We start from the raw sequence: 71,920 nt of genomic DNA on the forward strand, positions 1-71,920 counted from the left end.
GCAAAAGGACCCTGTCTTCCAAACATCTGTACTGTGATCACTGATTGCTGCACCTGATTTCAGGGATCAGGTGCAAAGATAGGTGGCCGTTTTTGTTGCACCCCACATGCTGTGTCAAGCCTCTCTCCCTCTAGCTGAAGTGACTTCCAGGGAATTTAAAGATCCAGAGCCCTTCCCCCCTTCATTTTTCTCTTTTTCCCCTTTTGGGAGCCAGACATTAAAGACTGGGACATTCAAAAGCAACTACATATACAGGGAAAGTTAGAAAGTGACCACACATAGCCAAAAAAATACAGCCTCAGAAGAGACAAGAGAAGACCTTAAGTGTGCACCTCAGGCTGACCCTTGGAATAGGGACACCTTCAACAACAACAACGAAAACACAAAAAAACCCAACAAACCCTGGGGAAGGGGGAGAAACTGATCTCCAGAGGTACCACATTAGACTCAGATGTCCAGTTTTCAACAACAACAATAAAATCACAAGACATGCAACATGAAAGTACAGCCCATTCAAAGGAAAGGAAAAAATAAGACAGAAACTGTCCTTGAAAAAGACCTGATGGCAGATCTCCTAGACAAAAACTTTAAGACAACCATCTTAAAGATGCTCAAAGAACAGGAGAAAGTCAAGAAAATGACATATAAACAAAATGGAAGAGTCAAGAAAGAAGTAGATTACAAGCCACTTATCCGACAAAGGGTTAATCTCCATAATATACAAAGAACTCACACTGCTTAACAACAAAAAAACAAACAACCCGATCAAAAAATGGGCAGAGGACATGAACAGACATTTCTCAAAAGAAGATATGAATATGGCCAATAGACACATGAAAAGATGTTCATCATCGCTAATCATCAGGGAAATGCAAATCAAAACTACACTAAGATATCACCTTACCCCCGTTAGATTGGCAAAAACATCCAAAACCAAGAACGACAAATGTTGGAGAGGTTGTGGAGAAAGAGGAACCCTCATACACTGTTGGTGGGAATGCAAACTGGTACAGCCACTATGGAAAACAGTATGGAGATTTCTCAAAAAGTTAAAAATAGAAATACCCTATGACCCAGCCATCCCATTACTGGGTATCTATCCTAAGAACCTGATATCAGATATCTCAAGAGTCCGTTGCACCCCTATGTTCATCGCAGCATTATTTACAATAGCCAAGACGTGGAACCAGCCTGCATGCCCAGAAACTGATGATTGGATAAAGAAGATGTGGTATATATACACAATGGAATACTACTCAGCCATAAAAAAAGACGAAATTGGCCCATTCACAACAATGTGGATGGACCTCGAGGGCATTATGTTAAGCGAAATAAGTCAGTCAGAGAAAGACGAACTCTATATGACTCCACTCATAGGTGGAAATTAGTATATTGAGAAGGAGATCTGATCGGTGGATACCAGGGAAAAGGGGGGGTGGGGGGAGGGTACAGAGGGGGAAGTGGTGTACCCACAACATGACTAACAAAAATGTACAACTGAAATTTCACAAGCTTGTAATCCATCATAACATTAATAAAAAAAAAAAAAGAAAGAAAGAAGTAGAAAACCCAAAGTGAAACCAAAAAAATTCTGGAGGTAAAATGTACAGCAACTGAAATGAAAAGTTCACTAGAGAAATTCAAAGGCAGATTTGAGCAGGCAGAAGAAAATCAGCAAACTGGAAGATGGGCCAATGGAAATTGTCAAGGCTGAAGAACAGAAAGAAAAAAGATTGAAGAAAAGTGAACAGAGCGTAAGGGACTGTCAGAAACCATCAAGTGGACCAATAGACACATCATGGAGGTCTCAGAAGTAGAAGAGGACAAAGAAGGACAGGATATTTGAAGATATAATGGCTGAAAACGTCCCAAATTTGATGAAAAATGTGAATATAAACATACCAGAAACTCAATGAACTCCAAGTAAGATGGGCTTGAAGAGACCCGCACTGACACGTTGTAATCAAACTTTTGAAAGACGAAAAACGGGCCAGCCCAGTGGTGCAGTGGTTAAGCATGCACGTTCTGCTTAGGTGGCCCTGGGTTCGCCAGTTCAGATCCTCAGTGAGGACATGGCACTGCTTGTCAAGCCATGCTGTGACAGGCATCCCACACATAAAGTAGAAGAAGATGGGCACAGATGTTAGCTCAGGGCTAATTTTCCTCAAATAAATAAATAAAGACAAAAAACAAAGAATCTTGAAAGCAGCAAGAAAGAAGAAAATCATCACATACAGGGATCCTCAGTAAGTCTCAGCAGATTTCTCCCTAGAAACGCTGGAGGCCAGAAGACAGTGGGCCAATAGATTCAAAGAGGTGAAAAAACAACCAAGCAAAAAAAACCCCCTGTCAACCAAGAATCCTGTATCTGGCAAAACTGTCCTTCAATAGTGAGGGAGAATTTAAGATGCTTATAGACAAGCAAAGTTGAGGGAGTTTGTTAACACTGGACCTGCCCTGAAAGGAATACTCAAGGGTGTCCCACAGGTTAAAATGACAAGACATCAGACAGTAACTCAAAGCCATATGGAGAAATAAAGACCTAAAATAAAGGTAAATACATGCATGGGCTGTTATAAAAGCTAGTATTATTGTAACTTTTGTTTGTAATTCCACAATTTTTTTCTATATAATTTGAGCTTAGTGCATTTAATTATTTGTTGTTTGGGGACACACAATGTATAAAGGTGTAGTTTTGTGACATCAACAACTGAAACCAGCAGGGATGGAGCTATAAGGGAGCAGCTTTTGTATGTTATTGAGATGAAGCTGATATAAATTCAAATCGGAGTGTTATGACTTTAGGATGTTAAATGTAATTCCCATGGTAACCACAAAGAAAATCATGATAGAGTACACACTAAAGGAAATGAGGATTTTAAGTGTTTTACCACAAAAAGTCAAGTACATACAAAATATGACAGTAATACAGGAAATGAGGAACAAAAAGCTGTTAAGGCAAAGAGATAACATAGCCAAATGACAAGAGTCCCTCCTTATCTGTAATTACTTTAGATGTATATGAATTAAACCCTCCAATCAAGAGGCATATTGGCAGAATGGCTAAAAATGCACGATTCAACTTTATGTCTACAACAGACTTGCTTTAGATCCAAAGACACAAATTGATGGAAGGTAAAAAGGTAGGAAAAAGATATTCCATGCAAATAGTAACCAAAAGAGAGCAGGGTGGCTATACTAACATCAGACAAAATAGACTTAAAGTAAAAAAATGTTACAAGATGCAAAGGACGTCATGTATTAAAAGGTTCAATACAACAAGAAGATATAACGGACATAAACGTTCATACCTAGTGACAGACCAAACTGTGTGAAGCCAAAACACAGAATCGAAGGGAGAAACAGCTGTACCATAGTTGGAGACTTCGATACCCCACTCCCAATAATGGATAGAACAACCAGACAAAATAGAAGAATTTACCACCACAATGAGCCAACTATGTTTAACAGACATATACAGAACACTGTTTACAATAACAGCGTAAACATTCTTTTCAAGTGCACACGGAACCTTTTCTATCTTAGACCACAACGTCTCAATAGATTTGAAGAGAGAGATATATAAAAGTATCTTCTCTGACCACAATGGGATGAAATAAGAGATCAACAACAGCAGGAAAACTGGAATATTCACGTAACTGTGGAAATTAAACAACATACTCTTAAATAACCAAGGGATCAAAGCAGAAATTGCAAGGAAAATTAGAAATTAGAGACAATTGAAAATTAAAACACAAAATGCCAAAATATATGGGTTGCAGACAAAGCAGTGCTAAGGAGATATTTATAGCTAGAAAAGTTTACATTAAAAACAAGAAATATTTCAAGTTGACAACCTAACTTCACAACTTAAGGAACTAGGAAAAACTAAACCCAAAGGTAGGAGAAGAAATGAAATATAGAACAAAGATAGATGAAATAAATAGAAAAATAGAGAAAAAATAGTCGGTGAAACAATAAGTTGGTTCTTTGAAAAAACAAAGTTAACATTTAGCTAGACAGACTAAGAAAAAGAAAAGACAACGTACCAAAATGAAAGTGGGGACATTACTACCAGTTCTACAGAAGTAAAGAGGATTGTAGGAGAGTACCATGAACATTGTATGCAAACAAGTTGGATAACCTCAATGAAGTGGACAAATGCAGCCAGTTGGAACATGAAGCCGTTTTTTGAGATGTTTTATTCCAATTTCTACAAATATAACCAGTTAAACCAAGGATTAAAGATTAAGAAAAAGGCTAGTCACCAGCTCATAAGAGAATAAATGCAACTGAATCAGCTTGCTTGGTCTTTGGTCTCAGCTAATTAAATGTCTTTTTTGATTGAGCAGTATACTATTATTTTTGGACTAAAATCCAGGGAATCATGGCTCGGTCTGCTGTTTGTGTTCAATCAATTGTGGCAGATGATCCTGAGAAGGCTGTTTCCCAAGGCATTCCCTACAGTTTCAAAAGTTCAAGACGTTACTATATTCATTGGGGGCTCATTGAGTATTTCCTTCCAGAAGATTCCAACTCTCATCTGTAGTTTGAAGCAGAGGCTTTCAGTAGGTGTGAGGGAGAAGCAGAAACTACCTGTTGATGACAATTACTGAGAGTCATTAATTCCTATTACAACCCACAAAGTCAGAAAGGAAGAGGACGGAGTTATTTCTTGACAATAGGATCAATTTAAGCATTTAATCAATGACTATCCCGGGAACGGACATTGGAGGAACTTCCAGATCGTTTTAGCTTATCGCATAAAATACGTTTGATCGCCACCATTGACAGCTGTTTTAGACCTGGAAACTACTTCTTAAAAAGTCAGTTTGGACTTGACTTTGAACAGCAACATGAGTAGCCTTCTATTGAAAGGTACACAATTGCTGAAACATTCTTATCAATATTTTATTTGAATATACAGAACCAAGGGATGTTGACATTTGATTTGCCAGGTTCTCTGGTTGCTGTCATGATAAACAGGGCAGTTCCAATAGTGCTGAGTGAAACTGAAATTAAACCTGGACAATACCAAACAAATCAAGTTACTCATCAGCAGCCTTTGTCTCCTGCAAGGAGAGAATAAATCTTTGATGTAGCCCACTGGCCACCTGGGAAATCCCGGGGAGAGACTGTTGTAAGGACACTGTTTGGATCTCTTTTTACCTTGAATTTGGGACAGGCAAGATCAGAGCAGTGAGAGGAAAGTGGTGCAAGACAACTCTTGAGGGCCTGAAGCCAAGAAATGGTTCTTTTTATTCTCGACAGAGATGAAACAGCAAATAGCTACAAAAACTAAAAGTTTTATTTTTGAAAAGCTAAGGACAATTCAAGAACATAGGAACAAATATCTTCCCTCTTTTGTAAAGAGCAGGCCATTTACTCAAAGATTAACTTGTCATGTGACAGGTACAAAAAGTCAGCGGGGGTTTTCTAACATCTAATGTATTGTATTGCTGTGAGAGATTCTTAAGCCTTTAACATCTTATATATACTGAGCCATCAACACTGAGCCAACTTGGTTAATTTTAACACTATTTTGCTTTTTTCAGGCTTTCCTGTAGGAATTGGAGATCAAGACACTATGATCACTTTCCTTAGATCTTTTGGCTTACTGAACGCCTCAGGTGGGTCCCCTCACCTTCTGTCACCTTCAACCCAGGCTTGAGGACAGTTAGTCTCTCCCTTTATTTAATTTTTATCTTTTGTTTTTTATTGAGTTCATAATAGTTTACATCATTGTGAAATTTCAGCTGCACGTTATTTATTGTCTGTCACCACATGAGTGCTCCCTCTCACCAGCTGTGCCCACTCCTCACCCCCCTTCCCTGGTAACCACTGAATTGTTTTCTTTGTCCATGTGTTTGTTTATATTCCACATGTGAGTGAAATCATCTCATGTTTGTCTTTCTCAGTCTGGCTTATTTCGCTTAGCACAATACCCTCCACGTCCATCCACGTTGTTGCTAATAGGATGATTTTGTCTTTTCTATGGCTGAGCGGTATTCCATTGTATATACACCACATCTTCTTTATCCAATCATCAGTCGATGGGCACTTGGGTTGTTTCCATGTCTATTGTGAATAGTGCTGCAATGGACATAGGGGTGCATATGTCACTTTGGATTGTTGACTTCAAGTTATTTGGGTAGATACCCAGTAGTGGGATAGCTGGGTCATAGGATATTTCTATTTTTAGTTTTTTGAGGAATCTCCATACTGTTTTCCATAGTGGCTGCATCAGTTTGCATTCCCACCAGCAGTGTATGAGGGTTCCCTTCTCTCCAACATTTGTTATTTTTAGTCTTACTGATTATAGCCTTCTTAACAGGTGTAAGGTGCTATCTTAGTGTAGTTTTGATTTCCCTGATGATCAGTGATGTTGAACATCTTTTCATGTGTTTATTGGCCGTCTGTATATCTTCTTTGGAAAAATGTCTGTTCATCTCTGCCCATTTTTTGATTGGACTGTTTGTTTTTTTTGTTATTCAGTTGTGTGAGTTCCTTATATATTATGGAGATTGACCCCTTGTCAGTTATATGATTTGTAAATATTTTCTCCCAGTTGGTGGATTGTCTTTCTGTTTTGATCCTAGTTTCTTGTCCTTTGCAGAAGCTCTTTAGTCTGATGAAGTTCCACTTGTTTATTTTTCCTTTTGTTTCCCTTGTCTGAGAAGACATGGTATTCAAAAAGATCCTTTTGAGTTCGATGTCAAAGAGTGTACTACCTATATTATCTTCCAGGAGTTTTATGGTTTCAGGACTTATCTTTAAGTCTTTGATCCATTTTGAGTTTATTTTTGTGTATAGCATGAGATAATGATCTACTTTCATTCTCTTGCATGTGGCCGTCCAGTTTTCCCAGCACCATTTATTAAAGAGACTATCTTTTTTCCATTGTATGTTCTTGGCACCTTTGTTGAAGATTAGCTGTCCATAGATGTGTGGTTTTATTTTTCGGCTTTGAGTTCTGTTCCATTGATCTGTGTGTCTTTTTTTGTACCAGTACCGTGCCGTTTTGATTACTATGGCTTTGTAGTACATTTTTTTTTTAAGATTTTATTTTTTATTTTTTTTCCCCCAAAGCCCCCTGGTACATAGTTGTATATTCTTTGTTGCGGGTCCTTCTAGTTGTGGCATGTGGGACGCTGCCTCAGCTTGGTTTGATGAGCAGTGCCATGTCCGCACCCAGGATTCGAACCAACAAAACACTGGGCCACCTGCAGCGGAGCGCGCAAACTTTAACCACGCGGCCACAGGGCCAGCCCCTATAGTACATTTTGAAGTCAGGGATTGTGATGCCTCCAGCTCTGTTCTTTTTCTCACGATTGCTTTAGCAATTCAGGGTCTTTTGTTGCCCCGTATGAATTTTAGGATTCTATAGCCATGAAGAATGTCATTGGGATTCTGATTGGGATTGCATTGAATCTGTAGATTGCTTTGGGTAGTATGGATATTTTAACTATGTTTGTTCTTGCAATCCATGTGCATGGAATCTCTTTCCATGTCTTTACATGGTTATCTGTTCCTTTCAATAATGTCCTATACTTTTCATTGTATATGTCCTTCACCTCCTTGGTTAAACTTATTCCCAGATACTTTATTCTTTTTGTTGTGATTGTAAATGGAGTTGTATTCTTGAGTTTTCTTTCTGTAAGTTTGTTATTAGAGTATAGAAAAGTAACTGATTTTTGTAAGTTGATTTTGTACCCTGAAAATTTACTGTAGTTGTTAATTATTTCTAATAGTTTTCCAATGGATTCTTTAGGGTTTTCTATATATGAGATCATGTCTGCAAACAACAAGAGTTTCAATTCTTCATTCCCTACTTAGATTCCTTTTATTCCTTTCCCTTGCCTAATTGCTCTGGCCAAAACCTCTAGTACTATGTTGAATAAGAGTGGTGAGAGTGGGCACCCTTGACTTGTTCCTGTTCTCAGAGGGATGGGGTTCAATTTTTCCCCATTGAATATGATGTTGGCTGTGGGTTTGTCATATATGGCCTTTATTTTGTTGACGTAACTTCCTTCTATCCCCATTTTGTTAAGAATTTTTATCATAAATGGCTGTTGGATCAAATGCTCTCTCTGCATCTATTGACATGATCATATGGTTTTTATTCCACATTTTGCTAATGTGGTGGATCACATTGATTGATTTGGGGATGTTGAACCATCCCTGTGTCCCTGGTATAAATCCCACTTGATTGTGATGTATGATCTTTTTGATGTATTGCTGTATTCAGGTTGCCAGTATTTTGTTGAGGATTTTTGCATGTATGTTCATCAGTGATATTGGCCTGTAGTTTTCCTTTTGTGTGTTGTCCTTGTCAGGCTTTGGTATCAGAGTGATGTTGGCCTTGTAGAATGTGTTAGGAAGTGTTCCATCTTCCCTAATTTTTTGGAATAGCTTGAGAAGGATAGGTATTAAATCCTCTCTGAAAGTTTGGTAGAATTCTCCAGGGAAGCCATCTGGTCCTGGGCTTTTATTTGGGGGGATGCTTTTGATTGTTGTTTCCATCTCTTTACTTGTGATTGGTCTATTCAGATTATCTATTTCTTCTTGATTCAGCTTTGGGAGGTTGTAAGAGTCTAAGAATCTATCCATTTCTTCTAGATTGTCTATTTTGTTGTTATATAGATTTTCATAGTATTCTCTTATAATCGTTGTATTTCTGTGGTATCTGTTGTTAGTTCTCTTCTTTCATTTCTAATTTTATTTATCTGAGCTTTCTCTCTTTTTTCTGTGTATGTCTGGCTAGGGGTTTGCCAGTTTTATTTATCTTCTCGAAGAACTGGCTCTTTTTTTCATTGATCCTTTCTACTGCCTTTTTTGTTTCAATTGCATTTATTTCTGCTCTGATTTTTATTATTTCTCTCCTTCTGCTGACCTTGGGCTTTGTTTGTTCTCCTTTTTCTAATTCAGTTAGGTGTAGTTTGAGATTGCTTATTTGAGATTTTTCTTGTTTGTTAAGGTGAGCCTGTATTGCGATGGATTTCCATCTTAGGACCACTTTTGCTGTATCCCATATGAGTTGGTATGGTGTGTTTTCATTTCCATTTGTCTCCAGATATTTTTTTATTTCTCCTTTACTTTCTTCAATGATCCATTGCTTGTTCAATATCATGTTGTTTAGTCTCCACGTCTTTGTCCCTTTCTCAGCTTTTTTCTTGTAATTAATTTCTAGCTTCATGGCACCGTGTTCAGAAAAGATGCTTGTTATTATTTCAATCTTCTTAAATTTATTGAGGCTTGCCTAGTTTCCCAACATATGGTCTGTCCTTGAGAATGTTCCGTGTGCACTTGAGAAGAATGTGTATTCTGCCATTTTTGGATGGAGTGTTCTATATATATCTGTTAAGTCCAGCTGGTCTAGCTTTTCATTTAACTCCACTGTTTCCTTGTTGATTTTCTGTCTGGATGATCTATCCATTGCTGTGAGTGGAGTATTGAGGTCCCCTACTATTATTGTGTTATCATTAATATCTCCTTTAGGTTTGTTAATAGTTGCTTTATGAACTTTGGTGCTCCTGTGTTGGGTGCATAGATATTTATAAGTGTTATTTCTTCTTGATGGAATGTCCCTTTGATCGGTACACACTGTCCCCTTTGTCTCTCTTTACCTGTCTTATCTTGAAGTCTACTTTGTCTGATATAAGTATCGTGACACCTACTTTCTTTAGTTTGCCATTAGCTTGGAGTATCATCTTCCATCCCTTCACTCTGAGCCTGTGTTTGTCATTGGAACAGAGATGTGTTTCCTGGAGGCAGCATAGTGCTTGGTCTTGTTCTTTAATCCATCTCGCCACTTTGTCTCTTTTTATTAGAGAACTCAATCGATTTACATTTAGGGTGATTATTGATATATGAGGGCTTAATGCTGCCATTTTGTCACTCGTTTTCTGGTTTTCCTGCATTTCCTTTGTTTGTTATGCCTTGTCTTTTGGTCTACCAGTTGGGTTATGTAGTTTTTTATGTTGTGTTTCTTAGTTTTCTCCTTATTCATTATTTGTGTCTCTGCTCTGCTTTTTTGTTTAGTGGTTACCATGAGGTTTGTATTCAAAATCTCGTAGATAAGATAGTCCATTTTCTGATGGCCTCTTATTTCCTTTGACTAAACCGATTCAGTCCACTTCCTCTTCCACTCCTATGTTATTTTTGTCACATCTTATTCCACCTTGTCTTGTGAGTTTGTGGTTAAAATGACAAGATTATCTTTGTTTTTGGTGTTTTACTTCCCTTTATCTTTAATGTTATACTTGAGTATTTACTAACCTCTTCTGATGTATAGCTACAATTTTCTGATTTTTTTCTACCTATGTATCTCCTTAATCTATGCTTTGTAACCCCTTTCTTCCTTTTTTTTTCAAGTATGATGGCCTTCTTGAGGATTTTTTGTGTGTGGGGGTGAGGGGGAGTCGTGTGGCTACAAACTCCCTTAGCTTTTGTTTATGTGGGAAGGTTTTTATTTCTCCATCAAATCTGAAGGATATTTCTGCTGGATAGAGTATTCTTAGCTGAAAGTGTTTGTCCTTCAAAGATTTGCATATATTATTCGAGTCTCTCCTAGCCTGTAAGTTTCCTGTTGAGAAATCTACTGAAAGCCTGATAGGGGTTTCTTTGTAAGTTATTTTCTTCTGCCTTGCTGCCCTTAGTACTTTTTCTTTGTCATTCACTTTTGCCAGTTTCACTACTATATGCGTTGCAGTAGGTCTTTTTACACTGACATATTTAGGAGATCTGATAGACTATTTCACTTGGATTTCCATCTCCTTCCCCAGGTTTGGGAAGTTCTCTGCTATTATCTCTTTGAACAAGCTTTCTGCTCCATTCTCCTTCTCTTCTCCCTCTTGAATACCTACAATTCTTATGTTTCATTTCCTAATTGGGTCAGATATTTCTCAGAGACTTTCTTCATTTCTTTTTAGTCTTAGTTCTCTCTCCTCCTCTGTCTGGAGCATTTCAACTTGTCTATCCTCGATTATGCTGATATGCTCTTCTACGATGTCTGCTCTAGCATTCAGGAAATCCATGTTTTGTTCTATCTCATTGATTGTGTCTTTCACCTCCAATATTTCTGATTGGTTCTTCTTTATAGTTTCAATCTCTCTTGTGAAGTAGCTCCTGAACTCATTGCATTGTTTCTGTACATTCTCTTTTAACTTGTTGAGTTTTCTGATGGTAGCAATTTGGAATTCTGTCATTAGATTATATATTTCTGTGTCTTCAGGATTGATTTCTGGGAACTTGTCATTTTCCTTCTGGTATGGATATTTAATATATATATTTTTTAAGATTTTATTTTTCCTTCTTCTCCCAAAGCCTCCCTGTACATAGTTGTATATTTTAGTTTTGGGTCCTTCTAGTTGTGGCATTTGGGACACTGCCTCAGCATGGCTTGATGAGTGGTGCTGGGTCCATGCTCAGGATCCAAACTGGTGAAATGCTGGGCCACTGAAGCAGAGTGCATAAAGTTAACCACTGGGCCATGGGGCTGCACCTATAATTGTTGATACTGCTAAAGGGCACGGCTTTGTTCTTCTGCATTGTGGTATTATTGATTGTCATTACCACCTATTGCCACTGGGTAGGGGTCAAGCGCTGCATATTCTGAGCCCTCTGCGTTCCACAGGGATCCCAGGTACTGGAGCCTGCTGCTGGGCGGGTAGGGGGACAGACATATTCTTCTTCTGCGTGCTCTCAGGGGCTTCTTGCTCTGCCCTATCTGCTTTCTTGAGGTGTTGGCTAGATGAAGTCATTCCCCCAATAGCTAGTCACCTCAGTAAGGGACTTTCCCCTAGGCTGCGAGGAACCTCAGGGATCTATGATTTTCCCATGAAGGGACATCCCCCTCCCCCTTTCCTTCCCTCTCAGAGGCCACACACAATCCCTGAATCTCAGGCTTTAGGGGTGGGAGTGAAGCTTTCTCTTACCTCTTTCCACCTCCTCCAAGGGAGGGCTCCAGCACCTCCACTTTCTGATGTATGGCTGCATGGGTCTCTCAGACATCTTTTGTGTTGCGTGGATGTCCTATGTTGGAATATGAATGTCCTTTTTGTTGTATCCTGGAAGGGAGAGTTCACCAGGCAAGCACACTCCACCATGATGCTGATGTCAGTCTCCATGCTCTTGGATTAGAAGAATTAACATAGTTAAAATGTCCATACTTCCTAAAGCAATCTACAGATTCAATGCAATCCCTATCAAAGATCCAACAACATTTTTCACAGAAATGGAACAAAGAATACTAAAATTTATACGGAACACAAAAGACCCTGAATAGCCAAAGGAATCCTGAGAAAAAAGAACAAAGCTGGAGGTATCACACTCCCTGATTTTAAAATATACTACAAAGCTAAGGTAACCAAAATAGCATGGTACACAAAAACAGGCACACAGATCAATGGAACAGAATTGAAAGCCAAGAAATAAAATCACACATCTATGGACAAATAATTTTCAACAAAGGAGCCAAGAACATACAATAGAGGAAGGAAAGTCTCCAATAAATGGTGTTGGGAAAACTGGACAGCCACATGCAAAAGAATGCAAGTAGACCGTTATCTTACACCATACACAAAAATTAACTCAAAATGGATTAAATACCTGAATGTAAGACCTGAAACCATGAAACTTCTAGAAGAAAACATCAGCAGTACACTCTTTGACATCAGTCTGAGCAGCATATTTTCAAGTACCGTGTCTGATTGGGCAAGGGAAACAAAAGAAAAAATAAACAATGGGACTACATAAAAATAAAAAGCTCTGCACAGCATTGGAGACCATCAACAGCACAAAAAGACAACCTAACAATTGGGAGAAGATATTTGCAAACCATATATCTGATAAGGGGTTAACATCTAAAATATACAAAGAACTCATACGTCTTAACAAAAAAACCCTAACAACCCAATTAAAAAATGATCTGAACAGACATTTCTCCAAAGAAGGTATACAGATGGCCAACAGCCATATGAAAAGATATTCAACATCACTAACTATCAGGGAAATACAAATCAAAACTACAATGAAATATCACCTCACTCCCATCAGAATGGCCATAATTAACAAGGTAGGAAACAATAAGTGTTGGAGAGGATGCGGAAGAGAAGGGACCCTCATACACTGCTGGTGGGAGTGCAAACTGGTGCAGCCACTATGGAAAACAGTATGGAGATTCCTCAAAAAATTATAATAGATCTACCATATCATCCAGCTATTCCACTGCTGGGTATTTGTCCAAAGAATATGAAAACAAGAATACATAAAGATACATGCACCCCTATGTTCATTTCAGTGTTATTCACAATAGCCAAGACTTGGAAGCAACCTAGGTGCCCATCAAGGGAGGAATGGATAAAGAAGACGTGGTAAATATACACAATGGAATGCTGCTTAGCATAAAAAACGATGAAATCTGACCATTTGTGACAACATGGATGGACCTTGAGGGTATTATGCTGAGTGAAATAAGTCATAGGATGAAAGTCAAATACCATATGATCTCACTCATAAATAGAAGATAAGAACAACAGTAAACAAACACACGGAGACAGATACTGGATTAGTGGTCACCAGAGGGGAAGAGGGGAGAGAGGAGGGCAAAAGAAATGATTAGGCACATGTGTGTGGTGATTGATTGTAATTAGTCTTTGCGTCGTGAACATGATGTAATCTACACAGAAATCGAAATATATAATGATGTACACCTCAAATTTGTAAAATGTTATAAACCAATGTTACTGAAGTTAAAAAATAAAATAAATGTCCTCATCACAAGAAAAAATATTTGTAACTATTTATGGTGATGGATGTTAACTAGAGTTACTGTAGCGATCATTTTGAAATACATACAAATATCAAATCATTATGTTGTACACCTGAAACTAACATAATGTTATATGCCAATTATACATCAATTAAAAAAAACACAAAGAAAAAATGAAACAGAAATCCTTGAGATGAAGAACACAATGAATAAGTTAAAATCAGTCTAGAAACTTTAAACAACAGAGCTGACATTATGGAGAACAGAATTAGTAATTTAGAGGACAGAAATACAGAAATACTTTAGGTGGAGGAGGAGAAAGCCCTAAGACTTTTTAAAAAATGAAGAAACTCTGAGAAATATTGGACTCTATTAGGAGATGCAACATGAGGATTATAGGTATTCCAGAGAGAGAAGACAGGGAGAAAGGTGCAGAGAACTTGTACAAAGAAACAATAGCTGAGAACTTCCCAAACCTGGAGAAGGAGATGGACTCACAAGTATACAAACCCAATAGAACTCCTTATTACATCAATGCAAAAGTACCTTCTCCAAGGCATATAATAGTAAAACTGGCAAAAGTCAATGACAAGGGAAAAATATTAAGGGTTGCGAGGCAGAAGAGAGTAATCTACAAAGGAACCCCTATCAGGATTTCAGCGGATTTCTCAGCAGAAACCTTATAGGAGAGGAGTTATTGGAATGATACATTCAAAACACTGAAAGACTAATACTCTATCCAATGAAACTATCCTTCAGATTTGATGGAGAAATAAAAGCTTTCCCAGATAAAGAAAAGCTGAGGGAGTTCATTGCCACTAGATCTCCTTATAAGAAATTATCAAAGATGCCCTCATACCTGAAACAAAAAGGTGAAGGTTTACAAAGCCTCGAGCAAGGAGATAAATAGACAGACAAAATCAGAAAATTGCAGTTCTCTATCAGAAGAGGTTAGCAAACACTTAATTATAACCTAAAAGATAAAGGGAAGGAAAGCATCATAAACAACAACGAACACTTCTTTTTTTTAAGGATTGGCACCTGAGCTAACTGTTGCCAATCTTCTTTTTTTTCTGCTTTTTCTCCCCGAATCCCCCAAGTATATAGTTGTATATTTTAGTTGTGGGTCCTTCTAGTTGTGGCATGTGGGACACCACCTCAACGTGGCCTGATGCCATGTCCACACTTAGGATCCAAACCAGTGAAACTCTGGGCCGCTGAAGCAGAGTGCACAAACTTAACCACTCGGCCATGGGGCTGGCCCCCAAACACTTCATTTTAATCACAAACTTACAACACAAGACAGAATAATTTGTGACAACAATAACTTAGAAGGGGAAGATGAAAAAGATGGAACCTGCTTAGGCTAATGGAGACAAGAGGCTATCAGAAAATGGACTATCTCATCTATGAGATCATTTATACAAACCTCATGGTGCCCACCAAACAAAAAATCATAACAGAGACATAAATCATAAATAAAGGGAAATCTGGGAAAACCATCATAGAAAACCACCAAACTGAAATAGCAGTCAGAAATACAAGGGAAGAGAAACAAGGGAAATATAGAACAACCAGAAAACAAGAGATAAAATAGCAATATTAAGCCCTCATATATCAATAATCACTCTAAGTATAAATGGATTGAATTCTCCAGTCAAAAGACACAGAGTGGCTGGATGGATTAAAAAACAAGACCCAACAATATGCTGCCACCAGGAAACACATCTCAGCTCTAAAGACAAAAATAGGCTCACAGTGAAGGGATGGAAGATGATACTCCAAACAAATGGCAAACAAAAGAAAGCAGGTGCTGCCATGCTTATATCAGACAAAGCAGACTTCAAGACAAAAAAGACAATGAGAGACAAAGAGGGGCAGTATATAATGATAAAAAGGGACATTCCACCAAGAGGACATAACAGTTATGAATATATATGCACCTAAAACAGGAGCACCAAAGTGTATAAAGCAACTATTAACAGACCTAAAGCGAGAAATTGACAGCCACACAGTAATAGTAGGGGACCTCAACACCCCACTTAACTGATAGATCATCCAGACAGAAAGTCAACAAGGAAATCGTGGATTTAAATGAAACACTTGAGCAGATGGACTTAATATATATAGAACATTCAACCCAAAAACAGCATGTGGCTGGAAGTTTAGTTTTGGTTCTTGGTGGGAGGCCTCAGAATTTCCCCACAAAGGCTTCTTGTTTCCTCACCATGACTCCCCAGAGAGAACAATCCAGGAAACCAAGGCAGCAACTGCAATGTGGTTTATGACCTGACTTCACATACTTTCACTTCCACCACATCCTATCAGTCACACATGCCAGCTCTATTCAGTGCAACAGAGGGAAGCACACAAGCTTACAGATCTCAGGAAGCCAGGGTCACTGGGGCCATGTTCGAGGCTGGCTGCCACATCACCTGTTCTCTTTACTCTCTACTTCTGGAAGTCAACGTGAAAGATGTTGGACCTTCTCCTTCTGTCCTCCACATCTCTTGAACTATGTCATGTGTGCCTTTTTCCATCCTCTATTCTATATCCTAGGTATTGTTAGACCTTTCTTCCAGTGCACATTCCTTTCTGCCATGTCTAATACAATGTTCTACATGTCCAGTAAGGATTTGATATCACTGAGTGCACTTGTTTGTTTCTAGAAATCATATTTAGTTCTTTCTCATCTGTTTTTTTTCCCCTCGGGAAGACTTTCCCTGAGCTAACATCTGTTGCCAATCTTCCTCTTTGTGTGCGTGTGTGTATGTGTGTGTGTGTGTGTGTGCATGTGAACCACCACGCCAGCATGGCCACTGACAGATGAGTGGTGTGGTTCCATGCCCAGGAACCAAACTTGGGCTGCTGAAGTGGAGTGTACCTAACTTAGCCACTAGGCCATGGGGGCTGGCCACAGTACTTTCTCATCTTTATGGTATTTTTTTATATAGAATTTAATAAATGAGAAATATGATACAATATTTTCTTTTTAAGTGTCCATCTTTACATTTATGTAGTCATCCTGTAGTTGGAAGTCCCAGTGGCCTCAGTGCACTGTTTGTCTGAAAACTCTCACTCAGGACACCTGTGTCTGTCTCTGTTCAGCTGCTAGTCTTATGGGATTTCCTTCATGGGTAACTTGTTGCCTTTCTCTTGCAGCTTTTAGGATTCTCTCGTTATCTTTAATCCTTGACACTTTTAATTATAATATGTCTTGGTGTGGGCCTCTTTGGGTTCATCTTGTTTGGTGCTCTCTGTGCTTCCTGCACCTGGATGTCTGTTTGCTTCCTTAGGTTAGGAAAGTTTTCATCTATTATTTCTTTGAATAGATTCTCTGCTCCTTTGTCTCTCTCTTCTCTTTCTAGGACACCTATAATACAGATGTTAGTGTGCTTGATCTTGTCCCAGAGATCCCTTAGACTGTCCTCGTTCTTTTTAATTCTTTTTTTTTTTTCTGTTCAGCTTGGGTGATTTCCTCTAGACTTTTGTCCAGCTCACTGATCCATTCTTCTGTATCATCTCCTCTGCTACTGATTCCCTTTAGAGAATTTTTCATTTCCAGTACTGTACTCTTCATTTCTGATTGGTTCTTTTTTCATATTTTCCAATTCTTTGTTGAAGTTCTCACTGAATTCACCCATTCTTCTCCCAAGATCAGTGAGCATCTGTATAACTACTAGTTTGTACACTTTATCAGGTAGATTATTTATCTCTGTTTCATTTAGTTCTTTTTCTATTTGTCCTGTTCCCTTATTTGGGACATATTCCTTTGAGTCCTTCGTTCTCTTTTGCCTCTTCTCTCTGTTTATATCTATGTATTATGTAGATCAGCTATATCTTCCAATCTTGGAGAAGTGGCCTTATGTAAGGGATGCCTTATAAGGCCCAGCGGTGTGCTTCCCTTTCATCCCCAGTTCCAAATGTTCCAGGAGTATCCCCTGTGCATGTTGTGTGTGTCCTTCTATTGTGGCAAGGTTGCTCTTGCTGCAGGTGCATGGGGAGGCTAGGCTGTCCCCCAGTCCAGCTGGTTGTAATGCTCAGCTGCATGTGGCTGCTACGGTCCCTTCAGTCACATTATTGGGTGTGGGGAGCCCCAGCACAGTTGGCTACAAGGTCCAATAATATATTCCTGCTGCAGTTTTTCTGTTAAGTGAGTAGACCCCCAGTGTGGCTGGTTGCTAGGCTCAGGTCCTTACAATTGCTGTAGACCCCTGGCCTGCAAGGCTATTGTCAGTTTTCTCAGTAGTGCAGTTGGGTAGGGCTGGCCCCAGGCAAGGCAGTACACAATTGTTTCAGGTGTTGGAAGCTTGGGCCAATCCCCTACGTGGCTGTTTGAGAAGCACAAGTCTGCTGCAGCTGACAAGCGCCCCCGCCACAGACCCACACACCCCATCAATGCAGTCCTGCCCCATATGCATGCCCCAACCCACTGAAACAGACCCACTCATGCTGCTGCAGTGGTCCCATACACCCCGCCTGTGTGGGCCCACAAGTTGCCCAAGGGCTAGCTTTTGGGTGGGGCCAGTCCCTAAGGTGAGCTGCCCCCAGTGGTTGAGCTTGATTAAATCAGTGCTCTAGTGGGTGGGGCAGACCTCTTCACTAACAGGCCAGGGGAAGACCTACAATGGTGTTTGCCAGCCTGTGTGTCAGTTCACCTGCTCTAGGTCACAATAATGGCTGCCACCAATGTCTCAGTCCCTGAGAAGGTGGTCCCAGCTGCCTCCTGCCTCACCAAGATGTGCCCAGAGCCTATCAAGTGAGTCTCTTTTCACCAAAGGGTTGTACACCTTTCTTTCTGGTGATTTTAGGTTACTTTCCTAAATGGGTAAATTTGCGGGGGGGACCTTTAAGAACAGACTTTCCTTTCTCTTATGTTCAATAGCTTTTCTGGGTGTAGTCCCCATTGTTGCTAATACTCAGGAAAGCCAGATATTATGACACTCATCCTTGTTGTGCTGCATTCAAAAGCTGCTTATTGTGGCAAAGGTCTCCCACTCAGATGCCCCACTCCTCTGGGGAAAACTTCACACCTTAAGATGGCTCCTGGCCATGAAGAGCTGTGGCTAGAATGTGGCTTTTTCCTTTCCAGAAAGGAATTTCTGCCTCTTCCACCTCAGTCAGCACTGTCCTTTGTTGTAGAGGTTCTTTCTATCCAGTTTTCAGTTCTCGCTCAGGAGTAATTGTTCCAAGGATAGTTGTAAGTTTGTTGTCTCCGTGGGAGGAGGTGAGTTCAGAGTCCACCTACGCCATCATCTTCCCAGAAATCCCATAGAAGTTCATTTCTATGTCACCAATTTCTTGTCTTTTTTTTTTTTAAGATTTTATTTTTCATTTTTCTCTCCAAAGCCCCCTGGTATATAATTGTATATTTTTATTTGTGGGTCCTTTTAGTTGTGGCACGTGGGATGCCACCTCAGCATGGCCTGATGAGCAGTGCTGTGTACACGCCCAGGATCTCAACCAGCGAACCCCGGGCCGCTGAAGCAGAGCGTGCAAACTTAACCACTCGGCCACGGGGCCAGCCCCTCTATGTCACCAATTTCTGATCTTACCTCTATGTTTCTTTCTATTTTTCAGTTTAACATACTGTTCTTCTGACTTCTCAAGAGTGATGTTTTTCTAATGCACATATCTCACACTTAACAAGTTAATTCATTCCTGAAAACTCTGATGCTAAATAACAAGCCATTAAAATTTTTAAATATTTCTATCAATTTAATGGAAGAAAATGCTCTATTCTATCCCAATCCAAGATAGTCAAACAATTTTCACATGTAGAAAAACACATTGGTTGAACAATGAAAAACGATTTAAAAAAAGTAAGGAACAGCTTCAATAATTTCAAAGTAAATAAATACCACTTGTACATAAAATTTAATGTAATGAAGAATTATTTTGCCCACAAAGGTGGTACAGAAGACTTGATGACAGGTGGTGGCTGATGAAGGCAGGTGCAAGGGAGTTATTCTTCAGAAGACACGTTCTTTCCACACCATTTTCTTTACCAATGTTTCAACCACTGGGAGAGGCTTATCTTTATCTTTCACTGAAGCTATACTTAAAAATAAAGTTATTACTGGGGCTGGCTCCGTGGCCGAATGGTTAAGTTCGCGTGCTCCACTGTGGCGGCCCAGGGTTCAGATCCTGGGCGCAGACATGGCACTGCTCATCAGGCCACGTTGAGGCGGCATCCCACATCCCACAACTAGAAGGACTTGCAACTAAGATATACAACTGTGTGTGTGTGTGTGGGGGGGGGGGGTTGGGGAGATAAAGCAGAAAAAAAAAAAAAAGATTGGCAATAGTTGTTAGCCTAGGTGCCAATCTTTAAAAAATAAATAAATAACAAAGTTATTGCACACACACAAAATCGATAAGGCAAAACACAGGAATGCTGTCAAAGACACGGAAAAAAACCTCACCACCCAGCAGATGGGAGAGTGTGGAAGAGGCGCCCACTGTGTCCCCTCACCTGGCAGGTCTATGAGAAGCAGTACATTTGGGGTCTTCCAGACAGGGGCACAGTTCACATTGGCTCCCCACGACTTTCTTTGACTAGAAATTGCTATGATGACCAAATTGATGGGCATGTCTGTGCCCAAATCAAAGCGTCAAAATGTCACTTTTATGGCAAATTTATCTAGTGTGCTTGGTAGTCACATGAAAAAGGGGGTGCTCACTGAAAGCGGCTTATCTTTTCCAGATGGTTTGGTGGAAAGTCTTCAACCGAAGCCGTGTTCCATCAGAGGAACCTGTGTAGCCCATGCCCGTCCCCTCACACCTTCCCCGACACCAGGTGCTGCCAGCCCTTCATTTCTGTGGGACTGATGGGTGAAGAGCTGTAGCTTAGGGGGGTGGGGCAGGCTGTAAAGATGCTCTACATACTTTTCCCGTTCTGTCTGTTAACACTGGGGCTCCCACTGGGCTGTGTGGTTCCGATCTCAGGTTCAGTATGCAGCCTTGAACAGGACAAGTAGGAAATGAGTGTGAGAAGGGTAGCTCTTCATAGGATGCAGATGAGGGTAAGGGGAGACCACCAGGCTCAGCTTAGCACAGTGCCTGGAACCTAATCAGTGCTCCATTCTAGTGGGTGATAGTGACAACAAGGGGATCTCAGAGGGGCAGCTCCTCACTCTGTGCCCTGGGACCCTGAGCTCCCCCTGCCCCTATCTGCACTCTGTTTCCTCCTGGATCATTGAACACAGAATCTTGGTCTCAACACAAGCTCCATCAGTCAGTCATTCAGTCAGGCGACAAGCAGGGGAAGGCAGAGTTGAGGCAGCCTCAGGGCGCAGAGGGAGTGAGATCAGGCTGGGAGGGAGAGCTGGGTGCCTTCCTGCTCTGCACTGGCTGGGACACTGTAGTGGGCTGAACCATGGCCCCCAAAGATACCAAGTCCTCATCCACGGAACCATGCCCATGTCCTTATATGTCAACATCTTTGAAGATTTTAATAAATTAAGGCTCTTGAGATGGGCAGATTATCCTGGATTATCCTGAATTATCTGGGTGGGCCCTAAATGATATCCTATGTGTCCTTACTCAAGGGAGGCAGAGGGAGATTTGACACACACAGAGGAGGAGGCCATGTGAGGACTGAGGCCACCTCGAGTGAAAGGACCGGGGCAGCCACCAGAAGCTGCAAGAGGCCAAAAAGGAGCCTCCCCTGGAGCCTTTGGAGGGAGCACAGCCCTGCCGACACCTCAATTTCAGACTTATAGCCTTCAGGATGGGGAGAGAATAAATTTCTGTTTTTAGAACCACCCAGTTTGTTACAGCAGGAACATGAAGCTAATACAGATACACACTCTTCCTGGTCCCAGGAACGTTCCCTGCCCCTCACCCCCCGCACACGCACACACGCGTGCACACACACACACACACCCTGAGGTCCCAACAAAGCCCCTGCCTCAGTCACTGCCCCGTCCATCAGCCTTGATGATTCACAGGCGTTCCTGTCCATTCCAGAGATACGGGTCTCTTAATTTCAGACTTTGCAAGTCTCTCTCCCATCCTCTTATCTCTTTCTAACTTGTCCGTGGTGTCCATTGGCAAGAAGTGCTAGTTTTGATGGAATCAGATTTGTCATTGTTTTTTGCCTTATGGATTATGCTTTGGGATCTTTGTGTAAGAAATTCTTCCTTGCTCAGATGTTACAAAGATTCTCCTACACTTGCTTCTAACTTCAAATTGTTGCCTTTTACATTCGGGTCTTGATTCTCTCTGGAGCCCACCTCTGTGTGCAGCGTTAAGTCAAGGCCATGTTTACTTTCTCCATGTAGTGATCCAGCGCCCAACACCATTTCCCACACAGTTGGCTCTTCACCTCTTGGTGGTAGTGCCCCTGAGTATGAGGTGAGGGTCTCCTACCCCCCAGCCCCACCTCCAGCTCCCTGCCCTCTTGTGCAGTTAGAAGAAACTGTTCTCTGACCATGAATTCGTAGGGTCTTCCCATCAGATATTCTCCATTTTTATGGTGACTTCACTGTTTGGTGACATGGTCCTTCTGTTGTAGCGTAGGTTTACTGAGCTTCTCCAAAGATCTACATGGCATTTTGATAGAGATGACTTTGGATTTGCAGCTTATTTGGGTGATATTGTCATAAAATTATCAAACCACCCAAGAGCAGGATAGCGCTCCAGTCACGCAGTCACCTCAGCGGGGTGAGCCCCATGAGGAATGTGAGTCCGTGGTGGGGGTGGGTGGGGCGCGCTGCCTCTGGGTGAGGACATGCATCTTCTGGATGCTTTTGGCTACAGCTCACCAACTCGGTGGTCCTGGGATTGGTTAATTCCCGGGACCAGGGGAGCCCAGGCTCCAGGTCTCTCCTCCACGATTCTTGCGGCATTGCCCTCATAGTGGAAAGATGCTGAACAACTCCTCCATCGTCCTGCACGGAGAAGCATGGGTCCCTCCTGGGGACCCTTTCAAGTAGCCCCCAGATGTCCCCACCAGCCCCTTGTGACACCCTCATGTCTCTTTCTCTGGCCTGGGTCCTGTCACATCCTGGCCACCCATCTGGAGCTGGGAGAGGCACCAGGAGGGGGCAAGGGGCAGGCTGCTTGGCCTGGCTTCCTGTCCTCCTTGAGATCTTAGGACACTGTGAGGTCACAGTGTGGGCAGCCCCAGGTCACAGGCAGCTCTACATGATCTCCCTGGCTGGCAGGAGGGAGAGATCAGCAGGCTAGTTCCAGGATGGTGGACATGAGACTGCCCTCACGGCAATGTGACCCTAGGGCTGTGGGTGGGGATGACAAGGATTCCTCCTGACCAGCTGCTGCCAGGCAGGGAAACCCTGTCCCAGAGCAGCCCAGATCCCTGCAGAGGCTTGGCCCAGACGCAGGGCTTCAAGTGGCCACACTCCGGAGCCTCTCCAAGATTTTGGAGAGTTTGCCAAATGTTTAGGGACAGTGAAGGGGCTCCTTCTTGGTCACTGCCTGGGGTTCCCACATCCCCCATCCTTTGGCCCAGCCCCAATCCACCCTGTTATCTTGGGATGACAGGGGGCCTGAGAGCACCCTGGACGTGAGGTCTGAGTTCTCTGAAGCCCAGACTGGGGCCAACCTTTGACGGGGGCTAGGGTTGGGGGCCGCCTCTGGGACTCTCAGTCAAGGGGGGGTGGGGAGAAGGCTGCCCCTGAGATGCTGAGTCCGTGGGGGAGGGGGCTGCATCAGGCAATCTTGGTTTTGGCGCCCTCTGGTGGACGCTGGGGCACCCTACAGACCACTCTTCAGGCACAGGAGACAACTGAACACTCAGGAGACTGAGGGGTGGGGCAGTCCTGGGTTTGTCCCAATATCAATGCTGAAAAGCAGGGTGACCCTGAAGTCACTCTGCCCGCTGATCCTCAGTCTTCTCATCTGTCAAAATGGTGACAGATCCATTTCAAAAGGTTGTCAGGGAGGAGACAGAGCAGATGAGACTATGCAAGTGACACAGCAACGACAGTTCCCTCCTCTGTCTCCCAGACAGACAGACAGAGGGGCTGAGTCCCACAAGCAGAGGGTCACGCCATCCTGGCCACTCCCCTCCATCCTCTGCCAGCAGCTGCCAGGGCAACCGTCCCACAACGGGGTCACCCTTGATGGAAGCCCTTCAGTTCCAGCTGCCACAGGACCAGAGTCCAAGTCTCTGGCCTGGACAAGGGCTCATGAGAACTCGTCTGACCACACCATTCCCTGCCCCTCTACCCAGCCTCAGCCACGCCGACCCACCTCTGGCTCCCACCTCCTGGCCTTCACCCCAGCTGATTTCTCCCGTCATTCCCTCCCTACCCTTCCTTCGTCCTCTGGCAGATTCCTACCCTCCTTCCCACCTGACGGGAATGGGGTGTCTGTCCCTCCTTTGAGAAGACTTCCTGGACCCCACTCCTCCAACCCTTGACAAGAGTGCCAAGACAATTCAACGGGGGAGAGAATAGTTGTTCAGCGCACGGTGCTGAGATAACCGGAGAGCCATGTGCAAAAGAATGAAGTTGAGCCCTACCCCACGTCATATCCAAAATTACCCCTGACGGTGTCAAGTGGAGCAGCTAAAACTATAAAACTCTTAGAAGAAAACAGGAGCACATCTTCATAATTTTGGAGTTGGCAATCATATCTTAGATATGACACTAAAAGTGCGAGCAACAAAAGAAAAAGATAAGTTTAAAATTTTTGTGCTTCAAAGGACGCTACCGAGAAAGTGAAAAGACAATCTACCAAACAGGATAAAATTTTTGCAAATCACGTATCTTATAGGGACTTGAATCTAGAATATATGAAGAACTCTTACAACTCAGCAATAAAAAGACAAACAACCAAATTAAAAATGGGCAAAGGGGGGCTGGCCCCGTGGCCCAGTGGTTAAGTTCGCGCACTCCACTGCAGGCGGCCCAGTGTTTCGTTGGTTTGAATCCTGGGCGCGGACATGGCACCGCTCATCAGGCCATGCTGAGGCAGCGTCCCACATGCCACAACTAGAAGGACCCACAATGAAGAATATACAACTATGTACCAGGCAGCTTTGGGGAGAAAAAGGAAAAAAATAAAATCTTTAAAAAAAAAAAAATGGGCAAAGGATCTGAGTAGACAATTCTCAAAGAAGAAACACAAATGGCCCCTCAGGGAACAGGAAAAGATGCTCAACATCATTAGCCATCAGAGAAGTGCAAACCAAAATCACGATGAGATGCCATTTCATACCCACTATGATGGCTATCATGCAAAAGTTAGATAATGAAAAGTGTTGATGAGGATGTAGAGAAATTGAAACCCTCATATATTACTGGTGAGAATGTAAAATGGTACAACCATTTTGGAAAAATAGTCTAGTTCTCAGAGAGTTAAACATGGAGTTCCATTTGATCCAGCAATTCCATGCCTAAGTAGAACACAGGAGGACTGAAAACACAGGGCCACACGCAAATTTGCACACAAAAGTTCACAGCAGCATTATTCATAATAGCCCCAAAGTGGAAACAACTCAAATGTCTGTCAGTGGATGAATGGATAAACAAAGCATGGACTATCCATATAGTGGAATACTGTTCAGCTCTAAAAAGGAATAAAATACTGATACATGTCACGATATCGACGAACCATGAAACATGATGCTAAGTGAAAGAAGCAAATCACAAAAGACCACATATTACACAATTCAGTTAGAAAAAATGCCCAGAAGAGGCACATCTATACAAACAGAAAGTAGAGTAGCAGTTGCTTAGGGCTGGGGGGAGGGCGGGGAAGAGGGATTGGGGTTAATAGCTGACGGGTACGGGGTCTCTTTCTAGGGTAATGAAAATGTTCTAGAATTTATTGTGGTGTGGCTGCACGAGTCTGCGAATATACCAAAAGCCATCAAATGGTGCATTAAAGTTAAGTGAGTGACTTGCGTGGTGTGTAACCTGTATCTCAATAAAGTTGTTACATGCACAAGAAAGGCACACGATGCAGCCAGGATGGGGAGGAACTTCCTTTGGGCTCTAGCTTTCTTCTTAGCCCCTCTCGTCCTCACTCTCCCTCCAGGGTGTCTTCCTTCCCACCACGTTCCAAGCCAGGAGTGTCTTAATCTGTCCTTGGCCATCCCTGTTGCCCTCCCGTTCTTCTGGGTTGATCACTGACTGTGCCGGCCTTTCATCGCCCGGTGTCTGTGATAGCTGCAGTCAGTTCTCAGAGTTCTTTCTGATTGAAGAATCCAGAATTGAGAAGGATCGGCTTCCTTCTAGATATCAGGCTGCCATTTGTGAAGTGGCCATCCAGTGGCCAGGGGCGCCCAGATCCTTAGCTTTAGCTGGGTACCGGGGCCACATAACTCCCACAGCCCCAAGAACAAGCAGATTCCTGAAACTAGAGCTCACATCCACGTCTGCTAGGGCAGCAACGGTGCCAGCAGGCCCTGTGGAGACAAAGACAAACACGGCGGGCCCTCTGCCATCGAGACACTTGCTGAGGAGTAGACAAGCCAGCCCTTGGCTGAAGGAAGACTGTGCTGAGTGTCTCAGAGAAAAGGAAGTGGGCAGTGCAGATGGGGGTCTAGGAGCCAGGCCTTGAAGGAGGAGAATTTCAATAGGGAAGGGCATTCCAGGTAGGTGGAACAGAACATGCAATGACGTACAGACAACATGTGTGAACCATATGAATTAATCATTTTTATGGGGAAAAAAACTGATCAAATATCAGCAATTTCATATAAGTCAATCTAAGCAGGCACACAGGGAGATGAGCCCAGTGCAGCTAGACCAGTGGTTCTCAAAGTGTGTTCCATGGAATCCTAGGGTCCTGAGATCTTGCAGGGGATCTGTGAGGTCAAAACTCTTAATACTAAAGCATTACTTGCCCTTTTCACTGGGCTGACATTTATACTGACATGACACTGGTGCAAAGCCATGATGGACAGAGCTGCTGGAACCTCAGCTCAAATCAAGGCAGTGGCACCAAGCTCTACCCGTGGTCATTGTCACTTTACTACCATGAGCGCACGGAAAACCCAGCGTACTGAGAAAGCACTAAAAATAGTTAATTCTATTAAATCTCCACCCTTGAGTAAGTACACATCTCTTTAATATTCTGTGTGATGAAATGCAAAGAGGGAAGGAGAGCAGCTGCCCTGAGGAAGAGCACCCGTGCGGCCAGGTGTCTGAGTTCCCAGCTGAATCAGCCGCCTGTTTGAGGGAGTACCACTTTTACCTAAAAGAACGACTAATGGACAGACTACGCCTATTCAGGCTGCAGTTGTGGACAAGCATCTCCCTGAAAATGAGTGATGTGAGCTGGCCACTTGAAGGTAAACAGCTGACAGCATTTGTTGCCGATGAAAAACTTGAGCTCTCAGCAAAAATGAGGATTTTGGAAAACGTGTGTCTGCTACTGTCAGCCTGAGGTAAAGACATTCCTGATGAGATTGATGGCGATGTTAACAAAGGTGCTTTTTGGATGACATGTAATCAAATATGTCAACATCTAGAAGATATGCATCACCCCATGACCCAGTATTTGCCAGGTGACAAACACCCCATATAAAAAATCTCCCCCGGGTCAAAGAGCCACTCAAAGTACGAGCTGGACCGGTGGGTTTCACTGCAACAGAGGATGCACATTTCATAAAATTCGTCAAGATGGTTTCAGAATCCATATGCTAAGTAATCTTTAATAAACTCCCACCTGTCCAGTTTTGGGGTGGTTTCAAAGGAGAATATCCACAATTACCTTAAAAAGGCATTAAAATACCCTCCCTTTTCCAGCAGTGTGTCTCTGAGAGGCTGGACGTTCCTTACACACTGCAGCCAACACTGCTCGAATGCAGAGGCCGAGATGAGAACCTACCTGTCTACCGTCTCCTAGTCAGCCAGACAAAGAGCTGGCAAAACTGTAAACCGGTGACACTCATTTCACTGAGTTTGTTGTTACTGTTTCAAAAAATTCTCATTTTTCGTTTAAAAATCATTATTAATGTTAACACATTATGAGTTTATCATTATTTTAAAAGAAATATTTCTAAATGAATATTATTTTTATATAAATACTAATTTGTTTTCAAATCTATTCATATATAAATAATATAGATTATCATTTACTTTGTTTATGATTTAATTAACACCAATATTTTTCCTTTAATTGCGATCTTTTTTTTTTAATTGCAGTAACGTTGGATTATAACATTATATAACTTTCAGGTATACACTGTAATATATTTTGCATTCTGTGTAGATTACATCATGTCCACCAGCCAAAATTAATTATAATCCATCACCACACCTGTGTACCTAGTCACCCCTTTTGCCCTCCCCCTCCCCCCTTTCCCTATGGTAACCAACAATCCAAGCTCTGTTGCTATGTGTTTGTCATCGTTTTTATCTTCTACTTATGAGTGAGATCATATGGTATTTTAGTGATTTACTATTATTTTTAATGAATAAATACGGTAAATGAACTAACAAATATTTCTCAGCTTTAATTTCTAATACAGTAATCACCAATAAACATCAGCGCGTAAACTCCAGTTGTATGATTGCTCAGCTTTGCTTCTATAATTGTTGGGAGTAAAGGGGTCCTGAGACCACAGTGTTTGAGAACCACCGGCCTAGAGCATTAGGTGCTGGCCCCAGGCTGGCAATGCAGGGTCCACTTAAAGCAACTGACCCACACTCCTGCTGTGCCCCTTAGCCTGGCTCCCTCTGCATCCCCCAAGATCCTGCCCCGGCCACCCCACCCAGGGCTGGACTCTACCCTACCACCTCCCCTGGAGATGCACCCTGGAGCCTCGCACCCTAGTCACCTTAAGTTCTGGAGAAGTCTGCAGCAGAATGAGGAGCGTCCCCTGATCGCAGTCTCCTCCTCCACAGCCGTGGATCTGCCCTGTCTGCTGGGGAGGGAGGAGAGAGCTTCTGTGCACCTGTGAGCCCCGGGTCTGTGAAGCTGTGAGCACCTAGTGTGTCCACCTGTGAGTCTGGGTTTGCATACCTGTGAGCTCCTGGTCTGTACACCCATGAGCATGTATGAATGAACTCGAGGCAGCGTCTTCCTGGGAGGCTGGAACACTAGGGGGTTCTCCAAGTCCTGACCCACCCTTCCCCCACGAGGACCCCTAGACAGTGCCTACCAGGGAGCCCTGGGAAGTGTGGGAAGGGGTCAGGACAGGAGCACTCTGAGGGTCCTGCTCAGTCACGTTTATCAGCAGGGGGAAGCCCTCCCTTACAACCCCCAGATGGTCCTGCACTGTCCACTACCCTGCTGGGGACTTTGGGTGAGTCCTTGCTCCTCTCTGGCCTCGGTTTCCCTATCTAGGAATGGAGGGCACTGAGCCATGTGACTCCAGCCAATGGTTCCCAGTCCCTGGCAGTGACTGACCCACCATACTTGGGGACCCATACCCTCTAAGCAATGCTGCCCCACCCTGGCTCCTGGCAGGCTCACCCCTCGCCCTTCCTACCCCTTGCCCCCCATTCTGTCTCGTACCTCAGATAACCAGGGAAACTGTCACTGAAGGAGGCCAGCCACTGATCCACAGTCTGTCTGTCTCTGCTCTCACTGAGCTGGAGGATGTACTCCTGTAGATCGTCCAAAGCTGGGCCCTGCAGGGAGCAGGGTGAGAGAAGAGACCTGGAAAGGGAGGTCAGAGGCCCCCACCCCCCACGCCCACCCAAGGGGTCTGTGGCTCACCCTGTGCTCCCTAAAGGTGGTGCCCAGCTTCCAGATGTCCGTTTCCACCTGAGCACGGAGGTGCCCCGAAGTCCTGGGCACAAGCCTCCTGAGATAAGCAGCCAGGGCCTGGACGTACTCCCCAAAGACCACCATATTCAGACTCCTCACAAGGCTCTATGCCCCCAAAAGACAAAAAGATGGGAAGACCCAAGTGAAAGCAGTCCCAGGGCACAGTCCAGCTGGCCTTGGTTGTACACCCTCAGGGACAGGGGGCGGCAGGGTGTTACAAATCCCCCCCATCACGGGTCTGTCCGGGCCTGTCCCCCCCACCCCACAGATCGAACCCCTAACCACTTGGCTTTTCAGAGGTTGCCTGCCTCAGCTTCTTGGGGTGACCTTCAGCAAGTCACATCACCTCCCTGAGCCGGCCTCCACCTTGGGAGACCAAGGGCTGGCCAGGGTGACACGAGGGCCATCCAGCCCAGCCCGTCTTGGGCCCTGGGCCTCCGTGTTGGCAAGGGTTCCCACACCCCTTTGACACCTAGCCCACATTGGGGAGGGTCAGGATCCCAGTGGCCATGCAGAGCTGATCCCCAGGGTGCCCCCCCCTCCCCCCACTACCTCGTATGTGGGAGTAGGGTGCATGTTGTGGCAGTGCTCCAGGCTCTGCCACAGGGACCGCAGAGATTGGACCAGATCCTTGTTCTTCTCTCCGAAGTGACAACTCAGCAGACTCTGAGGACAGGAGGGTCGGATGTCACCGCAGCCCGAGGCGCCCAGGCTGGCTATAATTTCTCCGGCCCTCATCCTTTCCCCCTCCAGCTCTGTGACACCCACCTTTCTCTGCTGGACCCACAGTCCTGGACCAGAAGGGCCCACACCGAGGGAGCCAGAGGTTTGCCCACTTTCTGCCCCAAAACTCTGTCCACCCTTCTCCTGCCAACTCCTGGGAGGGCCCCAGGTTCAAACAGCAGCCCTGGACTCGAGCTTCTCTCAGAGCCCTCCCGAGTCCTCCCGAGTCCCTCCCCTCTCTCCGTGACCACCGAGGCATGGCAGGAGCCCCGGACGATGCTTGCTCCCCTCAGAGCTAAGCTCCAGAGACATGGGGTGGCGAGAACCACAGCTGCTCCACCCACATGCAGCCCCAGTCTGCTCAGTTCTCAGTGGATGCCAAAGGTGGGTGGGTGGGAGAGGCAAAACCAGCCTGCTGAGTGTCTACTCAGGGGACCTGAACAAGTCCCATTCCCACTATGACCCTCAGGGCCCAATCTGTGTGATGCAGCCTTGTCAGCATCATCTAGGAAATGTGAAGCCAAGTCCATGATTGGCCGTGGCTGCTGGGACCTCTGGGTGGAGAAGGAGCCTGGGCCTCCATCTGGGCCCTGAGAAGAATGTTGGGATTGATGGGCAATGTGTGCCACACCTCAGCGTGAGGCAAGGGCAGTGTGCGTGCTGTGCTTTTCTTGTCCCTAGAGGAGATGAACTCTCTAGGTCTCTCCACCTCTGGGTCTTCCCATGCCACCCTGAGCCAGGTGCTCAGATCTCTGTAGAAAATTCAGTGGCAGCTGCCTCAGAAGCTGGTCCCCACAGTGGAAAATGGATCCTTGGACAAAGCTGCAGCAATGCAGACCCACCCTCACCAGCACCTCCCATCTTCCCAGCCAGGAGGCCCCTGTGAAGAGAGGGCCAGTGTGGGCCTTGCCCTCAGCCAGAAGTTGAATGGATCCCGGGAGGCCTCAAACCCTGAATTTGAATGGGAAACTCACCTGTGGTTCCCATATCCTGGGGGACCCCTTGCCCTCTCAGGGCTTCATCTCCAGGGTCAGGCCCCAGGCATCCACGGGGAGCCCTGAATCCTGGGCAAGGCCCTGCCTTGAAGGCAGCCACAGCTCAGGGGAAGGCAAAGATGAACGGGCATGGAGGCCCTGGGAACTCAGTGCAGGGGGCTTCGCCTGCCTAGGGATGCCCGTGGCTCAGAGCTGGGATCAGGGGGAGGGGGAACGGAGTCGGGCCTGGAGGAGCGAGTGCCAGGCCTCAGCTGGCCTGGCAGAATGAATGATTTCACAGGAAGAGAGAAGAAGGAGCAGGTCTGGCTGAGGTGACAGAGGGACACAAATGTGGACCCTGCCCAGGGAGGTGCCCTCGGTGAGGATGGAGCCAGGCCTCATGAGGGGCTGCAGGCCCACCCCAGCCCTCTCCCCCAGACAGGGCCCCTCCCTCGGGCCAGACAGAAAGCTGACCCTGTCCTTCTCCTGCTCCACACACAGGACTCAGGGCTGGGGAGGGCAGGAGGACTGACAGAGACATCTCCAACCAGGTTCCATCGCTGGCACTTTGCCATGTCCTGTCCCAGTAAAGGCTCTGTTGGGCTGGACGGAAGCCAGGGAGACAGGCCTCCTGCCCAGCTTCTCTGGGAGCAGAAATGACCCCAGGCCAGGGCTGGGGTGCGGGACATCACCTGGCACAGGGCTCTGACTCGAGGCAGGAGGTGGTCCCGGCCATGGTCCTCAATGACTTTGATGGCACCTTGCACAGCTGGGTCCAAGCGTGCCCAGGGAACGTGCGCCCTGCTCAGCCACCACCATGTCTTCCTGTCAGGGGCAATAGAAGGGGCCCATGTGGCCTGGTCAGGAGCACTGTGGGCCCAGCCACAGCCCCAACGCTGCACGCCCTCCCATGCTGGTGCCCCTCCATGTTGCCTCCCAGAGAAAAGACGGGAAACAGATGCTCATTTGTGTTGTTGTTGTCTATTTCATCCCCACTCTTTTTCCTAAATTTTATTTTTTGAGGACGATTAGCCCTGAGCTAATATCCACCTCCAATCCTCTTTTTTGCTGAGGAAGACTGGCCCAGAGCTAACATCCATGCCCATCTTCCTCTATATGTGGGACGCCTGCCACAGCATGGCACAATCATCGGTGCGTAGGTCTACGCCCAGGATCCAAACTGGTGAACCCATGGTCTCCGAAGCGGAGCGCGTGAACTTAACTCCTACAACACCAGGCCAGCCCCACTAAATGTATTTATTTATGGAATAAGCGTGACATCCATGTGGTTAAAATACAAAAGGAAAACTTCCCCTCCCCAGAAGCAGCCAGTGTTATTGGCACCTGGCCTTTCCTGAACCCAATCCTGCAATTCCGTACATACATGTGTGTGTAGGGTAGGTTCTTCCCCCTTTTCTCACAGATGGCAGCAAATCAATGGTCCACATGATTGGCCCACAGGGTCCAAAGCCTGGCTGCCTAGCCCACCAGCTCAGCTGGCCCCCTGCCCAAGCCTGGGACATACCTGAGGATGCAGCAGTTTTCCAGCACATGCAGCTCGGGAAAGGTGTGGTCACTGGCGTTCTGCTGGATGAAGACTTCAGCCTTATCCTTGTAGCTGCGGTGTGAAGAAGATGCTGGCCCCTCCCACCAGGCACAGCCCCCCAGGTCAGCCCCACCCAGCCAGGCCCTCAAAACTCTCCCTTCTCATCTCAACTGCTGCTTCTCTCATAGAATCACAAATGTGGGTGATGATAACCGTGATGGAGACTATGCAGCGAGGATTTACTCGCGCTGGCTCTGTGCCAGGTGCTGCAGCCAGATGCTTCCTGAGGATCTTTTCATTGAACGCTCTCCACAACCTTTTGGGGTAAATGCTTCCAGAAAAGGATGGGAGCAGGGTTTCCCAGTGGTCTGGAATCACAGCTAACCCTGCATTCTAGAGGCCCAGCCTTCCTGGCTGGTGAAGGAAAAGGTCAGGAAGAAGGCAGCGCTCCCAGAGCCGGGCTGGCCCCCTGGGAGAGTCTGAGTAAGGCCTGGGAGTGCACACAAGAAGGGGAGGTAGCCCCATGCCCACCTGGGCCATCACCTCTGGCCTCCCTTCCCCAGGCAGAGAGTGAAGAAAGGTGGCAGAGAGCGTACACACTCCCTGCTCCCTAAAGGCAAGGAAGAAGAGGTGCCCTTGAGCGTCTAGTCCCAAGAATGCGGATCAGGGTCTCAAACTGGCCACTGAGCAGATTTTCTGAAACGTTGAAAACCCGGCTGACTTCACCTAAAAATCCACTTCTCTGGCCTCTCTTGAGTAACCCACCTGGTGTCAGCACCTTTGGAGACCCCATCCCAGGTGAACACAGCCATCTGAAGACCCCAGACACAGGAGCCTCCTGACGCAGCCTCACACAGCACTTTGTCCGAAACTAGCTTCTTAATAATTCCCCACAGCCCCAAGGACTCCACAGCACCTCCTCTCACCCAAGCCCATTAAGACAGAGGCAGAGTCCCCACCTAACCCTGCGGCTGGGACAGAGCTGGGTGAGCAGCTCAGGGATTTGACAGCAAGTCCTGCTGTGAAAACCAGAGGGAGGAGAGGGGGCGCTGGCCCCGGCTGCTTGTTTAAGGGAGCACCAAGAAGTTGAGTGACTGAGATAAATAGTAATTTACTGCGATTTATTTTTTTTCCCATGGAGGAAGATTGACCCTGAGCTAACATCTGTGCCAATCTTTCTCTATTTTGTATATGGACTGCCACCACAGCATGGTTGACGAGTGGTGTAGGTCTGCGCCCAGGATCCAAACCCGCAAACCTGGGCCACCAAAGCGGAGTGTGCAGAACTTTAACCACTTGGCCACAGGCCGGCCCCTACTGCAATATTTTTAAACCTTGAAATCTGTGCCAAAAAGTCCATGATGAACAAAACACCAAGTTTTAAATCAGGACAGGATCTGACGCAGCACTTTCACGATGCTCCTCCCTGGTTCCCCCAATCCCAGCCCTGCTGTCCAGTACAGGAGCCCCGCGCCCCATGTGCTGTTCAAATGTTGAATAATTAAAATTAAATAAAATCTAAACTTCAGTTCTTCCGTGGAACTAGCTCAACAGCCACCCAGATCTGGTCCCTCCATGTTGGACGGTGCTGACATGGGACATTTCCATCCCCTGCCTCCAGAGCCAGGGCACGAGGTGGAGCAGGCACGACTTGGGGGACCTGAAGCCAATCCCGCCCCCTTCCCTGCATCGGGAACTGGTCAAGGCGTGGTGGCCAGCGGCTGGTGGGCTTAGTTAGCTCTCTGACTTGAGTTAGGTAGACCCAGCCGTGCATGCTCCCCTGCTCTGAGCAGGGGCCACCTTTTCACTTACCTTTCCAGAAACTTTGAAAATGTTTCCAGAACCATGGCTTGAACCCGTCTGGTGACGGATGGCCCAATGTGTCGGACTGCATCTACAGCTTCTTTCAGTAGCTGTCAGTCAAAACAAACAGGCTTTCAGGGAGTCCCAGGGCTGACCACATAGCCAGTGGACGCTGGGAGGATGTGGTCCTCCCCAATTTTGTACCTGTGCCCCACCCCTTGCCCCCCTGCCATGTCTGCCTACTGCAGATGCCACGCCTTCCACCAGGCCCATGACCCAACACATCTCGGCAGGTCTCTCTCCCTCACACCCCTCACTGTGTCCTGCAATCAGCCAACCTGAACAGCATTCTCACCCACGTGCTAGGCTTCACCTGTTTGGCCCGGAGGCTGCCCCAACCCCACCTGAGTGCCAGCTCCCCACCCAACACTCTGCACAGGGCATCTTGGCATAAAGGTATTGAGGATGCCTAAGGTCCCCCCCATCTCCTTTTCTCCCTCCAACCCTGAGCAGTCAAGAGAAGCATCAGAAACCCCCAAACCCAGATCCTCTAAAAAAGGCCACCCCCCACAACACACACACACACACACATGCTGGTGGCCTGTCTTCCTGCCGGGCCAAATATCCGTCACCCCCATGGGCCACATGACCGTCTCCTTGAGGCTCAGTGCCCACCTTGCTAGAGTCCCGCCCACTGCAGGCACCCATCTCTATGTAGGTCCTAACTGAGGCCCAGCAGTCAGGTTCATAAGCTGAGAGCTTCCAGGAAGAGGCCTCTCCCCAAAAGATACACCCTGCATCCCAGCACTGGGACCCCACCATCACAAGCCAGGTTTCCAAGTTGAGTGCTCTCTGCTCCCCACTTCTCTGCTTGATGCCCTCAGACACCACACATGTACCCCAATGCTGTCATTGCTCTAATGCCCCAGAGCCCCAATCTCCACCCTGCTCTGTCCCCTCCTGGCTGCACCCTGCCCCTGACCACCCATCAGTCACATTGCCCCTCCCCAATGAACCCGGCCCTCAGGAAGGGCCCAGGACCCCTTGTGGTGAGTTTGAAAGGGGCCACCTGGCATTTACCTGGTAGATTTCAAGGAACACTGAGGAGGCAGACTCGGTCCACTTTTTCTGATCACAGATCAGAACATTTTCTAGACACTTTTTCAACTCCTCCTGCCCAGAACACAATAAAAACAACTTTTATCCCAAGAATCTGCTCCAAAGCACAGCCAGATCCTGCCCCTCTACAGCTGTGGCTGATGCTGCCAACTGAGGACAGGAGTGGGGGTAACAACTGGCGACGGCCTGGAGCCCCCACCAACCCACAGCCTGAAATCCGTCCGGGAGGTTCTCAGTTTCCTGAGCAGTCCTCTTCTTTCGTGGCCCCCATCCCTCTGTCCCTCAGGGCTGGTCTGTGAAGCACCTTTGAGATACTCCCTCTCTTTCATTCCTGGCAAGACAGCTGCTTCCCACTGTAACCCAGTCACTGGATCGGAGATGATGAACGTCTACCTCTCCTTGGGAACCATGGCCCTCACAGCAGCCGTGAGCTGGCAGAGGTGCCCGGAGACCTACAGTCTGAGGGGTGCACGGGCTGCGGACTGCTAGGACAGGACCTGGGCCAAGCGCCTGGGGTTTACCGAGGGCTGTGGGAACAGGGCTGGGCCAGGGAGGCCAGGGCACTGGAGCCTAGCTTCTGGCCAAAACCCAAAGTGTGACCCCTCGGGCCCACCCACAGGCAATGACAAAGGCTTTCCCTGGCAGGCTCATGGGGAAGCCACCCTCCCCACATGGGGCCCGGGGCCCAGCTAGTGCACTGCAGTCTCAGAGAGAGCTGCCAGCAAGGACTCGGCCGTGTCTCCCATGCATGTCTCTGTTCCTAACCCAGGCACCTCCATCTGGAGGCCTGCTTATGGGGGCCCCTGGCCAAGCACTCAGTACTTTTCCACTCCTAGCCTTCCCTCCCCCATGCACCTGATCCTCACCAGGCAGCGGTCCTAGGGGGGTGCAACAGGGGAGCGGGTGCCTGCTGGTAGCACCTCAGTAAGACGCGAAAGTCTGCACTGTTACTTCGTTCTGGCTGCTTGTCTGAATTGACCACTTGGACACCCCACAGCTAAGACCAGCTCCTGGTAGTCAGAGTGTGGAAGAGCAGAGAGTGATAAGCCCTGTCTCCTTTAACTCAGCCCAGATTATGACTTTGAAGACTCAGGGGGAGCCATGAAGGACCAGGAGGCCACAGACCCAAGTGCTTCAAGGAGACAGAGCCCTGAGTCTGGCCATCCTGTCTTGTTAGCCCCTGAGGAAGAGGCTGGAGGCATTTATATACCAGTTCCTGGACAATTCCAGTTAAATCTACACCTATTCTTTATCTCACTGTCACAAAGCTTAGTTTCTAAGCTAAGAAGGGCAGAGAGCTTCCCCAAACCCGAAAAGCTTTTTCCACTAGTCCCCATGACCATTGACACATCTGTGACCTGAGACCAGAAATCCTTGTTATAGGAAACCACGTTGGTTGAAACTGATAACAGTAGAAAACTGTGATGTCCCCTTAAGTCCTGTGTTTGCCATGGATGAACTGTGTGTGCCCACCTGGGGACAACCAGCTCTCCATCCAAGGCTCACCAGTCTGCCATGTCACTCACTGGTGCATACAGAGCCAGACGCATACTGGTCAGGGCAGCATTGCATGCTGTCCGTGAAAGCCTCGTGCCCCGGCCCACAGCACACTGTTATCTCCCACACGTGACAGTGGTCAAAGGCCAGAATCAGCACCCTGCCCCCACTCCTGGGGGTGGACGTGGGATCTGGCTCAAGCCCACCACCCATGGCCCACTCTGGCCCCTCCCCTACCTACTGTCCCCCAGAAGCAGGACAAGGACACCTTGGCGGCAGATGCCCCTGGAAGCCATTTACCTGGATCAGCCCCACCAGCTTCTCCTGCATTTGGAACATCCAGGTAATGAACATCATTGAGTCCAAGAGGTTCCCGGCCATGGACTTCTGGGAGGTGGGACCTACTCTCTGAAGCATCTCCCTGCTGAATTTGGAGGAGCCATGAGTGCACAAGGCTGAGCGTGGCTGGTGGGGGGGGGGGGGGGGGGGGGGGGGGGGGCTGGGGTAGAGAGGACAGCTCAGAGCTAAGGACAGTGGACTCCAGGCTGGCAGTGCTGGTCCTGTGACTGGAGAAGGCAGCTGGGGTTGACAAGAGGGAGCAAAAGACTCTACTGGGGTAGACAAGCCTCAGGGGTCACACACAAGCATGGGCCATGAGCTCCCCATACACATGCATGGACACAACCTAACATGCACACTGACACACACTACCACACCCATACACACACTACACAAAGAACACACTGACGCACACACACTACCACACACGAATGTGCACACACTGTCCCCACGGCCGCTGAGTCTGGCCTTCCCTCATGACACTCCCGCCTGGGCAATCCTTCCAAAGGCCTCTGTGTTGACCTCAGCCCTGGGCCTGAGGGCCCTCACCACCAGGCACTGGCCTCGTCCAGGACCCCAAAGTCCTCAGGAGGACTCACCCCAGCTGCCCAAACAAGGTCGTCTTGCCCCAGTTGTACAGCTCAAAGTAGGCTTCCCTGTCGTGACTGTAGGAGGAAGGGAGCTCGGAGAGGCGGCTGAGGAGGACCTCCTGGAAACACGTCCTGTAGATTTCCCAGAGGGGGTCCCCCATCCGGGCTGCCCTCTGGGACCCTAGGCTGTGTCCCACAGCTTTGTCCAGTTCCTTCAGGTACGGGCGCAGCTGGGTGCTTGGCTTCATAGTGGGCAATTGGTCCTCAGCATCTGTTCTCAGGAGCCTCTCCAGATGACTTCCCCAGAAAGCAACTCCACCATCCTCGAGGGCGCTGGCCTCCCAGCTCTGGGGGTTGTCCTCCACCCACTCCACAGTGGCCACCACTGCCTGGAGCTTTAGCTCCAGCTTCTGGCTGTACCCAATGCCTCCCAGAGCCTCCTTGATGACCTGCCACATGCTGTCAGCCACATCCTTGTACTGGAGACCACAGTCCTGCCCTTCCTGTGACAACTCCGAGATGCTCTGGCAGGCTTCCAGGAACTGCCCATTCTGTACCAACTTTTGGAAGTCTGGAAGAAAGGAGCCCAGAAATGATGACTCAGAGAGGCCTTGGAAACACGGAAATCAGGTGAGGTGGGAGAGGGGCACCTGCCCAAGGGGATTCCTCAGTGTAATTCTCACTCGCATGAGGGTGGGTTTGGGCCAAGCTGTATTGAACTCACCCATCAGGGGAACCAGCAAGAGGCCAAGGCGGCCAGTTTGAAGAAGCTTTGGGAACAGGGGTCTATGTAGCCAGTCAGATCGGAAGGCCACAGATTTCTTACTATGGTTGCAGGAGACTGGTAGGCTTTGCACTGTGTCACCTTCAGAGCAGAAAATCACAACACTCAGAGCTTTCTTCTGGTGAGCCTCTGAGCTCCCAGGCTATTCATGATCTGAGCCTTTATCAGCTGTGGGTTGTTAACCCAACATTCTGAGATAACAAAGCTATGTCCCCCACCAGAGGTCCAGAGAACAGAGGGTTCATTCAAGCCCAGATTGGAATTTGCATTTCTGGCATGTTCCCAGGTGGTGCTGATGGTGCTGGTCCCCGGACCACACTTGGGTAACCACTCCTCTATCTGGGTATCAAAGGGCAATCCATATTCCACCTCCATCCACATTTGGGATCAACTAGATAGACAGGTAGAGAGAAAGAGAGAAAGCAATCTTCCATAGAACCATCCTGGGAGGGGCCTGATCTACAGGAGGGTGGGGTGCAGGTGGGAGTTCAAGGCAATTCTTTCCCCCTCACACGGTGCCTGAGGCTTCCCAGTTTCTGCCCCTTCTGCAGACAAGGAGGCAGCCCAGGCCTGAGCAGTAGCTGGAGGCACAGCCTCCAAGATGGGGTGCCCAGGACTTCTCCCCGGAAGTTCAGAGGAAAAGGGCAACCTCACCCACATCGGTCAGTCCACACAGGGACAAGCGCCTGAGAGGGACCAGGGGACCGAAGGCAGAGGCCCCCTGCCAAGGCTGCTGCCCAGTCAGGGCCTTGGTTCTCCCCTGGACAGGGTGGTGGCCTCCTTGTGGTCCCCGTGTCTCCATTCTCACCTCTTCCCTCTATCCTGCTGCTGCCATGCCCATAAGCAGTGACCAGGCCACCTGTGGAGCTCTGTCCAGGGCCCTGCTTGAGGCCACCATGCCCTCCCCCTCCTGACCTGAACACATCATTTCTCCAGAGCCCCCAGCGCTACCTTGTGACCCTGGCCACCCCTCACTGTTCAGGGCAGGCACGTCACCCAAGCAAGGCCAGTCGAGGCTCCACCAGGACTCCCTGACATGGCCCAGAGGGTGGTGGCGTACTTGCCAGCACAAGAAGGCATCCTGGCCAGGGATGGTGGAAAGGGTCCCCAGGCCACCTGCACCCCTTCCTGCCCCTGTGCTGGGCTGTCCACCATCCTTGTATTTCATCAGTCCCCATTCTTGAAGCAAACATGACAGATGGGGGGCCCTTGTGAATTCTGGAGCTCTGGTGTTATTCTCTGTGCTTTTCCGAATGTTCTTAATTTCTCAGATATTTAAAAAGGAAGAAAGTTCATGTTGGGGGTTGAATAGTGTCTGTCCCCAACCCAGATTCACGTCTTTCCCAAAACTGCAAAATGTGACCTTATTTGGAAATAGGGTTGTTGCCGGTGTGATTAGTTAAGATGAAGTCCCACTGGAGTAAGGGGGGCCCTTTATCCAATAGGACCAGTGTCCTCACAAGAAGAGAAAACAGAGACACAGAGAGGAAATGAGGCCACGTGAGGAGGAGGCAGAGACTGGAGTGTGCATTCATAAGACAAAGGTTGCCAGCAGCAGCAGAAGCTGGAGGAGGCAGGAAGGACCTGCCCGTTGAGCCTCCAGAGGGAGCACGGCCCTGCCCACACCTGGATGTCGGACTTGGGCCTCCGGGACTGTGAGCAAACGAATGTCTGTGGTCTTAAGCCCCCTGCTTTGTGGCAATTTGTTACGGCAGCCACAGGACTCACCCAGCCCCTTCGGCTTGAGCTGGGCCAAGTTCAGACTCACCTTACCAAGTGCAGTTCTTCTACTGTCTGAAACGCTTCTCCTGTGCCCCACTCCCCGAGCCAAAGCCCTGGCCTCCTAGCTGGCCCTTTCTGTGCAACCTGTTCACCAGGTGAGTCTCAACACCCGAGACTGGGCCTCCCCGCCACCCTCAGCCCCTGACCCAGGATGTACCTGCAGCACTGGCTTTCCAAACTCGCTGGAGGCCTCACCTGGAGACTGTCCCCTTCCCACCCCACACCACCACACCACAACAGAGACATTCCCAGTTGTCTGTCTTCCTCCCCTAGGGACCTCTCCCCGGACCCTCTAACCCAGCGCAGGGCCTGCACACACACTTCCACCACCCTTAACACCAATCCCTGGGAGAGGGGGAGAGAGGGAAGTCACCTGGGCCTCGAGGGACCTGCAAGTCCTCACCAGAGGAGTATCCCTGATGGCAGCCCAGGAGAAGGGCTGGTGTGGGGCAGCCCTGATGGGAAGGGACGGTTGGGAACAGGCTGTCGGGACCGGGGAGTAGAGTCATGAGGCGCTAGAGCCAGCATCAGGGTGTGAGTGGGTAGACTGAGAGGGGCCTGTGATGGGGGCACGGGCTGGGAAGCCCTCAGACCTGAGGGGGAACAGCTGCCAGCCTGTGCAGTGTGGACGGGAGGGACCACCCCCTGTCCTGCCAGGGCCCCTCGGGGCTGCACCCTGAATGGGACCCTCGGGAGGGCAGAGGGGCTGAGAGACTGACTGCAGAAGCAGTCACCACCCAAAGGGCAATGGCCCAAGACCAAGGGCTCCATGGGCATCTGGATCTTTCCAGCATCTGGCAGGTTTCAAAAGCCTCAGCTTCTCATATTTAGGATCAGGGGCAGCAGCTCATGAGAGGTGGTGGTGGCCGTGTCGCTAATCAGCTCCCCGTGAGAAGCACAGAGATGCCAGGAACTGGGCTTGCAGCAAAACAAAACGGAGAGGTTTGGAATATGCTGGATGGAAAAGGATGACACCCCAGTTCAGGGAGAAGCGCTCGGGGGCTGGAGACACTCCTCTCCCTAAACGCCGTGGGCGTCAGGCAGAGTGGGGGTGGTCTGAGGATGCCCTAACTCAGCAGGCTGTGCCAGGCAGGGAGGGATCTGAAGGGGAGAGCTATGCTCTGGATCCCAAAGGAGTCTCAGCAAGACAACCCAGCCTGTAGCTGCAGGAGGAAGGCTCTAGAGAGCCTCAGAGCCAAAAGAGGAATTGGGGTTAGGGCGGGGGGTCCAAGGCACTTAGAACACTTAGACATCAGTTCTTATGGACTTTATGAAAAGGCATTTTTGAACTTAAACTTCTCCCTGGAAATTGCAAAATGGAAGGGGAGTTATATTCCAAGTTGTGTCTCAAAGGGCCTTTCCTTTGTCAAGGGCAAAGGCCTGCCCTCCCCTTGTCTATTCCTCCTTCCTGATAGCTGGAATGCATATGTGATGACAGGAGCTGGGCAGCCATCCTGGGCTATGAGGCAGGAGCCCCATGTAGAGGATGGCAGAGAAGTACAATAAAAAGGTCTGGGTCCCTGAGCACTGAGGAGCCCTGGACCACCTACCCAAGTCTTTCACAAGAGAAGCAAATTTAATCTTGCTTAAGCCACTCTTTTTTGGGGTCTGTCAGTGAAAGCAGCTGAATTTATACCATAGTAACACAAAGAATTATATTATTATGTACAAAGAATACTGTACAAAGAATAATATAAAGAATTATATCATAATACTACAAAGAGTGGAATACGGGATGGAAATTATTTTAAACCAAAGCAAGACGGCCTCCAACAGCATTTAACTATTTGGGGGGTGAAGATTCTCTATCCATCTCTAGTAGATAGATCCTTGTTGATAATAATTAATTAGATTAGCCTTGAAAATAGGAACTGTAGCTCCTGGAATCTCTGTGATGTTCCAGGCTCAGGGCCAGCCAGGCATCATTCCCCTTCCTTCTAGAGCTGCGCCATCCAGCACACCACCACGAGCCACATGTTGATATGAAGCGCTTGAAATGTCCAGATGGAGCTGTGCTGTCAGTGCGAAACACACCTCAGATTTCAAAGACTTAGTTGGGTTAAAAAGATGGAAAGTAAAATATCTTAATTTTAATATTGATTGAATGTTGAAACTTGTGGAAATGCTATTTTAGCTATCTTGGGCTAAATAAAACACATTACTAAAATTAATTTCTCCTATTTCTTTTTATATGTGTTAGTGTGACTATAAAAACCTTCACATTACCTGTGGCTCCTGCTCTGTTTGCACAGACAGCGCTGTTCTGGAGCACACTCACCCTCTACCTCTGACACTGTTTATCCCATGCCAATCTGGCTCTCTTCTGACTAGGTGTCATGATCCCCCTACCCAAAAATGACTGAGGCCCTTACAAGGTCCCTGAGGGACCCTGAGGGCTCCCAGACTTCGCGCAACCGTGGCTGCATTTCTAGGATTTGTCAGCAAGGACATGTGGGGAGGGGATCAGACATAGGGTGTCCACCACTGCTTCCACACATGCCCTGGCAACTGGGTGACGACAGACTGGCCTGCCCAGCACCTACGATGCCCCTGCAGACAGCTGCGGACAGCTGGACTACTCTGGACCAACCGACCATCTTCCCTGTATCACAGGCCAGCGACACGTGGGGCCAGCAACAGCCACCATGGGTAAGGAAGTGAAATGACCCTGGGAAAGTGATGGCCCTGGCAAGGATGTCCCATTGTCACCAGGCATGGGGCCAGCGAGGGTTTGGGAAACCCCTCAGAGATCCTATCACCTGTGAATCGACTGATAAACACTGTCCCTGTGTCAGTGACAGTGCCAGTCACCGCTCAGATGCCGGAGACATAAAGGCAGCTGATTACCCGCCATCCGCCCGTGACCCTGGGCTCCCACTGCATTCTGCAACTCCCCACTGACCTCATCTACAATCTGAAGTGTTTTCGCTTCAGGGAAACATTCTCCAGATTACAAACGCACCAGCTGCTCCCAGAAAACCCACCGGCTCCCACAACCCGTTAACAGACCAAGCCCTAACCAGCAGGGCAGCCCCGGCCCTGAGGCCCTTCAGTTCAGTGGGCTTCCCTGGACACAGACCCATGCTGGGCCCTGGGAACACAAATGTGGATCAGACACTGATCCCACACATAGCCCCAACCTCCAACCCAGACTCCTCTTCTCTCACTCCTGTGGCCCCAGAGCCTGGGGCACAACCTAGCACTCTGCTCTGGTTGCCAAAATTTGAACCTTGACTCCCTCGCTTGCTATGTGTCCCTGGGCAAGTGACTCAACCTCTCTGAGCCTCTGTTTCATCAGCTTTGACAGGAGTTCGCACGGTAATCCAGGGTGAGATGCATCTGACAAGCATGATGACTCTGGGTGGGTTCACTCCCTGCTGGTACTCTTCTTACTCCCCGCGTTGTGTCTCTGGGCCCCCATGGGCTCAGCCCCCCACCCCCCACCCCAGCCCCATCACAGCCCATAGCATGGGGAGTTGTCAACATACCAGCCTCCCTCACCACGTGGGGTCCTCAGGCTTGGGAAAGAAGGGTCTTATCACTCCACCTGGTCCCCTCCAGGCCCTCTTAGATCGACACCCACAAGGTGGCATGCAATAAATAATGAATTAATGACGGGATGAAAAAGTGATCACGGGAATGAATAAACAAAACCACAAATGGGGCAGAGACTTCCTGCAGACACAGAAGGGGAGGCTCGTACCTTTGGGAGTTTCTTTCTGATGAATAGCAGTGTCTGGTTTTCTTTTCCTGGGGACTTTCATAAGCCACCCACTGAATTTTGAAAAACGGTCTTTGGGCTGTTGAGGCTCACTGGGCAGAATTTCTTGGAGTTCATTTTCTTCTTCCTTCTGCCTTGATTTCTTCTTTCCCCAGCACACTGTTGTTTTGGGTCGATCCATCTCGCTGCCTCTGTGCCTTGCGGTGGCCAGGCCCCCAGTCACCCTCTCAAAGGCTTCTGAGTCACTGCACTTTGTGTTCGGTCTCCACCAACAGAAACAAGTAGAGGGAGCAGGCTGACTGCCAGAGAAACTTCCTCTGCAACTGAAAGTATGGAAATTAATGTTGTTGGAATTACCCAAATTTCACTAACCAGGGCTGCCCCTCCAAGCAAAGATGGGAGTGGCAGTTCTGTTATCCAGCCCACGAATGTTTCCCTGATGCCTTGGGTCAACCCCAGGACAGAGCAAAGGCCATGCAGTTGGGCATACCACGTGAAGCCGGTGATCACAGTGGACCACCACCACATTCCTACCCCACCACTGCTGTCAAAATGTGAGAATGCGCTCTTGTACAGGTTTTTAAAAATCTGTCACTAAAGAAGAAATTACTCATAGCTGTAATTGCTTTCTTTTTTAAAAAAATTGTGATAAATTTTACACAACATAAAATTTACTGTTTTAACCATTTTTAAGTGTATAATTCATTAGCACTAAGTAACACACATTGTTGTGCAATCACCACCACCGTCAACCCCAGAGCTCTTTCCATCTGGCAGAACTGAAACTGTACCCATCAACACTGACTCCCCACCCCCGAACCCCAGCCCCGGGCACCCACCATTCCTCTTCCTGTTTCTATGAACTGGAATACTCCCAGTGCCTCATACAAGTGGAATCATGCAGTATTTGTCCTTTTGTGTCTGGCTTATTTCATTTGGCAAATGTTCTTGTATAGTGACAAAAACCTACAGTTTTTTCCTCCCTGTGTAGGAAAAACCCAGCTCTTCCTCCAGTGTTCCTCCTCTGTGAGTCTCCTTTACTCTCACACAGAACACTTCACTTCTGACACTTCTAGTCACCAAATGTGGGGGAGGGGGGTTCCCCACATCAAGCAAGTCTCTGTAGCAACAGCTGGGTGTCCTACGATTTAACTCAATTCTGACACTATCTGCCCGGACACAGCATCAGATCCCACAGGTCAGGGCTCAGTTCCACAAGTCTGCCCCCACCACCCTCACTTTAGACACCAGTCACAAATCCAGGCTGTCACCTGTACCTCTTGTCAACTGGCTATAGATCGGAGGTCCCAACAACTCCCTCCTCAGGTTCAATTAACTTGCTAGTGTGACACGGAATTCATGGCAACACTTGCTTATATTTGCCGGTTTACCGACAGATGTGATAGAGGATACAGATGAACAGCCAGATGAGGGGATACGGAGGGCGAGGTATGAGGGAAGGGGCGTGGAGCTTCCATGCCCTCATGGGCGCAGCGCTCTCCCAGCACCTCCACCTGTTCACCAACCCAGAAGCTCTCAGAACCCTTTACTATTGGGACTTTGGGGAGGCTTCCTCAGGCAGGACGACCAATGGTTAACTCCACTTCCAGCCGCTCTCCCCTCTCTAGACAAGTTGCGGGGGTGGGAGGCCGGGTGCTGAAAATTCCAAGCTTCTAATCACCGCTTCGTCTTCCTGGTGACCAGCCCCCATCCAGGCGCCCACGCAGAGTCGCCTCATTACAACCAGAGGTGCTCCTAGCATTCTTGTCACTTAGGAATCTGCAACGGTTTCAGGAGCTCTCTGCTGGGAACCGGGAGCAGAGATCAATATATATATTTTCTTCTCTCTCATAGTCCTCAAGATTCATCCATGTTGTAGCACGTGGCAGAATATCTTTCCTTTTTTTAAAATATGAAAGAATGAGTTGACTTTTTTACCAATTCGTTTTTTCAAATTATCTCATTGTGGTAAAAAACACATAACACAAAATTTACCATCTTAACCACTTTCAAGTGTACAGTTCAGTGGCATCAAATACATTCACGTTGTTGTGCAATCACCACCCCCATCATCTCCAGAACTTTTTTCCTCTTCCCAAAGTGAAACTCTGTCCCCATAAACAATAACTCCCCATTCCTCCCTCCCCACAATCTGCCAACCACCTTCCTACTTTCTGTCTCTAGGAATTTGAGTATTCTATGGACGCCATATGAGTGGAATCCTACAGTCTTTCAGGTTTTGTGACTGGCTTATTTCACTCGGCATAATGTCCTCAAGGTTCACCCATGTTGTATCACGAGTCAGGATTTGCTTCCTTTTCAAGGCTGAATAATATTCCATTACATGGATTTACCACACTTTATTTATTCATTCACCCGTCGATGGACACTGGGGTCGCTGCCACACTTTGGCCACTGTGAATAAAGTTGCTATGAACCTGGGTGTGTGCACATCTCTTGAAGTTCTGCTTTCTGTTCTTAGCTGTGGCTCCTTCACTGACAATGCTGTTATCACTGCTGTGGCTTTCACAGCTTCCCTCAGCTTGGAAGCTCTCCCTGGCCCATGCCCGGGGGCTGGCATCCTCATGTTAGACAGGAGAAACTGAAGCACGATGTTGACACCAGCACAGACTTCCTGGGAGGCCTCAGGGATAGGGTGCCACCAGTAGCACTGCCCAAACTCTGGAGCAGATTCTGTTTGATGTGGTATGAGCAGGGATCCAGCATCATCTTTTTCCATGTGGACAAAGTGTGTTCGAGCTGGAGTTACGGAACAGCTCCTCCTCTGCGCTCTGACCTGACACGCCACCTCTTGTGCATGTGTCCAGCATTTAAACTTAGACCTGCCTCAACCCAGGCTCAGTCCTTAACCACTAACCCACACTGCCCCTGGGACACACTCAGGGCTCTCCTCCCTGGACCCCACGCCTCCTATGTGAGTTTCCGGCTGCTGTAACAAATTCCCACAAACTTAGAGGCCTAAACCACACAAATTTATTATCCTATGGTTCCAGAGCTCAGAGGTCTGACACGGGTCTCTCTGGGCTAAAGTCAAGGTGTCAGCGGGGCTGTGCTCCTTCTGGCAGGTCTGGGAGAGAACCCATTTCTTCTTTCCCATCTTCTAGATGCCTTCTGCACCCCTGCTCATGGCCCCCTTTCCAGTCGTCACATCCAGCAACAGCAGGCCTCGAAACACCTCCCTCTGACCTCCACTCTGCCTCCCTCATCCCTTGTTAAGGACCCTGTGCTGACATCAGGCCCACCGGGGAATCCAGGCTCAGCCCCCTATGTTAAGGTCGGATGGTCAGCAATCTTAATTCTGTCTGCGACCTTAACTCCCCTTTTCCTGGAACCTAGCGTAGTCATGGGTTCATGGCTTAGGACAAGGCTATTTTTAGGGGGACATTAGTCTGCCTATTGCATACCCCTTTACTACAGCCTTCTCTCTCTCTCCTCAACTCCACAGGATGACCTCTGGAACATTCGCCGTCTCCACACTCTCATTCATCCCTCCTCAACCGCTCCCCAACCCAGTCTGAAAGGTCTGGGTCTTCTTCGTCCCGGGCCCCATAGCACAATCCCATAGGCCTCATCCTTAGGCACTCAGGCCAACTCAGCATTCTAGAACATCCCTCTCTTTCTAGAACAGTGCCGAGGTTTCTCAGGACTGCTTGGGCTTATCTGTTTGTCCCTGTGTCCATTACTTTCTGCTCATGGAGACAGATACACGCACGTGTCTGCACGTCACTAAGAGACACACAGCTTAGAGAACACAACAAGTTCCCAGGGATTTTGGCATTGTCCTAAACATGTACAACGATATTCCTCCACATGTTGCAAAGTAGGGTTTCTGGTGAGTGCTGAGTGTTTTTCATGGATGATCTCCTTTCCTCTTCACGACAGCCCTATGAGGTAGGCACTAATTTACAGATGCAGAAACTGAGGCTGGGCGATGAGACAAGATGACTCGAGGTCCCACAGCTAGAAGGTGCTGGAACCAGGACACAAATCCCTACAGGCAGCCTCTGGTGCTGCTACTCCTAGGTAGAATGCTGGTGAGGGGCTCATTGACCCCATGTATCCTTTTTTCCTGATCCAAAGGCTTTTGGGCTATGGATACTAAAGCTTGCTGTATCCAGAATCCGGAGCCAACAAGATGCTCAGGCAGCCTGAAGGAAGTCCATGCAGGAGGAAGCTGGGCATACCTCGACTCCAGAGTTCCCCCAGCCACAGCACAGACAAGCAGGTGACCTCGAAAGCTGGAGAGCCTCAAGAGTCCCCCGTCTGGGCTGGGCTACACACAAGCATCGGCAGTGTTGATGAGGCCCTTGGAGGAGGGGGGGGTAGGGGAGTGGACGCACAACAAAAGCCCACCAGCTGGGCTGGGGCAACAAGAGAAGCCACCGTCCTTGACTGTCCCTGTCACAGCACGAGACCTGGTTCCCGCAAACACATAAACTCCGGGCTTAGGACACTCTGGGGGACAATGCCGACACAGGGCCCAGCAGGTGTGTCCGCCAGGCTAAAGAGAAGCCAGCTCACGGGGAATCCCCTGAGTGGTCTCATTTTCCCCAGGAAGGAAGGGGCTTAACTTTCAGTTTTGCTCGCTGACAGTAATTCTAGAGTTTCTCTGAAAGCACGTGGGTGATCTGTTATTTGGCTTCTGCACAAACACAGCTGTGGCAACCCGAGACAACACACACCCGTGTCCTCGCAGGGTTTGCAGCCTCTTAAAAAACTGCTCAGGGTCCTGGACACGCTGGACAGCTGCCCTCTGAGTGAACTGACCTCCTCTAGTTAAGAGCTGCGAGGTGGGTTACGCAGGCCCCTTTGTGACTCAAGCCCACCCTCAGACTCCCTGGGAGGAAAGGCAGGCTTCTTCCTGTGGCCTCTTTCACTTCCCTGCTGCTGGGCACCACCCCTTGCGGGGGGCAGGGGGTCTCTGGAGAGCCAGAGCCAAGCCACCTGCCTAGAGCATCAGAACTTCAACACGAGTGAACCCAACTAGTAGTCACTGCAAAAAATCCAGCTTGGCACTGACCACATGACTCCAGGGACTCCTACCCGAGCCCTCCCAGTTCTCTCCCTCAGCCCCTCATCCTGGAGGCTGCTAAGTCCTTTCCAATGAGGTTCACCAGATCAGATCAAAGTAATCCCTCTTTTTCCCACATCAGGTGGGTGGAACATAGAACACTCCTGACGTCCATCCAGTGGTTCCCATGCGTGGGAAAATAGCCCCTGCCACACTAGGGGAGAGGGCCAAGGGCCAATGTGGCAAAATCCATCAACATTTTAAATGGACGTACCCTCGAACCCAGCAATTCCACTATGAAAACTTACCCTTCCAATATCCTGACAAAAGGATGCAGATTTGCTCCAAGAAAAGGAGGATTACAGTGTCTTTATAAAAGCTGGATCCACATGCACTCTGAAATGCACCCAGAGGAAGCAATCTAATAAGTTCTTTACAGCAGCCAGTACAGCTGGAACTCCTACGGACACTGACAGCAATGAGATTTATCTCTGAGAAACACAACTCAGTGGAAACAGCCGACAACAGTGAGAGTGGCTTCTAGAGGCCACCTTTGTTCCTTGGCTCATGACCCACCTTCATCACCTTCAAAGCCAGCAGCGTCACATCTCATGACCCTGCTCTGTCGTTACCTCTCTCCCTCTGACCACACCTGGGAAAGCTTCTCTGCTTTTAAGGACTCGTGATCCGATTGGGCCACCTGTAACCACGTCTGCACTGTCCCTCCCACCACGTCAGGGAATATATTCACAGGTTCCAGGGACTACGGAGGGAATATTTCTGGGGTGCCATTATTGCGCCGACCACCATAACACTCTCTGAGGATTGCTCGTGACAGTGCATAGAGAGAGTCCCCATTCCTTTTTAGAGTCACACGGTCCTCCATTTTGAGGTGGACGATGGTTGACTCCACCATTCCCTCCAGTTGGAAAATAAATGGAACTTTGTCTTGAGTCCACTTTAAGGTAAGCTCAGTGGAATCCCAAACACATACTTGATATTTACCAGTTACTGATTGTATAGTTGGAATAAATATTTTTAGCAAATCGTAAATTATTCCATACCCACAGGGTAAGGGTTTTTAGGATAGAAAAGGCCTAAGTAGAGGCCAATCAAAAACAAGACCACATGCCCAAGGGAATCCTAGAGATCAGGGCTGCCATCAAAGACTGGAATCGACATCAATCTAACTCTGGACAGAGCTAACCCCGCCAGCCAGCCCCCAACCCCGCCACTCCTACCTCTTGATACAAAATCCTTCCTCCTACAAGCATATCAAAATCTGACCACTTTTCTCCATCCCACTGCCAGCCCCATCCAAGCGCCTTAACCACAGAGCTGGACCATGACAAGGGTGCCCCAAGGGCATCACCGGGCTCACTCTTGCTCCCTTCCTGGAGCAGACTGTTGTGTTCCAAGGCAAATCTGTGAGGTGTGGAGGCAGGGACCCCAGACTCAGGAGATGAGGAAGGGGAGATGAGATGGCTCTTCCCATGGCAAAACACGCACAAATATCTCAAGCGAGATCCCCTTCCAGCAATATTGACTAGTGTGGGCCACTAGTTATTCTAATAGAGAAATAGATAAGTAAAACACAATATTGACAAGCTTGGTTATTTGGTCACCTAAATTAGAAGGAAATCAAATAAGGAAAGGATTTTAACAGAAAATTAGTAAAGATTCAACTCATGAGATTTTTAAATTAAGACTAAAAACAACTTTATGCAACTCAACAATGAGTGAAACACACACACACGCACCCAGGCACATTCACACACACACGGAGGATTTATTAAACCAAGTAAATGACAAAACGAGAAATGACAATCTGATGTCAAAAGAAGTAGAAAATCTAAACATCAGACTTATTACCAGGTAACTCAGTACCCAATGTTCATGATGATGCTCCGGAATAATCAACAACAACAAGGTAAACTACATTTAGCAAGCTCCATTTTAAGTAGACCAAAGTTTCAGTAATTTAGAAGGATTTTCATCCAGCCTGGGGCTTTGATATTCCTGTCACCTGGGAAGAGCTCAGTTTCCGTTGGAAGGGCACTCCTCTGGCTCCTGTTCCTGGTTGTGATCAGTGAAGGGAAAGAAGAGAATAATACAAACACAGCAGGGAAAGGAGTGGGTGGGTGGAAAGGAAGCAGCACTCACAGAGGCACCTGAAGGACTGAGAAGGGAACACGATGAGATGAGGGGAGACTAGATTCAGAAAGGGGAGAAACAGAGTGGGGAGCGAGTAGCTGCCCACAGGAGGATCCTCCAGGCCCCAAGCACCAGAGAACACTGGGACATCCTCCCAGCTATTTGCCACTGCCCACAGCCCTTTGGCTCTGATGTAACCCTACTTACCTTTGACGAGTGTGGCCTCAGCTGCTCTCCCCTAGGGTTGATTGTCCTGGAGCCACACCTAGAGGCCGGAGCTGTTCTGGCTTGGCCAGGCCTGGAGTCCCTGGCAGGAATGGCACGCTCATCCCACACTCAACAGCCACACTTCACTGGACAGGTTCTAGAACACCTCACAGCTTCTTTACTCCCAGCCACAGAATGGGGCTGACAGGAGCACATGACCTGGGGCTGCTGCCAGAAGTACGGGAAGTGATCAAAGTGAACCACATCCTTTGAGCCTGGTAGATCACCCCATTAGCTCTAACAGGGTCACTCCGTGATCACAGCCGCGTGTCCCCACCTAGTGGCCATGGGTGGAAGTGTCTCTTGGTGTTTGGCACATTGCCCACCTGGTGGCACCTTTCCCCAGGTGAGGCCCAGAGAGTGCATCCGAGGTCTTCTTCTCAGAAAGGACGTGAGAGTCTGATCAACAGGGGAAATTTTCTGAGTGATGTTTCAATAAACATTTTGAAGGCTCAGAGTTCCTTCAAGAAAAATCCTTTCCAAAAAAAACGTAACACAGAGTGAGGCAGAGAGTGGAATGACAATGATTATTATAGCACCCAGGGTACCCCTTATTCACGCCAGGAATAGTTAAACTCCTTTGTGGTTGTCTGACATTCAACACCTAGGACAGTGATTCACATTGTGTGCTCCAATCTGCAGTAAGAAACGCATTTCAGGTGTGACCCAATACATGCTCACAAATATATATGAAATAACATTTACTCCTGCAATGTGTCCCCCCTTTTGGTATTTTCTATTCTCTGCTACTTAGGTTTACCAAATTTAGCGATAGAAATACAGGACTCCCAGTTAAATTTGAATTTCAGATAAGTAACGAAGACTTTTAGTATGTGTACATCCCATCTAATATTCGGGATATATTTATACTGAAAAGATTATTTGTTCTTTATCTGAAATTGTCTTTAACCAGGTATCCTGTATTGTAACTGGCAACCCTAATTCTATTCCATGTTTTTGAATGTTGGTCACAGTCTCCTAACCCAACGTTACAGCTGAGCAGTAAGGTGCAGGTCCCAGTTTGAAGACAGTACCTTAGGTGACAGGACCATGAGCATCTCCTCCCAAAGCCAGAGCAGGAATTCAGATTCCAGTGGAGCAGTCGCCACCTCTCCCTCTGAGACCTGCCCGCCCTTCCACTGCAGACGTGTCGCTCACCCCCAACGGTCCGTGCATGCCGCTGCAGTAAAAAGGTCTGGGGGTTTTTGAAAGATGACTTTTGTGCACATAAACGACCAGTGGCAGGTACTTTGTTTTTTAAATAACTACCCGATTTATTAAAGTACTATATTTAAAAACCTAGTTTTTCCTTAAACTTGAAGTCCAACTTAAAAATCTTATTAAGCTGTTTATGGATCCAGTCAAGTTTAACAATCATTTAGAGGAGGGTTTGACTGATGTTCGGTCTCAGTTACAAACTAGTTTAAGTAAAAACTCTTAAATCTTTAAAATGATATATTTAATTGCTTCAAATACTTCAACTGAGTAACTAGCAAAAGAAACATTCCCTAGTAATATGATGGGTCTTCAGTAGTGGCACAGAAGAGATGCTTCCTCTTCGACCACTGGCTGACCATGAAGATGCACGTCGTAGAGAGAGAAGACAGGCGTGCACACACGTGCACACGCACTCACACACGCATGCACACACGCACAGGCGGACCAAACAGTGCTAGAGGGGCGCAGTGCTACCCTCTTTGGGAACCTGTCTATAACGACCCCTAGTCCCCCTCTTGGCTCTCAGGAGAAAATAATTCTTTCTGGACACAGTTACGTGTCATTTAACGATGGGAATATGTTCTGAGAAACATGTCGTCAGGTGATTCCGTTGTTGCGTGAACATTATAGAGTGCACTTATACAAACCTAGATGGTACAGCCTGATACACCCCTAGGCTCCACAGTACTAATCTTATGGGACCACTGTCGTGCGTGTGGTCCAACATTGACCAAAATGCCCTTATGCAGCACATGACTGTAAAGCATTTTTTGTTCCCTTTGGAGGAAGATGAGCCCTTTGGTGAGGGGTGGGGCTGAAAAGAAGGATGGGGGGAGCACATTTACAACTGGAGATGTGGGAGGAACCTATCTCCTGGGAGCACAGGTCAACTACATTTATAGTGAAGATCATCAGCCTTTAAAACGCCTCAGGAAACTCAGGATAGTGGTTACCCTTTGGGGTGACAGGCCAGGGCCTGAGGGAGGCTTCTAAGTTTGGATGTAAGGTTCTGCTTCCTGATGTGGGTGCTGGTTCCCCACAAGGGGTCAGTTCGTGAATATTCTTTGGGCTGCATTCTCATATGTGTGCTTCTGTGCATGTTTATCATACTTCAATAAAACGTTCCAAAAATTGCTTTGCTAGTCAGTTAAGCTTCTCTTCCTCCAGATGCCAGACTCATAAGCCAAAAGTTCATTTCACTGCAGGCCCAAATGGAGCAGGCTTTTATACAAGAGGGTTCCAAGAGTTTTACCCCGAAGCATGAATTTATCCCAGCAACAAGCATCCCCGATGTTAACTCGTCACAACCAGCAGTTCTGCAGCCGGGTATCAGGCCCTGGACTCTCCATGGGTCCCTCAACAGTACGCAGGGTGCAAGGCCGAGTTCAGCGCTGGACAGAGCCCATGCACAGTGTGCCCAGGAGTGGGAGGGAGTGGGCATGCAGGAGGTGAGCCAGCCGCCCAGGAGGGTGCGGAGGGGGCTGGGGAGGCCTGAACCATAGGCAGCAGGGAGATAATCGTCATCCTAAATGGCACTTTATAGCTTCCAAAGCTCTCTCAAGTCAGTTTTCTCTCTGGATTCCTACAGGAACTCTGAGAGGGAAACAGAGCAAGTGACATTATTCCCAGCCCATAGATAAGGCCACCAGAGCCGAGACAAACCAGTAAGGAGTCCAGGACTGGAATCCAGAGCTCCTGACTCTCTGACCACAGAATTGGCGACGGCAGTGATCAGGTAGAATGCCACTCACGAGTCAGACAAAAACCTGTGCTCAAACCAATCAGTGTTTGATGGAAAGGCGGGAATGAGGCAACCTTGTGCCCCCGACCACCACGGTGCAATCTAAACTACCAGCACCGCCAAAGAAAGGCAGAGCCCGAGCCTGGGCCCAAGCTGGTCTTCAGGAAAAATGAGGCAAGTCAGGGACAGCTGAGGAAGTACACGCTGTAGGACAACTGACAGCTTCTTGAATGAGTCAACAGCACACAACTAAGGGGTGTGGTGACAGTTCTAGAATCAGAGACCTTAATGACGTAAGCACACAATCCATGGATCTCGTTTAGATCCTGATCTAAATAAATTAACTGTAAAAAGGCATGTTTTGGACAGAGCAATTTAGGTGTAGATGCGTATAAATGACATTCACCATCAGGGTCCAATGGATCCAGTTTTCATTTTTCTAGTTTACTTTTTGAGCAATTCCAACAATTTGTAGGGAATGATATTTCATGACTGTTATTCTGTCTTAGACACCTTCCAAAGAACAGAGGGAAAAAAAGTGTTACTTATTGTTTTAAAAAATAGAACTAAACCCATTCTGTCCTGCCTTTACTGTATGGGTTCATTCAAGCCTTTTATAAATTGAAGATATATTTATGGGATCTTAAGAACCTTACTTTTCCTGTGTCTTGAAATATTTGACTATTTCATCATCCTGAAAATTATTTCATCATTACTCATCAAGTATTTCAAAATATGCTAAAAGGGGCTAAAAAACAAGACAAAGAAGAAACTATGGAATTTTCTAGAAAGACAATACAAAAGTGAAATGAGGGGCCGGCCCACTGGCGTAGCGGTTAAGTTTGCATGCCCTACTTCAGTGACCTGGGGTTCACTGGTTCAGATTCCGGGCACGGACCTAAGCACTGCTTATCAAGCCACACTGTGGCAGGTGTCTCACATATAAAGTAGAGAAAGATGGGCACAGCTGTTAGCTCAGAGCCAAAACTCTTCAGCAAAAAGAGGAGGATTGGCTGCAGATGTTGGCTCAGGGCTAATATTCCCTAAAAGAAAAAGTGAAATGAATTGTCACTGCCCATCGTCCTTCCATTGTATTAGGACATTGCCCAAGGTATCATGTCAACTTTCAAGAAGATATCAAAGAATTCTAGAGATAGATGTTTCTTTCTTCCGCTTTTGCTGAACACAGTTGAGAATTCAGAATTTCTCATTTTCCACCCAGAACAGTAAGGAGAAGAAAACTGACATTTTGCCATTACCAGGCAATCAGAAGTGGGTGCAGAGGGACCGAGAGTTGGTGCCCTGTCCAGATACTAACAATGATGTTGAAATCAACCTAATGAGAGAAATCTCAGTGAGTCTTAGATGACCACGTCCTACATGAACTTTTCCAAATTCATATTTCTAAGGATAAAAAGGAAATATATTTACATCCAGTCAGTCAACAAGAAAGACTTCACTCAATATTTTGTAATAAGAACTTGGATCATTGCATTTTTCTCGAAAGACATATGACAGTATTCTTTCACATTTTTTGATATTTATGAACAAAATTTGATGCAGCTCCTAAGTGAATAATGCTGAAGGCAGATGTGTTCTAAGATATTGGAAGGAAATAGTGATGCAGAATTTTTTAAATTAATTAAATTGATCATTCTAATGGATATTTGTAAACCAAAAAAGGAAAATATTTTGCAATTATGGAGCAAAGAAAATGGCATGCTCTCTTCAACAGAATTATGGGTGTCAAAGATTTCAAAAGTTTTTTCCGAATAGTGCATTTTGATGATGCCAGTGTGAGAAAAAGAACCAAAAGTAATAGTGCGCTAGAACCTGGTCATGGTGTACTGGAAACCTGGAGTCAGCTTTTGCAAGGTGGACATGTTACAGGTTCACACACAAGTGACAAGTAGCTGGCTGCAGTCAAAGGATGCTATCCCTCTATTCTTACAGAATTCTGTTATTTGTAACATGACTAAATGTAAAAAATGTAAAAGGCCCATTGGACCGAGACGGCCCATGGTGATGTTGAGGGGCAGGAATTAACTTGACCCTGTAAGGTGTAATGATGGCAGTACGGTTATTTAAGACAACCTTCTTCTTTTTTGAGATGTGCAGGGATAAGATGTCTGGCCAGCTTATACTCCAAGGTAAAAGGGGGTCAGGTTGGGGGACTCGATGACACAGTGAGGCAAAGTGAGGACGGCTCGTGAAGCTAAACGGTGCAGTGTGAGAGTCTGCTGTCTGTGCTGCTCTTGTGAATGGTGGACATTCCTATAAGAAAAAGTTTCCCTTAAAAAAAAGAACAGAGGGCTGGACTGGTGGTGCAGCGGTTAAGTTCGCACGTTCCGCTTCAGCTCCCCAGGGTTTGCTGGTTCGGATCCCAAGTGCAGACTTACACACTGCTTGTCAAGCCATGCTGCGGCAGGCGTCCCACACATAAAGTAGAGGAAGATGGGCATGGATATTAGCTCAGGGCCAATCTTCCTCAGCAAAAAGAGGAGGATTTGTGGCAGATGTTAGCTCAGGGCTAACGTTCCTCAAAAAAAAGAAAAGGAAAATGCTTCAGCAACAGGGTTATCACTCTACACAATTTGGAGTGCAAATAACATGCCCCAGCCAGGCCCCCTTCATTGGGAATAGTGGAAGCCCAGATGGCCAGGCTGTCCCAGCAGCCCCCAGTCCCCAAGGCCCTAGCCCCCACTCCAGTGTGTGGTCAAGGTGGGTTTTATCTACACTGCTCAGTAAACCGGCCTCGGCAAGGTAAGTTGAGGCCAGAGTACACGGAATCCCAGCTCTCCTGCTGGCCAAAGTGCTGGCCCTGACCTGAGGACCTCTGGGTGGTGCTAAATGAAGATGGTTCCAAGCAAAAATGGCCAGGACCATTCAAGGTAAAGCTCCATCATTTCCATCATTCAGCTACTTTCTCAGGGCATCCCCCCTTCCCAGGCAAAGACTGTGGAGCAGATTGTGCAGGACCAAGGCTGGTAGGTGCCCAAGAGCTGCTTCAGAGGCCAAGGCTTGGACTGCCATGGGAAGGCCTGGGCCAGCTAGGGAAGCCAGCTCTAGTGGGGCCTGGTGGCAAGAGGAGTTCTGGGCCCTCTGCTCTGCCTACTCTGCCAGGCCACAACAGTGGTCCCAGGGTCAGGCTCAATGACGGGACTTCAGGTCCAGAGTTCCAGACTCCACCGGTTAGCCCCTACATTCCCACGCCCAGATCCTGCAAGGGTGCCAAGGGATCAGGCAGCCAGGTTCTGAGCAGTCTCCTTCACAGACTCTCCTCAGAACGCCTCTAAGATGCAGAGCAGCTTTCCAAGATAAAAAGTCTCCCTGTGTGATGGGGCCTGTGGATGGGGCCAACTCATGCTGGTTTTAGTGGCTTATAAAGCACAGGAATTTATTTCTCACAGTTCTGGAGACTGGACATCCAAGATCAAGGCACCAGCAGAGTCAATGTCCGGTGAGGGCCCACTTCCTGGTTCACTGTGTCCTCACATGACAGAAGGGACAGGGAGCTCTCTGCGGTCCCTTTTGTAAGGACGCTAATCTCATTCATGAGGACTCTACCCTCATGACCTAATCACCTCCCAAAGGCTCCACCTCCTAATATCATCACCTTGGGGGTTAGATTTCAACATACAAATTTTGGGGAAACATAGAGCATTGCCCTTCATTCAAATAACCAAGGGAAACTTGACCCAAGTGATTCTTCCCAATGCTCTTCCAAGCTTTCCCTGATCGTTCTAGAGAACTGCTAAAAAATTACCTACCTTAAGGAGAGGACCACGTCCACGCACACCTCACATCCACACACACAGATGGAGTTCACGCAGTGCCCCTCTGAAAGTTTCTCAGACTTTTGGCTGTGACCCACTGCAAGAAACATGTTTCCACTCTTGTCCAGCGCACACTTGGGTAGGTGTCGAACTGAGAGTTTGGAGACGACAACGGTAGAGAGGGGGGTGAGCTCAAATGACCAGACCCTCTTACCAGGGGCCAAAGGCAGAGATCTGGCGCCTCCTCCCCCACAGCTATTTTGAAGGGGCTGCCTCTCTGGGAGGAAGGTGTGGATGCAGCCTCCCCCTTCCCAAGGCTGAGAAGGCCCCTCTCTCACAAAGTCAGTAGAAAACAGGGCTGGTGGCCTGCCTCTTTCCTTGCCCAGGAAGAAAGAAACATTGCGAGGGAGGAGCTTCCGCCTGGGACAAGAGACCTTGCGCCTTGAGCTCTGCCCAGAATGTTAAGTTCAGCCTTTGGGGAGTGGTTTCTCCCGGGAGCCTCATTTGCCTCCTCTGAGAGTAGCACTCAGGACTGGGAGACTTTACTAAAGTCACTCCCACCTTCACTTATCCCACAAATGTTTCTTAAGTTACCTAAATACCCGATACGCTAAGCCAGGCTGTATTAGTTTTATAGGACTGTCATAAAGCACCACCCACTGGGAGACTTAAGCAACTTATTTTTTTACAGTTCTGGAACGGAGAATCCAAGATCAAGCTGTCGGCAGGACTGGTTTCTCCTGAAGCCTCTCTCCTTGGTTTATAGAGGGCCATCTTCTCCCTGAGTCCCCACATGGTCGTCCCTCTGTGCCTATCTGTGTCTCAGTCTCCTCTTCTTATCATACTGGATCAGGGCCTACCCAGTGACCTCTTCTTAATTTGATTACATCTGTCAAGACCCTATCTTCAAATACAGTCACATTCTGAGATACTAGGGGTCAGGACTTCAATCTGTGAATTTGGGGGTGGGGTACAATTTAGCCCATAACATAGAGGCTGGATCTTAAAAAAAAAAACAAAGAAGGGGCCGGCCCCATGGTGTAGTAGTTAAATTCACACGCTCCGATTCAGCAGCCCTTGGCTTGCGGGTTCGAATCCCTGGTACAGACCTAGCACTGCTCGTCAAGCCACACTGTGACAGCATCACACATAAAATAGAGGAAGATTGGCATAGATGTTAGCTCAGTGACAATCTTCCTCGAGCAAAAAGAGGAACATTGGCAACAGATGTTAGCTCAGGGCCAGTCTTCCTCACCAAAAAAAAAAAGAAGACAAAGAAGACAGAGTCCCAGGATCCTCGGGGTCTCAGAGCCTAGGAGACATGAACACAGCCCAGCCCAGAGCAGAGCCCAAACCCTGGCAGGACCATTGAGGCAGGAGCTCTGGCTGTGGCCCACAAGAGGCACAAGAGCCTCCCCTCACCCAAAACCACTGCAGAGAAACTCCAGCTAGGCTCAAACAAATCCTCTGTGCGTGTAGTGGATGTGGTATGTGCTGCAGGCCACAAGTGCTGCATGTGGTGGCTAAGTCACCTGTGCTACCAGTACCTGCAGCTTCCACCCCACCCTGGTCCACAGGCAAGCCTTTCAGGGGCCATGCTGTACTGCCCTTCCATGTGGCACATGGAGGTTTCAATACTAGATCAACACCCAGAGAGTAAAAATAACAGCCCAGCCCAGAGCAGATGTCAAACAAATGAGCTCATGGCCAAATCCCTTCCCCTTTCACCCCTTGCTCCTGCCCCCCTACGAAGTCACCCGCTGTCTGGGCTGCCAGTTTGATTCAGCAAACACTATTCTTATAAACAGCTGACCCAGATTCTCAGCTTGAATTAGGACATCTCCCAGGCAGTCCAGGATGTACAGGGATGAATTAAATGTTGCTTAAAAGCATGAAAGCTTGAAAGCAAACTTGGGCAGCTCTCTCCAGAGAGGACAATGGTGTGGGACCATCCAGGGGCCACGGCCCCCAGGTAGGACCCCATCATGGTTCACGCGCCTTGTGCCTCTTTCCCCAAGCTTGATGCTGACTCATAGAACCACTGCAGAAAGATCTGTGTTTTAAACTTTAATTAACCTACATTCTTTCCTAGATCTTGTGACCTGATTTTCCATCCTCTCTCTGCTGGGTAGGAATAGAATCACTTTTTGCTTTAGCCCCAACAATAGGTGTTTGACCCCCAAAGCAAAGGACATAGGCATCAGGAAGCAGGCAGGAACTGGTGACAAATGCATGGGTTAGAGTCGCTGTTCCCCTTGACCTTTGCATCCAGAATCACGGAGGTGGGGATGAGGGAACCAGTCCAGGCTGGTCGTGCCCAGGAGAGTGGCGGCCATGAGGATGAACATCCCCAGCTCCAGGGAAGGTAACTGGCCCAGAGTCCCAGCTGGTGAGCTCTGAAATTCATTCTTCCCATGGCTGCTCCCAGTGACCCAATGCAGCAAGGATAAGAAGGCAGCCCTGCTCATGGGAGACAGGAGCTCCTCTGATGGAGGATTTGCCATGGCCAGACAGAACTTCCTTAGGCTGAAGGCCCTTGAAGATGCAGCCAGCCTCCCTTTTTGCCCTCAGAATCCAAGCTGCATCACCATTCCAGTGCTACCAGCCCTCTGCATCTCCCTCTTCATTTTCCCTCCCACGGGCATTTCCCACAATAAAACTGCTGCTTGTGGGAGGACCCAGATTAACACAGAGCCCAGCTGCCACGCCCCCCACCACCTCCACTGCCCTCCCCTTCCATTACCTGACAACTGCCTGGCCTCCCTGCTCCACCCCTGCTGCCAGTCTGCCCTCCATGCAGCAACCTGACTGATCCCTACCCGCCACTGTGGCTCCCATCCCACTCCAAGTTAAGGCCAAAGTGCCCACCCCGTCCAGGCCTCACATGCCTGGCCCTGTTCCTCTCTGACCAGACATCCTGATGCCCCATCACCACTCTGCTCCAGCCAGACTGGCCCCCATCACTTTGCACTGCTGTTCCCTCCACCGCAAGCTCTTCCCAGACTTGCACGTGGCTAACGCCTGCCCCTCCTTCAGGCCTTCATCTCTCCTTCCCGGTGAGATGGGCCCACCCTGCTCCCAATGCAGGCTCCCCTCTCTCTCCCCCTGTTCCATTTTCTTCCACAGCAATGATCACCTTGTAACAGAATAATTTCCTGATTTATTAGACTGCACTATTCGTTGTCTGCCTCCAACTAGGATGAGGGCAGGATGTTGCTGCTTCTGCTCACTAGTGAAGTCCCAGGCACCTGGAAGGCCGCCTGCCTTCAACAAGGGGATGAGGTGGAACAGATGAAAGAAAAGCTAAGAGACGTTCAATCTTCATCTACCAGGGGTTTCAAAAGGGAAAAATAGAGAAGAGAGAAAGAAATAATAAAATAAAATTTTCCAGAATGGAAGAGAGAAGTAAATCCTCACTGTGAAAGAGGACACCAAATCCTGAGAGGGACAAAACCAAACCAAACCAAACAGATTTTATCCAGAATATATAAAGAACTCCTGAAACTCAGTGAGAAAACAAACACCAGAATTTTTTAAACAGTGGACAGATTTGAACAGACACTTCACCAAAGAAGCTATACAAATGGCAAATAAGCGCGTGAAAAGATGCACAACATCATTAGTCATTAAGGAAATACAAATTAAAACCACAGTGAGATACTACTGTACACTTATTGAAATGGCTGAAATGAAACACATGGACCATACCGAGTGCTGACAAGGATGTGGAGGAAGCAGAACTCTCACATATTGCTCGTGAGAATGTAAAATGGTGCAACCACTTAAAACAGTTTGGGAGTTCCTTTACAAACCAAACACACACCTCCTTAATGATCCAGCCATTCCCTCCTAGGTAACTACCCAGGAGCAAGGAAATACATGTCTGTGTGAAGATGTGTATACAAATATTCATAGCAGCTTTACTTGTAATAGCCGAAAACTGAAAACGACCCAAATGTCCATCAAGAGGTGAATATAAATTGTGGCACACCCACGCAACGGAGCCCAACTCAGCACTCAAAGGAGTGAGCCATGGATGCACGAATGAGTCTCAGAATAATCATTCTCAGAGAAAGAAGCCAGACAAAACTCCAGGAAATACAAACTGATCTTTAGTGACAGAAACTAGACCAGTGGTAGCTTGGCGGGGGCGTGCAGAGAAGGACAAGGGGGAGGCTCAGAGAGGGCATGGGAAACTTTGGCCACGATGAGTCTCTTCACTGTCTTGACCATGGCGATGCTTTCACAAGTGTACACATATGTCAAAACTTATCAAATTTACACTTTAAATACGTGCAGTTTATTGTATGACAGTTACACCTCAATAAAGCTGCTTTTAAAAAAATGCAAAATCTGATTCAGTAGGTCGGAGGCGAAGCATGAAATTCTGCAGTTCTACAAAACTCCCCAGTGAGGCCCATGCTGCTGGTTCACAGACCACACGTGGAGCAGTGAGTGTTAAACAGCATCTCTGAGGCAGAGGAAGAGAATTAGTGAACTGGTGGAACGTACTAGATGCTCTTTTGACCAGGTGGGTGGTGACCTTGGCCTCGGGCAGAAGACAGCCGGACCGTGGGAGAATAAAATAGGAAAAGGGGCTGCAGGAATTTTGGGCCTGCTTCTCCCTGCATTGCCTCGAGGCAAAGAGGGCCTGGCTGGCCTCACTCTTATAGCTACTCCAGGAGCCTCAGGAGTAAAACCAGGGCCAAGCAGAAGCCCTGAGCTTGAGAAAAACTGAGGGAAACCAACAAACTCCTGGCAGTCCCTTCTACAGCCTTCCCCCAACCTCCCTGCCAAAAAAAACCAGGGCTGAGAATTACAGTCTGAGACGTGTCCGTTCCAGGTGCTGCTTCTCTCTGGAGACAAAGGACCACCCCCTGACCCACAGAGTTGTTCCAGATTTTCTCATGCCCAGGCTGTCCCCCTGGGGTTCATCCACCACCCTCAAGTCCATTGGCCTCCCCTATATGTGAAGCCTGACAGATTGCCGTAGCTGATACTCCCACAGGAAAATGAGCACAAAGAACAAAATATCCAGACACTGGCAGAGCGTGATTGTTTCAAAAGAAACCCCATGGGGCCGGCCTGGTGGCCAAGTGGTTAAGTTTGCACAATCCGCTGCAGCGGCCCAGGGTCTCGCTGGTTCAGATCCTGGGCGCGGAAATGGCACTGCTCGTCAGGCCATGCTGAGGTGGCATCCAGCGTGCCACAATTGGAAGGACTCACAACTAAAATATACAACCATGTACTGGGGGATTTGGGGAGAAAAAGCAGAAAGGAAAAAAAAAAAGAAGCTTCGCAACAGTTGTTAGCTCAGGTGCCAATCTTCCAAAAAAAAAAAAAAAAGGAAACCCACAGCCTGTGTTAAAGATTGTACCAGAAACACAAGATTAGAAAAGATGGATTGAAGGTTTGAAATTAGCTACTAAACATAGCAAATAAGATAAGGGGAGAGATTAGCAACACAAAATAATAATAGGAAAATATTTTTAAAAAGAGCTAACAGAAATACTAAGTATGAAACACAGAGTTGAAATTAAGAACACAAGAAAGGGTACGAAGAGCAGACTGGATAGAGCTGAGGAGCAAATCAGCAAATGGGAAGATCAGGTGGAGGAAATGTCCTAGGTGGGATGTGCGAAGCAGGCTAGAATGAGGCAATGAGGAATGGCAGAGACTATGGTAAACTGGAGAGCCCCAGTATAAAGGCATTCACATTCAACTAAAAAAACAGAACAAAACCCAAAACTCCATGCAGGCCACTACAAAACATGAAGGGGGTGTGTCTGGTCACTATCACCTGCCTGGCCCTTGAAGGATTTGGGTTTACAACTCTTGCTTTAAGGGGCTAAGGAATTTCCGACATTGCACTTGATTTCATTACCACTTACACACTACTGAGGGGTGATCTCAATTTTCTTTGGTATCTACTTGCGTTGCTGAGTAAATTTTAGATTTAAATCTTTTTTTTTCCCTTTGGTAACCCTGTAGAGTTATCACTCCTATTTTACAGGATAATAATAGTTCAAAATGTTAAGACTTGCTCAAAGTTACTGAGTTAGTAAATCAGAGAGCTAAAATTATACTTGCCAAGGAACTTTTTTTTTTTTGAGGAAAATTAGCCCTGAGCTAACATATGCCACCAATCCTCCTCTCTTTGCTGAGGAAGACTGGCCCTGAGCTAACATCCGTGCCCATCTTCCTCCACTTTATATGTGGGACGCCTGCCACAGCATGGCTTGCCAAGTGGTGCCATGTCCGCACCTGGGATCCGAACCGGCAGATCCCAGGCTACCGAAGCAGAACGTGCGCACTTAACTGCTGCGCCACTAGGCCAGCCCCAAAACCAAGAAACTTTTTAACTTGAAAAATTTAGAAAAGCACAAAACAGAAAACAAATTTCATACAAATATATATATATATGATTTGTAGAAATATTTATGATGTACATCATATTTAACTCCAGGAATGTGAATTTTTATATATCCATCATCGTTTTGTATGTATATATTTATATGTAGTCACTTAGGTTATTGTAAGGTTTTTTTCTTATTGTGGTAAAACATACATAACATAAAAATTATAATTTTAACCATTTTTAAGTGTATAGTTCAGGAGTATTAAGTAATATACATCATTGGGAAACCCATCAGGATCATCCATCTCCAGAACTTTTTCATCTTCCCAAACCAAAACTCTGTCCCCATTAAACACTAACTCCCCATTTCCCCACCCCCAGCCCCTGGCACTCACCATTTTACTTGCTGTCTCTATGAATCTGCCCTCTCTAGAGACCCCGTGCAAGTGGACTTACACAGTATTTGTCCTTTTGTGACTGACTTGTTTCACGGAGCATAATGGATGAAACTCCAAGACATTATGCTCAGTGAAAGAAGCCAGTCATGGCTTTAAATTCCGACTTTGGTTTTAAGGCAGCAAAGGTGTGTGTTAAAAATAGCTATGAAGTTTGTAAATATCTAGCAAGAGAGTATGGAATGCGAGTGACCTAGCCCGAAAGACTTCTTTCTGCATGAAATACCCAAACATACAAGCAGCCTTTATGAGTGACACTAAAAAAGGAACTCTGAGCACTGGCTCCTGGCACATAAAGCTCAGAATAGCTGCGCTTTAGTTACCAAGTATAACAGTACAAAATGTCACGCTGGGAATACTGAATGTGGGAGTTGATTGCCCAAGAAAGAAACCTCTCACCTAATTTAAGGAAAGTCAAAATGAATCCATTCTTTCGTTCAGAACTCTACATTGCAAAAGTCCCAACTCGTACGAACAACGTTAACTTAGACATAGATCAGTATCAGAAAATAAAGGTTATTTAAAGCATATTGTTATGGTTTCTGGATGGTTCTTCCATCTACTAGAGAATGCAATAGAGACACAGGAAATTGACCCTAAATATGGAGTAAATTTTGTTTAAATGGAAGTTTAGAAACATCATCCTCCAAATCAAAAAAATAATCATACCTTTTATACATCACACCTGAAACCCCTACAGTTGCCCTGGGAAGTTGACAGAACAGCAGGGGCAGCCTGTTTCACCTCACAGGGGCACGACAAATGAGTAAGTACTTGGTTTCACGATGGCAGCTAGGATATAGGCTAGCTTCCTGCTGTCTGTACCACAAGGGGAAAAGTCTGATGGGAAAGGGAAAGCAGCTTACTGAGCTTCACCCGCCCGCCCACTAGCACTCCCTGTTTTGTTTCCACACACCAGCTCTGCTCCCTTGGTGAGTCTGGCCAGGCTGTGTCACCTCTCCATGCCTCAGCGTCCTCATCTGCAAAGTGAGTAACAACAGAATCTACCTCGGAGATGGATTAGATGGAGTACTGCATGTGAAGCATTGAGGCCAAGGAACCACCTCATTGTGTGTGCTCCAGGAAGGTAAATTGCCACTGCGGTGCTTGCTAACATTTTAGGAGTCTTGTCTCCCCAAATGGATGGGCATGTTTTAAATTTGGGGTTGTTCAAGGTGTTTTTTTTAAATGTCTGTTGTGAGTTGAATTGTGCCCCCCCAAAAAGATATCTTGAAGTCCTAACCTCGAATGAGGTGAATGAGACCTTATTTGGAAATACTGCTTTTTGCAGGTGTAATTAAAATGAGGTTAGACTGAATTGGGGACTAGGGTGGGCCCTTCATCCAATACGTCTGATGTCCTTGTAAGAAGAGAAGAGACACAGAGATAGGCACACACAGAGAGAACACCATGTGAAGACACAGAGGGAAGAAGGTCACGCTACAGAGGCAGAGATTGGAGAGATACAGCTGCAAGCCAAGGAACGCCAAGGACTGCCAGCCACCACCAGAAGATAGGAGAGAGGGCATGGCTGCCGACACCTTGATTTTGGACTTTTGGCCTCCAAAACTGTGAGAGACTAAATCTCTGTTGTTTTAAGCCAAGCAGTTTGTAATACTTTGTTACAATAGCCCTAGGAAACTGATACAATGTCTTAAATGTCTAAATTTCCTAGAGCTGGCACATAGAGGGCATTGGATATATACTGCATGAACAGATGAAGAGATGACTAAAGACCAGCACAAAGGTGAGGCAGGCAATGGGCGTGAGTAACCAGGCAGGTGTGGTGAGTACATGTGCACATCTGGATGGGGGGGACAGTGCACATGCCCCACCTTAGGCTCTGAATGACAGAGACTAGGCTCCTGGGAGGGCTGCCACATGGGAATATGTCCCAGTATAGCAGGGCTTCCAATTTCCTAAGGAACCAGAAATCTGGATTTTTAGGTGAAATCTCCCAATTTCTTAAATGTTGGCTCACAAATAAAATAAGTGTACCAGCCAATAAAACCCCTCCAGTGGCCCATTTGCATTTCTAAGGTTGGGCTCAGCCCTGGGGAGGATGCACAGTGGCTGACTGATGAAAATCAGTGACATACGGAAAACTCATCCTCAGTGCTGGCATCCTGCCTCCTCTCTGATCTGTCTGAAAAAGAGCATTAGAGCAATTGAAATCTGACTAAAGGAAGAGAAGCAAATATCTAGAACCCAGATGTGCCAAGCAGGATAAATAGTCCCTATCCAATGGAAAAGCCCTAAAGCTGAGAGGCTGGACACCTGACCCTAACCTTGAGATAAATCCTCTCTTTGAGCCTCAGTTTCCCCATCTGTGAGAGGAAGGGATAACATGTGCACTTGCTACCTCCCTGAGGCATTAGGATGCCAATGAGAGAATGTGGATGACAAGGCTTTGGCATCAGTGTGGTGTCATTGGGACCATAATCATAATTCTAATGGGCATGGTCAGTATGATGCAAAGTCTCCCGACAGCCAGTCCCATAACTTTACCATTAGGCTGGGTCACCACTGCTGCAACACAGTCAATGGGACATAGATTTTGTTCTCCTTGACTTATATTGATTCACAGACAGACTGTCTGAATTAGGGCACCTGGAATATTTCAAAAGAAAGCTACTGAGACTATGGTGAAGGAGAAAAGGGTATCTCCAAAGTCTTGAGGTCTCTTGACTTTAAAGCGAAGTGTGATCCTAGGACCAGCAGCACCTGCATTATCCGGGAATCTGTTAGAAAACGAAATTCTGGGCCCCACCCAGACCTCCAGAATCACACTCTGGGGAGGGCCCAGCAATCTGTGTTTTAATAAGCCCTCCAGGGATCCTGATGCTCACTCCAATTTGACAATCACTGGCTTGGGGAAAACAGGTCATACACAGATAAGCAGGACAGGTGCCCTTTAAGAAATACAGAGCCAGGGCTGGCCTCACGGTGTAGTGGTTAAGTTCCACATGCTCCGCTTAGGCAGCTGGTGGTTTGCAGGTTCGGATCCCAGACATGGACCTATACAACCCATCAGCCATGCTGTGGTGGCGACCCACATACAAAGTAGAGGAAGACTGGCACAGGTGTCAGCTCAGGGCTAATCTTCCTCAAGCCAAAAAAGAGGAGGATTGGCAGTGGATGTTAACTCAGGGCGAGTCTTCCTTACCACAAAAATAAAATAAAAATAAATAAAAATTTAAAAATAAATACAGAGGGGCCGGCCCTGTGGCACAGTGGTTAAGTTCAGTGTGTTCCCCTTCGCGATCCTGGGGTTTGCAGGTTAGTATTCTGGGCATGGACCTACAGCACTCATCAGCCATGCTGTGGCAATGACCCACACACAAAGTAGAAAAAGACTGGCATGGATGTTAGCTCAGGGCTAATCTTCCTCAGAAAAAATACAGAGAGAGTCCAATGTGGCTGTAGATGTTTGTACTAAAAACTAGATCCAGGTGACAACTCTACCCAAAGTGGCAGCTGACTCAGCTATGAACATACTAAGCTGGCCTTCCGGGTGATATAGCTTCAGGGCTTTTCTCATTGAATAGGGACCAATTATCCTGCTTGGCACATCCAGGTTCTAGAAGTTTGCTTCTCTTCCTCTAGTCAGATTTCAAATCCTGTAGTGCTCCATTACAAGGCCACAGCCTACAGCCCGTCAGCACTCAGTGAGCTGACTGGCATGTGGATGCTTCACCTGGGTAGATAAAATGTGCCAGATTTCCAACAAAAAGGACAATGTATGGCAGACGTGGGAACACGTTAAGATGCTCTCTTGTAGAGGTTTGCAAATGGCTGTCAGGAATCAGAGCAGGAATCCCACGCTCTCCTGCTCAAAAGTTGTTTAGCCCAATGAGGAAGGGGCACAAGTAAACACGCAACTGCAATAACATGCCTCAAACGCCAGAAGGGAGGGGTGGGCGGCTGTTCGTAGAGGCAGGAAGATGTCCTGCCCAGAGGGGCTGAGATTTCACAGAGCCGGCAAGCTTCAGCTGGGGATCTACCAGGCAGGTATTAGCCACTACTTGTTTACATGTGGCCTCCCTGGGCAGGGCCTGCTATGTAGGCAGGGCCTGTATCCTAGCTGCGTAGCAATTCAGTAATGTTTATTGGTATGGGTGCATTAGATTATCAGGGCTTAGGACAGAGCCCTCAACACAGCCAACACCCTTTACTGCCTCTGTACTCACCAGATAACCTTCGGTTCCCTTCCAGCAGCTCTGAATGCCTGCTCTATGCATAGCAATGTGACAAGTTAGTGCTAGAAGAAAAACGAAGCATGTGAGTAGCTCATCCTCACACAGGGGAGACAAGAACTTAAGTAACTAATAGTGTGCAGCTTTAAAAGCACGCTGCAGGTTAGAGAAAGCTGAGAAGGATGTCCGAGGAGATCATCTGGCCAACCAAATGGCCCATCACAGACAGAAATGCCTTAGAGCCCTCAGTGGCCTGCAGCTCACAAACAAAAGGCTCTCAGTCCACGAAGACTTATCTTGCTCAACCGGGCTAATTCATGCTGAGCAGACTCACAGACACCAACGTCTAAACAACTCTAAGGCCAATTTACTAATTTACCTTTTCAGCATCTATTCATGACTACCATCCAGGGCATGCACTGAAATGCATAATTCAGGCACACATTCAACAAGGATTTTATAAGCACCAAGTGCCCATTATTTAGCAGACTGTGGGCAGCTAATTGAGCAAATAACACAGCCAAATGAGGCAGAGACCCAGAAATGGGAGGAGGAATGAGCTTGGCGTCAAACAAACTAGAGTTCAAACGCTGTCCACTATTTATTAGGTAACTTTGGGAAAATTACTTAACCTTCCGGAGTCTCTTTCCTTACCTATAAAAAGGACATAACAACACTCTCTCACATGATTGTTAAAAAATTACATTGGATTACGTATGTAAATTGCCTAGTTTTATTTATGTTTATATTTATCTGGAGAGGCTGTGCCACATAATGGTTAAGGGAACAGACTTTGGGATCATACAGATCTGATTTAACTTCTAGCTCTGCCACTTAATAGGCATATGATCTTGAGAAATTTACTTAATTTTTTCCACTAAGCCTCAGTTTGCTCATTTGTAAAATGAGAATAAAAATTCCTCAGAGGGGCTAAGAAGTAAATAAGATAGTGTATTCAAAGGACTTAGCAAATTCCTAGGTTATGAGAAGCATTCAACAAATGTTATGGTTAAGAATAGTATAATAAAAAGTTGTCAGTGATTAGATACAAATCAGTGATACTAAAAATTACTAAAGATACTAAAAATTAAAGTTTAAATTAGTACAAACTTGTTTAATGAAATTAAATACGGGGCCATCAAATATACCAAAAAAACGAATCACCTTGTATTCAGTTATTTAAAAACTTTTCTAAGGAGGCAGGCCTCTTGCCTCAGACTAGTTTCATGCCCATATTTTGCAACAGAGTTTGTAAAACAATGTTATTTGCATGCAGCCATGCAAGAACTCAAACGTTTCAATACTGCTAAGTCATGCTCCATGGTGAACCAGAAGCAGCATCTCTGGGATCTACCTTTCTAGTTTGTTGGATGGGAACCCATAAAGCATTATGCATTTGGTCTAACAATTATACACCCATGTACATACTGTGTGATTGTAATGAAAGCCCCTGCAGTAAAAGACACAAATCACTTCCCTCAATTCTGGATCGTTCCTTTGATTTATTCTCTCAACCGACACTGCCAATTTTAAAATGGCTTATAAAGCTGATGAATTATGGAAGGGTGATCTGGAACTGATAAAAACCAACCTTCCAATTCTAACCTTCTTACAAATTCGACTGGCCTCAAAGGGCAGCCCCTTATCCACCTCAGCCTGTCCTCAACCACATCGCTATTTCATCCAGACCCCGGAAACCACACCGCTGCCATGACGGCCGGTTAGAGACCACAGGAGAGCGGGTTAGGACCAACAGCTCAGCTTATTTGGGTCTTGCTCTATTACAGTCTAGTATGTTTTCAAATTTCAGGGTGGACTCTAGGAGCGTTTTTACAGTCGCAACTGAAACTTTTACACAAAAGTAAGTTCCTGGAAGAATGTGTTTCTGTATCACCCCAACAGAACTGAAATAAGAGGCTCTTTCTAAATTGTAGTCATTTTCAAGAGAATACACTGGAGCCTCAGTAAGAACACCTGCTTTGGGCTGCTGTGCCCAGCAAGGAGTCACAAATTATAAAATGGAGAGGTGGATTCCACGAATGGTAACCTGATGTGATGCTTTTTTTAAGCAAAGTGATAGTGGAGCACGAGAACGTGGACACCCCCTCCAACAAGAGCTTTCAGGAGGCCCTGGAGTTACGAACTAATTTGGTGTTTTCCCCTTCAGAAAACGGATGGACGGGAGCAACCACCTAAGCTAGGCTCGTAGGCCGGGTCCCGCGGAAGGAGCCTCACAATGACCCCGTAACGGTGACTTGGCGAGTCACGGTCGCCGCGGCCACGCAAACCCGAGCTTCGGAGGGTAAAAGGCAGCACCAGGGACGAAAGCCCCCGGCCCTCCAGCCCTCACCCTCTGCCCAAGCCTAGGGAGGGGGGTGGAA

At 47.1% G+C, this 71,920-nt stretch overlaps 1 protein-coding gene across 2 annotated transcripts; it reads right to left on the reverse strand.

Annotated features, from left to right (window-relative positions):
* Positions 1–24,854: 24,854 nt before the first annotated feature.
* Positions 24,855–51,948, reverse strand: LOC124231160 (uncharacterized). 2 transcript variants are annotated; one of them, XM_046647906.1, is made up of 13 exons: positions 51,736–51,948; positions 44,325–44,665; positions 38,065–38,626; positions 37,427–37,550; positions 35,591–35,683; positions 34,520–34,620; positions 32,687–32,779; positions 31,854–31,986; positions 30,017–30,130; positions 29,414–29,569; positions 29,210–29,325; positions 28,530–28,616; positions 24,855–26,150 (listed from the first exon to the last, which is right to left on the reverse strand). In XM_046647906.1, the coding sequence occupies exons 2-13, from the start codon at positions 44,521–44,523 to the stop codon at positions 26,102–26,104; spliced, it is 1,827 nt and encodes a 608-aa protein (XP_046503862.1). In that variant the 5' UTR covers positions 44,524–44,665; positions 51,736–51,948; the 3' UTR covers positions 24,855–26,101. The 2 variants fall into 2 exon arrangements, with proteins under 2 accessions (XP_046503862.1, XP_046503863.1); XM_046647907.1 differs by lacking the exon at positions 51,736–51,948 and adding an exon at positions 49,683–49,807.
* Positions 51,949–71,920: the final 19,972 nt, after the last annotated feature.

Source organism: Equus quagga, chromosome 20, assembly GCF_021613505.1.
Source record: "Equus quagga isolate Etosha38 chromosome 20, UCLA_HA_Equagga_1.0, whole genome shotgun sequence".
NCBI lineage: Eukaryota > Metazoa > Chordata > Mammalia > Perissodactyla > Equidae > Equus > Equus quagga.

Bases quoted from the DNA above. Each gene is read 5' to 3' on its own strand.
- LOC124231160 (XM_046647906.1), bottom strand. From the start codon at position 44,523: ATGGATCGACCCAAAACAACAGTGTGCTGGGGAAAGAAGAAATCAAGG. The intron at 31,987-32,686 runs GTATGTCCCAGG...TGCCCCTGACAG, and splicing joins GAAAACTGCTGCATCCTCAG to GAAGACATGGTGGTGGCTGA. The intron at 30,131-31,853 runs GTGATGTCCCGC...TCCTGTCCTCAG, and splicing joins GAGTCAGAGCCCTGTGCCAG to AGTCTGCTGAGTTGTCACTT.